The sequence below is a fragment of the Siniperca chuatsi genome, linkage group LG18, assembly GCF_020085105.1.
Source record: "Siniperca chuatsi isolate FFG_IHB_CAS linkage group LG18, ASM2008510v1, whole genome shotgun sequence".
Classification (NCBI taxonomy): Eukaryota; Metazoa; Chordata; class Actinopteri; order Centrarchiformes; family Sinipercidae; genus Siniperca; species Siniperca chuatsi.
The window spans coordinates 16,052,953-16,123,412 of record NC_058059.1 but is presented as its reverse complement, the minus strand read 5'-3'; the positions used below and the strand labels follow the sequence as shown (position 1 = coordinate 16,123,412).

The 70,460-nt window shown below is 38.7% G+C and overlaps 5 protein-coding genes and 1 long non-coding RNA gene across 18 annotated transcripts; 2 read left to right on the top strand and 4 right to left on the bottom strand.

The window, feature by feature from the left end:
- Positions 1-14,029: 14,029 nt before the first annotated feature.
- On the bottom strand, positions 14,030-41,802 carry hook3 (hook microtubule-tethering protein 3). 5 transcript variants are annotated; one of them, XM_044175279.1, is made up of 26 exons: positions 41,574-41,802; positions 33,932-34,017; positions 33,558-33,630; positions 33,142-33,192; positions 32,819-32,951; positions 32,548-32,615; positions 32,186-32,248; positions 31,425-31,508; positions 30,487-30,549; positions 28,433-28,596; positions 28,175-28,315; positions 27,720-27,807; positions 27,405-27,518; positions 27,120-27,230; positions 26,665-26,749; positions 26,468-26,537; positions 24,546-24,686; positions 24,041-24,128; positions 21,795-21,829; positions 21,533-21,615; positions 21,210-21,310; positions 20,979-21,083; positions 20,688-20,759; positions 19,531-19,667; positions 19,348-19,369; positions 14,030-17,887 (listed from the first exon to the last, which is right to left on the bottom strand). In XM_044175279.1, the coding sequence occupies exons 1-25, from the start codon at positions 41,628-41,630 to the stop codon at positions 19,357-19,359; spliced, it is 2,226 nt and encodes a 741-aa protein (XP_044031214.1). In that variant the 5' UTR covers positions 41,631-41,802; the 3' UTR covers positions 14,030-17,887; positions 19,348-19,356. The 5 variants fall into 5 exon arrangements, with proteins under 5 accessions (XP_044031214.1, XP_044031212.1, XP_044031213.1 ...); XM_044175277.1 differs by having other exon boundaries at positions 19,361-19,369; XM_044175278.1 differs by lacking the exon at positions 19,348-19,369.
- A 1,976-nt stretch (positions 41,803-43,778) lies between these two features.
- Positions 43,779-49,688, bottom strand: rnf170 (ring finger protein 170). Of its 8 annotated transcripts, XM_044175292.1 has the most exons (8): positions 49,191-49,430; positions 48,548-48,592; positions 47,934-48,097; positions 47,436-47,511; positions 46,535-46,649; positions 46,094-46,167; positions 45,488-45,619; positions 43,779-45,128 (listed from the first exon to the last, which is right to left on the bottom strand). In XM_044175292.1, the coding sequence occupies exons 3-8, from the start codon at positions 48,071-48,073 to the stop codon at positions 44,859-44,861; spliced, it is 807 nt and encodes a 268-aa protein (XP_044031227.1). In that variant the 5' UTR covers positions 48,074-48,097; positions 48,548-48,592; positions 49,191-49,430; the 3' UTR covers positions 43,779-44,858. The 8 variants fall into 8 exon arrangements, with proteins under 8 accessions (XP_044031227.1, XP_044031225.1, XP_044031220.1 ...); XM_044175290.1 differs by lacking the exons at positions 48,548-48,592; positions 49,191-49,430 and adding an exon at positions 49,449-49,688; XM_044175285.1 differs by lacking the exons at positions 48,548-48,592; positions 49,191-49,430 and adding an exon at positions 49,453-49,687.
- A 1,486-nt stretch (positions 49,689-51,174) lies between these two features.
- On the top strand, positions 51,175-54,234 carry gpn3 (GPN-loop GTPase 3). 2 transcript variants are annotated; one of them, XM_044175282.1, is made up of 8 exons: positions 51,175-51,351; positions 51,511-51,619; positions 52,189-52,356; positions 52,772-52,896; positions 53,007-53,122; positions 53,403-53,499; positions 53,577-53,705; positions 53,840-54,234. In XM_044175282.1, the coding sequence occupies exons 1-8, from the start codon at positions 51,304-51,306 to the stop codon at positions 53,891-53,893; spliced, it is 846 nt and encodes a 281-aa protein (XP_044031217.1). In that variant the 5' UTR covers positions 51,175-51,303; the 3' UTR covers positions 53,894-54,234. The 2 variants fall into 2 exon arrangements, with proteins under 2 accessions (XP_044031217.1, XP_044031218.1); XM_044175283.1 differs by having other exon boundaries at positions 51,202-51,346.
- Positions 51,737-52,263, bottom strand: LOC122866094. Its single transcript, XR_006375607.1, has 2 exons — positions 52,137-52,263; positions 51,737-52,041 (listed from the first exon to the last, which is right to left on the bottom strand). It is a non-coding gene; the product is annotated as an uncharacterized LOC122866094 (long non-coding RNA).
- A 40-nt stretch (positions 54,235-54,274) lies between the features above and the next one.
- On the top strand, positions 54,275-58,628 carry arpc3 (actin related protein 2/3 complex, subunit 3). Its single transcript, XM_044175294.1, has 7 exons — positions 54,275-54,417; positions 54,803-54,902; positions 55,565-55,641; positions 56,086-56,154; positions 56,457-56,583; positions 57,723-57,817; positions 58,366-58,628. The coding sequence occupies exons 1-7, from the start codon at positions 54,412-54,414 to the stop codon at positions 58,426-58,428; spliced, it is 537 nt and encodes a 178-aa protein (XP_044031229.1). The 5' UTR covers positions 54,275-54,411; the 3' UTR covers positions 58,429-58,628.
- Positions 58,629-58,828: 200 nt separating this feature from the next.
- LOC122866093 (ubiquitin-conjugating enzyme E2 G1-like) lies at positions 58,829-62,717 on the bottom strand. The gene is made up of 6 exons (XM_044175295.1): positions 62,309-62,717; positions 61,813-61,915; positions 61,623-61,720; positions 60,950-61,128; positions 60,320-60,430; positions 58,829-60,125 (listed from the first exon to the last, which is right to left on the bottom strand). Exons 1-5 carry the CDS (start codon positions 62,349-62,351, stop codon positions 60,344-60,346), a joined length of 510 nt encoding a protein of 169 aa, XP_044031230.1. The 5' UTR covers positions 62,352-62,717; the 3' UTR covers positions 58,829-60,125; positions 60,320-60,343.
- Positions 62,718-70,460: the final 7,743 nt, after the last annotated feature.

Sequence of the window (70,460 nt, the reverse complement as noted above, 5' to 3'; positions counted from 1 at the left end):
ACCAGCTGCGCTGTTCTCTGCTCAGTCTTCTCTGTTTTGTCCAACTTTAAAGCTGTAACCAGACTGTGCTGTGACAACATCGCACCAGGTTCAGACGTGCCATTCAGAGCCATTTGTGAATTTTGCTGCTTCCTCTTTAATGTCTGAAAAGGTTGAGAAGCTGTGGTTTGTAGAGAGGCATCTGGGTGCAGCCACACACACACACACACGCGCACACACACACACACACACACTTGTTCTTTATTTCCATTATCTCCTCACTTTGCCCACAGAGGCTATTCTAAATAAATACTCATCCAACATACATCATTCTCTCTAGTTCTGTGTAGCATCACATACGTCAGAGGCAAGACCCGCTAACTGCTGCTTGTTTTTTCATCATTTATTGTGATTAATGGCAACAAACTGAAACAACATATTTTAGCTCTTAGTACTTTTTTTTCTTTTATAGTGAAGGTTATGACAAGATTATTTTGACTGATAGTTTTTAACGTGAAGGCTAACTTAAGGTTTTCTTAAACCAGCAGTTTTACAACATGTCGTGCAAATGATGGACATTCTTTTTCAAATAGATTAAACAGGCTGTCCACTTGCTTTTGATGCTTTTATTATCCGTTTCCTTATTTGTCTGCATTTTATTTTGACTAAATGTATTTGCATGACCTTTCACATACCTGTTAAACTCAAATCATATAAAATCATCTTTTAAAAAAAAACTAAACGAATTGAAATTAAGAGTGATCCGTAACCCATTTCCCCTGCAACATTTTAATGCAGTTCTATTATTTTATGAAAGGAAATCTGTTTGAAGCCAGTTATGGACTTGAGTGACGCCTGTCAATACTGATACTAGAGCACATCTGTACATTTCCACTTTAAAGTGGCTGTTTGTGAAGATCAAACAGAACTCTTCTGAGGGTTCCCGAGCAAACATCTGATTCCGCCTCTTTAAAGAAATCTTCAAAAGGATTTCACAATATGGAAATGACCACATATGTTTCATTTTATAAAGACTGGGAGGTGGATTCATTTGATCCTGTCAGGTGACCCATACAACTCTGTCTGTCTCTTTGGAAATAGTAAAGAAAGAGCGACAAATATTTCTTTGTTAAACAGCACATCCAGATTGATTACGTCTTAACACAACTCTGATTTCTGATTGATTAAGCCTAGAGTAAAGATGGAAAAACATAAATAGCAATAAACAAAAAGAACCTACATGTGTGAATGCAAGCATGCAAGTGCTTCCAGATTGCTATCTATAGTTTACAGTATTTGTATGACTGCATGCACACTCGGTTTACACATTCCTGATGTTTTTATAATCCTGAAAACAGACCACAGAAGAAGGCTGGACAGATGTATCCATTCATTTTACACATGGTTAGAGAAGAGAAGAGAAGCATACGGACAACTGTGTTCAGTCTTCCAGTAATAGTTTGAGTTCATATGACTCAGACCATTTACAGATGGTCAGTCATATCGACCGTGGTCCACTTCCTTCACAGCACATTAAACTCTGATTCAAAATACCTGGAACTAGTATCTGCAATTCTGCATGTGTGTGTGCATGTGCATGTACTGTATGTATCACTGTATATGCATGCAGCAGTATGACTGTCGCGTCAATATTGGTCAGAGGTGAGAGACAGATGGGTGACAAGTGAAAGGAAAAACCAGCATGAAATGTCTTAGTATGGAGTCAGGCCACCACAAACCTCCAGAACAGCTTCAGTGCTCCTTGCCAAGTCTGTGGAACTCTATTGGAGGGATGAACACCATTCCTCCACAACATATTCCCTCATTTATATATACCACCTTTATTTAATCGGGTAATCTCATTGAGATCAAGGTCTCTTTTGTAAGAGAGACCTGAGTACAGCAGATAGAAAGAAAAACAAACCTAGCCAGATAAACAAAAGGACATATAGGATCAGATACAATCACAGACATAATTAAATAGATTTGAAGATGAAAGTTTATATTATATCATTTGGTCTTATGGTGATGGTGGTGGAGAGCATTGTCTTACACGTTGGTCCGAAATCTTCCATTGTTGTGAAACTGGATTGAGATCTGGTGACTGTGAAGGCCATAGCATATTATTCACATTATTTTCATACTCACCAAACCATTCAGTGAGCCCTGGTGCATGGAAGCAACTGCATTTGATATGTTTCACCACTCTTTTATAGATTTTTCCTTTCATTTGTCCCCCGTCTGTATCTCCTCCACGTGAGGCCAAGCCAAGAAAACTGGAATTGTGAAATCAAGAGATTGTCAAAAGTTGCACAAAAACATTCATCTGTCACGAGTATGTGTTCGTGTTATTGCTAAACTTATTGTTACTCTTGTGTTATTATTATTTGGTAGTAGCCTATTATTAGTCTTAGTAGTAGCTAGCTTAAATATACAGCCAGCAGACAGCTAGCTTAGCTTAGTTTATAGATTGGAAGTAGGACGAAATGGCTAGCATGGCTCTACCTAGCCTGTCTGGGTTTTTTACAGGCTAAACAAACAAGATATAACATGTTAATTAGTGAGCTTTAGGTGCTGGTAGGCTGATTTTGTATTCAGCTATATATAAAGTCTGATTTTGTCTTTATTCGACACATAGTGGCTTTAATTTAAAAAGTGTTATTTGGGAAAACACATATTTTATCATACTTCATACTGCACATCTAGCACTCAAGAGCTATCGAACAACATTTGTGTACATTATCCAGCTTTTTTTTCACTCGTGTTTCTGGCTAAATTCATGTATTAATAGCTTCCTGTGTCATAAAAGGTACCAGCTGCACTTGAATAACCTCAATAAACGCACTGCAGGATTGTGTCTATAGGTTCAAAGCAGACTGAGAATCTCACAGGTGTCTTCGGACATCTTCACCTGGAATACACTCACAACTTTGTGAGTGCACTTGGAGAATGATTCCACATTTGCGAGACTCAATTCAGTTTGGCATCATTGGTCAAGTTAGGGTCAGAAGCAGTCACTGTACTACTATATGTCAGTGTAAAGGGTTTTTCAAACAGACACAACACAGAGGTCATATACAATCACCAACTTGATGTTATTCCACTTGCAGAGACCAGGCCTGGACTAGACATGAGACACAGAGGATGCCTGGTTTTTTGTATGCTACCAGGTAGCACATAAAACGAGGAGTGGAAGCTGCTACTATGCTGAATATTAGCTGATTGAGCTGCTATCTGTCATCTCTCCAAACAGTGAATGCATGACACTTTCTGTTGACATCAGCATCACATTGACTGCTTCACTGACACAGATTAAAAAGATGTATTTACCTGCTGGATCTTCACTTTTCTTGTATATTCCTTTTAAAACACAGGAATTTACAAAAAGACAAAAAGCTCACCGCAATGTACATTATTACAAAAAAGATGATCAAGACAATGCAAACTAACAGAAAAACAAAATTTCAGAGTCTGATGTCTTATGATGAAGGTCCATTATCAGGTAGCATCCTGCTGAAGGACGTTTTGGTTATCTCTCACAACCAAAACATTTGTTGTGTTACAAGCTACCTTGAATGGAATGTGTTATACAGACAAATCTTGATCTAATCTCAATAAACAGTGACTCCCTTACATTTCCTGTTTCCTGAGTGGAGTGATGAGATAGAAACATCGTGGTTATAAAATACTGATCTGGATTCCCAAAGTTATTTCAACAGCATCACTCCAAGAGCCATTTAAAACAGACATGTCTTTGTTGAAAGGAGATCTTTGTAATGCTGTCTTTTCTGGTTTTAGAAAAATGTACGTCTATAATTATGTAAACCACATAGATTTTCTTTGTATGAAATGATGATCTGACCAGACTACACAAATTATCTAAATGGTGTTTTTTTTGCCACTTACAGTAATGCCATCTATTCTAATCTGTGACTTCCCAACACAAGCAAACAAACCTTCCAGATAATTCAACGTCAGTACGTTTTACACACTGACCTTCTAGTTTTGGCAGGGATACAAACCACATGATTGCTGTTTTTGATATTCACAACACAGTCAGTTATCTGGTTCTTGTAAACATGTATAGTTTCAGATTTCGAAAACAAACATGACATTAACACCAAATGACACAGAGCAGAAAAGGCAGGACTGCACGGTTAGTTGTGATGGAAGTGGTTGTGTGACTGAGCCATTAGTCACAGCATCAAAGCAAAAATGGTGTTCATGGTAAAAAGCATTTACTGGAATCCAGGGTGTCCTGGCGGCTCTGTGGGCAGACACACATACCACATACACTAGATCCAAAGATCTGCTCATGTCCTTAATTACCAACCCCCCCACCACCAATCTCCTGTTTCTCTTCTCTCTATTAGGGAACATATTTTTCAGATTTCATTGATTTGTATCCAAGGACATTCCAGAAAATAATTTTTAGAAAATGTTTTTATATTAGGTGTAATTTGTCAGGAGATATGTTGTGATCTATATGTTAGAATGCAATTTCGACTCAGCACAAATGATGACAAAGGCAGCGGGTCATTTAGTTGCACTCATTGAATAGGTCATACAACATTTTTTAAAAGCCGTTTTGTCAAAGTCAAACATTTGAATGACAAAACAGAATGAGGATGATAGATGTGTTTGTACTTCTGCTTCCCATGCTGGGTACTGGTCAAAGGCTTGGCAGTTTAAATCAATGTACTGCGGTGTAGTTGTGCGAAGTTTTTGTCTTTTTGTTTGTCCATAATTCCTTTTGCATCTACAGTAATTTTTGTGCTGTCAAGTCAAGTGTGTATTATTTTAAGTACCGCCTGGGTGACTGAAATGAGTCTGCTCAGGCATGTAAGATAGAGATCCGAGGTTTATTAATTGGCCTTATTTAGAAGAAAAATCTGTATTCATTCAGCCTTATATTTTCAAGATGAAGCCATAAAAATAAAATATTTTTTCCCTTTTATTCTTTTCACGTAAGATTCATCCCTACTGTGGAGCAGATGGACTCAATTAGAGGACAATGCCAAAAGCTGTAACAACTGGCAAGCAATGCATGACGATTATAACCCAATAAATCGGCGGGCCTGTATATCAGTCAACATTAGCTATTGCAGATCATATCAGTATCAGCATATATGCATATGCATATAATATCAGCAGAGAAATGTCACAGAAATGTTTGAGGTAATTTAGAAACAGTGTCTCCATAGACCAGAGAGCATTTTTACACTGTAAAATGTCCTGCTCAGTACATAACTTTGGTCACAAATCTTTAATAACACAATTTAAAAATGTATATCTGCCAATATATCATTATCAGACTTTTTGATATCAATATCATATCAATAATCTAATAATAATGGTAATAATCATGATGCAAAAAGTGGGATGCAGTGGGTAAATATTTGTGAAGTGTGTTAAATGCAACAGCTATCTGTGCGTGTGTCTAGGAAAAAACAACATTTATGATCGTAATAACTGTTGACAAAAAACGTGGCATTAAAAAGTTTTACAACTGAAAGCTAAATGCTAAGCTAACACTTTTCAATGCCCAATTTTAAGTTTTAAATTTCATTGTATTTTATTCAGTTATTCAGAGAGGAAAAGACCAATGTGTCCTGATGTCCACATCAAATCACTAACAGACCAAAACAAATGAAACATGTTCAGTTTCGTTAATTTTAATTTGCTGAAAACAAAAACCAGTTCAAATGTGAAATGTATCCCATTGCTGTTGTCTCCAGTTGAGGTCAAAAGTTGATTGTGTGTTGTTTGTTGCTCCCAGCCAGTGTAGGTAAAGAAAATTAATAATTATCTTTCCTACTATTATCATTCCAACTCCACCCTCAACTTCCAACCCATTCCAAGGAGACTCTCTCTCTCTCTCTCTCTCTGATGTGCAGTGTGCATGTATATTCAGATCATTAGTTTTCATGATGACATGCTTAAATTGATATGTCAGTTATCTGTCACTGCCAGATGCTTCAAAGCGCTCAAAACCAACATTTCTTTCAGTTTTCCAAAGAAAAAAGTAAAAATAGAATTTGACTGTTCTGATCTGACCATTACTGCTGGATGTGTGTTTCCAAGCTTGTCTTGCTTTTATTTTATTGATAATTAATAAAGCAAAAACATATACCAATGTCAATGTTTTTTATTATTATTTTTTTGATCCACTGTACGAATACAATGGTTACCAAAGTGAACCGAATCGAGGGTGATAGTTACAGGACCTCATCATGCATTTATCATCTGTTCTGCATTAGCACTGTAGCAGACTCTACCGATTGTTTTTCTCCAGGTTCAAAGCATATTTTTTGAAATTACAAGATACAGAGCTACATTTGAAATTTCCAAATAATTCTTCTTGTGCTCATTGCAGCAGATATTGAGAAATTAATTAATGATCAAGTCAGAATTATGGGATATTAAGTTTTCTTGGCTCTTTTTACCTGCTTTGTAATTTCAGCTGTATGACAACCATGGAAACATTTTTTATTCATTTTAAGCTCTCTTTAAACAGGAAATGTAGCTCATCAGCCACGTTTTCAGTCTGTTGAAGGTCACAGAAGTTATTAATTTCACAATAAAAGATGACTTGTTAATGGAGACACAGTCATGCTTCATTTCTTTCAAGGATCTAACAACAGAAATGTGCCAAAGGAAACAGAAGTTGTGGATTTTTTTGATCTGAAGTCTGTACTTTTAAAAAGGAGCTTTGGCTACATTGTCATCATTAACTTATTGGCAGAATTATGAAGGTGTCTCAAATTCCAGCCTCTATGCATAAATCCTTTATATTGCAAGTCTAGACCACCAAATCTTCATCAGGACAATTATCATGGTTTTATTTTTCTTATATAGAGTATATAAAAAAAGACAATAAAGACTCACAAAAAGACAGTAGAATTACATTAAGGACGCTCCCCTAAAGCATCCAATGAAAATTTCAGCAGGATTGGAAAATGGAAGAAAGCTTGGGGAAGATCACAGAAAAGGTATAGTGAGTGCCTTGTGGGCATCTAACAGTTAAAAATACGTACAAAAAAAAATAGGTCACGTTTGAGGGTCTATCTTCTGTTATTTCCTGTTTTATTTTGGTAAGAGTTCTTCCCTCATGTGTGGTGGTTTTACTTCCTGCTTCTGATTGTTTTGTTCTGCCCTGATCAGTTTCACCTTTGTCTCATTGTCTTTTTTTCTTGTGTCATATATAATGACAAAAGGACATGTGCTTTCTGGCTGCCATATTTGTTTGTAATAGGAAATTAAAATTGCAACTGTAGGAAACAGGCTAAAACTATTTTTATAATGCAGCAGACTGAATATTGGTTTTATCCAGATTGTTAGAAGTGTCTGAGGATTCTGGAAATACCTTCAAAACAGAGATAACACATGAAAGGCATAAACTAGGGCTATAGCTAGGCTAGCATTTCCCCCCTGCTTCCAGTGTTTGTGCTAAGCTAGGCTAAATGCTTCCTGGAGCTAGCTCTGTACTGCACGCAGAGAGGAAATTAATAACCTCTCATTCAACTCCTGGTAAAAAAAAGCATTAAACATTTCCCAAAAGAAGTATTCCTTTAAGTTGTTGACTATAACATCACTATGCTAAGATGCACGGAAAATAAAATTAGTAAGCAATACAGAATCAACTCTATCACCAGCAGTTCAATAAGCAGCCATCACACTTCCTTCTGTGGGCGAAGAGAAATGGAAGCTACATAATGACTTACTCGGGCTGGTATGGATCCATAAATGAGCTGCAGTTGCTGCTGTGAAGCCTCAGAGTTTCTCTGTCTCATCTTCACACCCAACCTCTAATAGACACCTGTCCACAGTCAAAGGATGACTTAACTCACTTCTGCACTCTTTTTCCATTAGGCTCGATCTCCGTCACACCAGAACATTATGGAGGGGGGGGTAAGCAGCAAAACCAGAATTAGTATTACTGCACAGCAAGAGAGAGGATGAAGGGGTGTGAAGGAATGCAGCTGTTCAAACAGCTCTTTGATTTAGTGGTCACGGCGCCCAGTGTGACTCACTCTAGCTCAAACAGCGTGGAGATCACTCAGACGTTCATCCCTCTGGTCTGGTGGTTTTCTGCTCTCTGTCAGCCTCTGTGAGTGAGTGAGATCTGCTGCACCTGAACTTGATGACTTGTACATGTGGTAAGATAAATGCCCACATGCACTTCATTTCTGAAGCATGTTAAATACAGATTAACCACCTGAAAATATAGGTATGGAAAGGCAAAAGTTAATTGTGTTAATTGGTATCTCCAAGTTTACATTTCATATCATGCACACATTGTGCTCCTCATGGGCATCTCTCATGATAGAAAACCTGAATGCCCAATGCTTCAGCTTGCAATGTCCTACTCATGCAGAAATACGGATGAGTAAGTCGCAAGTCCAACCGATGGCAATGTGTTACTAAATGTAAAATGCATGGGCTTCAGTGGTGAAAACCATGTAGTGCTAGTTTGTCTGTTTTTCCAGTTAATTATAACACACTTCAAGACCCCATACCTTTGGAATAACTTACCACACAAAATACAGTTAGCAAATACTGTATGTTTTATGAGTAACTAATTATAACTGTGGTTTAAAGGTGCCCTGTGGATTTTGTAAACAAAGTTTCTGTTACATTCAGTATCTCAACCAAAACGCATTGTGTGTATCCTTGAGGCCTAACAAACATGGAGAATGCATTTCAAGCGGATCATTTTGAAACCTGCATTGTTCACATTCACGTTTACCTGCAAGTAGTGGTCTTCTTCATTGCATTTGCTGGAACACTGCAGCGTTTGTTAGCGTATTACCACCACCTGTAGATCAGTGGAGTAGTCTGAAACTATTGAATGACTATCCTGTCACCTGTATGCATGTGTGCGAGAATAAACAAAATGGAGGCCCACTCAAAAAAACATTGCTCCATAGCAATTACAAGTGGTCATAAACTCCACAGAGTACACAGGTGTTTTGGCTTCAATTTGCAAGTGTCAAGTACTTGTTGAATGTTGAATTTACCACCATATTTTATCACAGGGTGTTCATAAATCTTATTGCTAGAATTTATTGTTGAGTCTGCTTATGAGCAAGCAGTACATATGTTTTGACAATTTTGCTTGTTTTACCAATGTGATTGCTTTTGTTGCTGTTTTGTACTGTATCTTTATAGCTGTGTATTAATGTCAGTTAGGCATTGGAAAACTATATAGGTGGTTCAAACTGTTGAAATTGGGGGGGGTCCCAGCAATCCCTCCATGCTGTTACTCTACCCATTAAGTAGGGTTTCAATCTTTTTCTCTCTTCTGACAGGCATGCCATTTGATTGTTTCATGAATCAATTCAGAAGTTATTTGCCTTTTAACCAACCAACATGTAATCCAATAAAATTGTAAATTTTCATCACTTCTTCCATGCACCATGACCAGCTGTTCCAAACAGACTGATACAAATCCATTCATAACTTTTTAAGATCTCCTCAGACCAGAATGAGACAAACTTTGCCATCTATGTTGGCTGAGGGTTACTATGTTAACAGTGGTAACTGTATCAAACCACCTTGGTACATGTAGCCTATGTGACCTCAAGTTAAGTTGTCCCCTGTGCCTGCATGGGTTTTCTTCTAGGTATTCCAGCTTCCTCCCACAGTCCAAAGACATGCATGTTAGGTTAATTGGTGACTCTAAAATTCGCCCATAGGTGTGACTGTGAGCGTGAATGGTTGTTTGTGTCACCCCTATGATTGACTGGCGACCTGTCCAGGGTGTAGCTACCCCGCCTCTTGTCCTATGCCAGCTGGGATCGGCTCCTCCAAAAGATGAGAAAAAAAATCAAGTGGTTTATAATGAACTATGGTCTATTGTCAAGAGGACAGAAGGGTCTGAAGGGAAAAAAAATCTAGTTTCAAAAGGTTGGATGTGAGGCTAAACCATTAAGTTAAATAATGAACATAGAAATTGTGGGGAAAATAAAATCCTCTCCTGATTAATGTAATTTTTAGGTAAGTGATTCTGATGGTGAACATATCAGAATATCAGAGGGGATTTAACGTGGCGGCAAGCCTGAGACTCTGGCTGAAAATGTCAGGCTTCATGTAGGAAAGAAAATCAGATCTGTTCTTGTAGCAACCTTGGTAACCTATCGCTCAACAAGAGGCTTTTTTAACAGCCTAACAAGCCTGAGAGGAGGCCAAAAACCGGCAGGAATAAATAAATCTTCATGTCAAATGAAAGAGATTTGTGTCTCAAAAAAACATCATATCCCTGCTTGGCCTGCATGTAAGACTTTTATAAACCGCGGCCTCTTGTAGGCTTTCACAGTGGCTGTCAGTCAAGCTGCTCCCTTCGAACTCTGCTCAGATCTGCACAGGGGTCAATACAATCTAAAGAGCCACTCTGCCTTCCTTTTACTCTCTGACTGTGTCAACAGGCTAAGCATGAGGTTTTAGTTTCCCCAGTGCACTTCTCACCTGTGTCTCATTGAAGTGGTGCCAAGAATAATCATGTAAAAGTGGAGAGGTTGCCTACATGTGTTGGCTGATGGTGAAAGTGCTCTCTCTGTGCTTGTGTGTGTGTGTCCATGCTTTTTGTGTGCATGTGCGTGTTAAAATCTCAGGTCAGGTATCCGCCAGACTCCAATCCAAAGCGTTCAAACACCACCTGATCTGTGTGTGTCTGACTGTGTGTGTGTGTGCGCATTGGAGTGTGTGCATCAATGAGAGCCTTGTGTTATCAGGCCTCCGCCATCCCCCCACCAGTCTGATTGAAATGTAAATTGAAAGTGTCATAAAGCCCATATTGTCAGCCAAACGCTAAGTTATGAAGAAATAATAACAGGCTCTTTCATTAGGGAAATGACAGCTCTCGTTTGCTCTGATTTTCCTCCCGGTGGAATGATTCCATAATTACTTCAATATTGGGAAACAGAGAGTCAAGAAAAAAAGAACATCTGGGATCAATGACAATATTTTCTTTGGATATTTAAAAACAGTGTTCTTACTCTGACAGCATTTGCTGGTAAGAGCAACGATGCCCTGTAAAATCGGTGTACTGTACAATCTTTGCACCTACAGTATTGTCATTTAGCTGACAGTCTCCACACATTAAAGGTGTCGAACTTTTTTTATATTTTCAAATGAAAAAAAATTGCTCTACATCCAAGCCACAGAGTGAAATTCTGATGCTGTACAATTCCTACACTGGATCTCAAAGATCAAATACATTATCATTTTATTTATATGGAGGTTGGTTGTTTAAGATGCATTAATCTCTACATCTGTTATATTTGAGAGAATGTCTAACCATAATGGAATGGTAATGAATCAGAACCATGTGGTTATGTTTCAAATAACAGTAGAAGAATTAGGGGCTTTTGTCTGGACCACACAAAAGGAATTGTGTCAGTGCTGCTGGTTGTCCACCCTATTCATAATTCATAGTTCCTGACTCACTGTCTGCCTGTGGTGTCATTTTATTTTCACATTGACTTTCCCTGACCTCATTCTTTCTTTGCTGTTGACATCCTGATGATGAATGGAGCAAACTGGAACTAGAACATACAGTAAATTACCAGTGAAAATGTGAGGTGGGTGTTTGTAATTTCAAGGTTATAAGGACACTTAACATTCTATAGATGTTCCTTGAAACTATAATACACATTGACTACAAGACTATACTCAGGTAAAATTGTCACTTTCCTATTATGCCAATGACCTGAACTATATCACATGAAACTTGGTAAACATTTTAGAAACCAAGTATCAGCACTAAACTTTCAGTTTCTATTTGTTTTAAAGGTTGAATGATTAGCCAGAAATGACTATACTGCAAATTATAGTTTGTTAATATATTGCCAATGTAAGTAATAGGTGTGTGGGTATACAATACACAGGTTAACAAGCCTAACAGTCTACAGCCATGCTAGCAGCTCTGTGAGACTGTACACAGTTACAGCACTGCTTTGAGCTAAATGCTAACATCAGAATGCTAACATGCTCAGGATGACAATGCTAAAATGCTGATATTTAGCAGGTATAATATTTACTGTTTTCATAATCTTAGTTAAGCATGTTAGCATGCTATCATTTGCTTACTACTGCTAAACACAAGTACAGCTGATGCTGATTAAAATGGCATTAGTTTTGTATTTGGTCATAAAGTGTTAAACAAATTAAACGTTTGACTTCATGATGGGGCTATATAGGTCAGGGGACCAGGAATGTCTGTGCAAAGTTTCATGGCAATAACATCTAGTAGTTTCTAAATATATTTGAGGGTATTTGAGTCTAACCAAAGTGGTGGACCAACTGCTGGACCACTTTGTTACTTTTATTCTGAGGATGTTTACAAGTTTGACCAACTTTAAAAAATCAATATAAAAACAAGTACGTAAGTATTTTGCCAGGACACTGCTGTACTATAGCTTTACATCACCTTCCATCATCTACACATCCCTTCATGCATCTTTCAAAGTCCCGCAGAAGGATAAACAAATTAGCATTTGTCAACTGGAAAATGGTCCTGTTTAAAATATCACACTAATGTTCAAACTTGCAAACAACATCACAAACAGTAGACAATATTAATGACAACTTACCGTTACCATACTAAAATTTCACTCATTTGTTTTTGGGACCTAATTGGGATAAAATAATCCATCAGCATATATGACTTGACCCAGGTATGGAAAGTGATATCAACACACTGGACTGTAACCATCACCTCCCCTCCTTTCAGTCAGGCCCAGGTGAGTGAGAAACCAGAGAAGTGTATTTTTATTGACTCTGGACCTCTGCCTTGAAATGTCAGGAGGAGGCACCCAGAGGCTGAGGTTAGAGAGAGAAAAAAGAAGCTCTCAGGAATGAAGGACGGGACACTGATACAGGGAAGTTCCTGTGTCCGCAGCCTCGAGGGCTATCCAGGCTTCATTTCCCAGGCAGGGCTGTGTTTCTGTGTGCACTGGTTCAGCTCATAAGAGAAGAAGATACTGAAAATCAGAATTCACCATTATCCATCGCTAATACAGCACTATGACAGAATAGTACTGCATTAACGAGAGTGGTTATAACACTTAGACCAAAGATAGGGTGGTGGGTTAGACAAGCTATTATTAGTGAAAACCTGTTTCCAAGCACAATTTACCATACTGTAACTTAAAGGTCAAGCCGAATTCTGTATTATTATCTTGGTTTGTAGGGTATTTTCAAGACACATAAAAATAATCTGAATCACCTCTCCCATCATCTGCCTTCCATGCCTGACAGATACTGTCTCATCTGTCTCTGATGATCTAATGAAAGCAAATAAGCACTGCTGGAAGGGAATGAAGCAGCTGATGAAAGTGTTCAAATTCACTACAGGCCTAAACTTCACAGTTTATGACTTTATACTTTTGGGGATGACCTTTACCTGCCTGCTGTTTGGTGCTGAGCAGGTAGTGTAACAGTGGGTTTTTAAAGCTTTTTCATTGAAAACAGCTGCCTGCTGTGGCCAAAAACAACACTATGAGAGCAGTGAGAGTGAACCAAAACAGTAAACTGTTTCCTGTACATGTGGCTAGCAGGCTGCCATCTTTGTTTGGGTTCAGAAACAGGCACTATCTGGGAAATGGGTTAAAAATCTTTTTTTATCAATCAGCAGACATAATATTTTTTCACCCAGATGGTTAAAAGTCTTTGTGGTACATTCAGAACAACAGTATGTGTTCAAACGACCAGGGCTTTTTAAAAACTGCTGGTTAATTATCTTTTAGATAAACTAATGGTTACCTCTACAGGCTACGGGCCAGTCAGCAAATCAATGAGCTGAAGTTCGCTATAAAGCTCTGTAAAGCTGAGGGGATTCTCTGTAGGTTTATCACTTTGGCCACTATACTTAAATCAACTACTTTTGTGTGCAAATAATGGATTTACCCCATCAGCAAGGCAGGAGAATTTGAGGTCATGGGTTCATTTATGCCCACAGTCCAGTTTTAGTTTCTGTGTGCCCACCTTAAATAATATGAAATCAGACACAAGAAGCAACTCAGATGTGTGTGGTATCTGATAGCATGAGAAAATTTAAAAGTTTTTTTATTGGTCATGTAATGTAAAAATGTAAAAACAGAGAAGCAGCCTGTTTTATACAAGCTTTATTTACAATGTCATTTCCAAGTTTTGCAGTGTAGGAAGCACATTTTCATCAATAGGTCCTCATTGGACAGATGCGATATGAAATCCATCTAACTAGACATGAGCTTTATTTTCTCATTTTCAAATGGCCAGACACCTCGCTACCACTGTCACATAAAGTATGTACATAGTGGTTTGTATACAAGCAATATAAAACTTGGCAAATGAAAGGTTATTTGCTACTTCAATATGTAAAGAAAAGTTTGCCAATGAGTAAAAAAATACAGCAAACACTGCATGTGTAGTGATAGATTCTGACCTGTTAACAGCCTCGTGTTGTTTGTTTCATCTCTCGAATAGACTTTTGACTGGCCCACAGTGCAATTAGCACTCAAGTAACACTAGGGAACACTGGGTACTCATTTTAGCGTAGGCATGTAAGTACTACATCACATTATGACAGAGTTTTGTAAAGATTTCTGCAATCCTCATTCAGTATTTTGTTCTCAAACATGAATATTAAGGAAATATTTTGGGTTATAGCTTGAACAGTACATCAAGATGTCACCTTTCCGTCTTTACTGAGTAGAAATTAGTATTAATAAGGTCAATAAGGCCTTACTAACTAATAATAATAATAATAATAATAATAATAATAATAATAATAATAACAACAACAACAACAACAATAATAATAATAATGATAATGACCCAAACTGGCTGGGCTTTTGAAATCAGTTTTTCTGGTTATATTACTGTAACTCCCTTGGGATAATCTTTCCCCCAGTATCTCATTATTTGCCAGTAATAGTAAGTATATACACAAACACATATAAGCAACAAAATACAGTGGCTGACTTGATGGGGGATAAAAGGGGACAATATAATATGCTTTCTCTTAGGGAGATATTAACAACAAAAAAAAAAAGTTTCCCCAACATCCCTGATATAAACAAAACAGGTCAACCACAATGTGGATGTGTTCCATTATATACAGATTTCTTACCAAACCAATGACTACTGGGGTTGGACGGTTAAAAGAGTTCTGTGTAATATAACTTACAGCTCAAACTGTGGATGTTAATGGCATGTGGTTTACAAAACACAGTTTTGGACAGAAACAAGTAGAGAACTGGACACAACATGTCACCTCTTTACTTTGCAACTGAATTTATACTGCAAATGTTATTTCACTGCTCACTTCTGGAAATTTATTTGATGCCCAATGCAATTACACATGCATAACCAATAGCTAATGAGCCTTTTCCACGAACATGGCCCCAGTCTTTGTTGCCACTCTTTGTCACTGAAACACTGGAAAATATGATCATTTGTAGGGTCACAGTAAATTCACCAACAACTCAGTGAATTAAAAGTGTAAAATGTGCTTTTTTGTTAACGAGAAAACATTTAGTTTCAAACATGACGAGTTTCTTAGCACAGTCATTTTCTAAGAAACTCCTCTTCCTGACTGGAGGTAATGTAGCCTTGCACTACTTTCGCCATTTTACACAGTATTCAGTTTTCTGAGCCGACACAGTTAATATAATAACCTTGGTGTCATTTTCATTAGATGGAGACAAACTACACTACTTGAAACCATCTCCTCCTTTTGTTGCATAAGACGAGCATTTAACAGTATTTTGTTGATGTATGGAAACACATCCATTGTAACAGTAGAAGTGGTGATATAATACTACTACTAATATAATAAAAAAAAGTAACAACACAGCTGTACAAGCGGCAAAAGAATAAATAAGCCATTAAGATAAAAATGCACTGCATGAATTAAACCAAGGTTACACAATATAACATTTATGAGTAAAATAGGTTTAAAAAACACAGAAGAAAAACCCTCTTTAAGCCAACTTAAACCAAATAATACAAGTTTTTTGTCAAGAAAGCTCATCTCAGACTCCCCCCCCCCTTCAAATAACACAATAAAACTGGTCTTGCTGCCTTTAGTCATAAAAAGACCAGTCAGTCTTGTTTTTGTTTTTTTTCCGTTTAAATCTCACATTTTAAACAAAGGCACTAAATTGGAGGATTCAACCATCTCTCTCATTTGAAAAATGTATGCACTTATGCCTATAATATGTAGATATCCTTAGGTCCAGGTCCTTAGGTTCATCATTTTAATAAGCTCTGGAAATAAACTTTAAATGAGACTTTTATTAAAAAAGCTACTCAAAACGTACAGTGTGACAACACCAAGTTAAGTTTCCCTATTACTAATACTATAATTTGTGTCTTGTATAACTGTTCTTTGTATTGCGCTTAACACTGCAGTCAATTTCTTCCAATTAATACCTAAAAATAATTTCACATAACTGTGCCGTTAAGTTGCACTGACAAAATACTGAAACACTGTCAAACAATTACATTATTACTATGAACTGCCTGGTGGGAACGCTTTTGAAATGGACTGAATACGGGTTTGATCTGAGACTGTTGCACTGGTTTCCCTTTCTACATTTTAAAAATGGTTGGCCCTTTCAATCCAACCAAATGAATGTACTGTACATTAGCCTACGCGAGCTGATGTACAGTTTCATTTCTTTATTTTTTTTAAAATTTCAGGCAATGAATCAAATGATGGTTAAATGTATTAAACGTGTGACAAAATGCACTGTCAGCTGAGCTTCTTGCCTTTGGCTCAATTAGACCACAGGTTATTTGCTACTTAAACAAGTAACATAGTAGTCAACTACAATACAGCCAACATCAGAAACACTATATAATTGCGTATTAAATGTGCATTTGAGAAATAGACGCTACGCTGACATTAAATCCCATCAAAAGAAAAATTGCAAGTAGGCTTAATGGGGGCTTTTATCCTGTATAAAAGCATATCAGTAACAATGTAATTCATTTAAAAACAGTTATTTTGCCATCCTATGCTCCTACTGCAAACTGCCCAAAAGTCTACAGGGCAACACAGTAATGCCACATAAGCTCTCCATAAGTCCAAAACTTGTTGTACTCACTAATACTTGAGGTAAAACCACTTCTCAGATGCCATCTAGCAACATGTTGAGGAGTGGCTGGGCAGAACAATTGCAGAAGATACACACTTAAAAGTTTAAAAGGGGAGCAGACTCCTTATTTTTTTTGTTAGGCAGACTGATTTGCAGGCTACACCTCTCAAATATTTCTCTCACACTGATGCCAACTCTCCTCCAACCATGTAAATAAAAACAGATATATGAAAATATGTCATTGAGGTATCCTGAATCAGCCAGCCGACGTCAAGTTACACACAAGTACTACAGAAAAGGCCTATTAATAGATCAACTGCTTGATTGACAGTCTATGTTGCGATATTCTGCCCCTGTCCTAGGCGTTTGTAACGTAGGTTGAATTGTAACAGACTTGATGCGGTGTGGAAGCACAAGCAGGCATGTCCATGAAGAGTGAGGGGTGGGGGAGGAGAGATGGAGGAGAGGAGGGGAGGAGAATGGAGAGGAGAACAAAGAGCAGGAGAACATGAGGAGTAAGGAGCTGGAAGGGCGGAAAGGGTTTTAATTAGGGGAAGGAGGGTGAGGGTTTTCTTTTCCGACCCCATCCCTCCTCAGGCTTGTCTGGAGGTTACAATGCATGACACTGCAGAGGGTTGTTAGTGCTCATGCTGCTGCTGCTGCTGTGCTGATTATTCGCAGGCTCAATGCAAAGTCATGCAAACAGTAGGCAGGCAGGCAGGTAGTTCATGCATCGCGTGCCTCAGCCTAGCCCAGCCCGGGGGGCAGTGTAGGCCAGACAGACCAGGCCAGTTCATTGGTGAGCCAGTCATGCACTGACATTGCTGTTGAGGGAGGAGAAAGAGAGATAACGGTCAGACAGCGGGGCCCGTAAGCCTGAAATTCTGGCCTCGATCTAAACACATACACAGGTAATTAACAGGGCTGATTTCAAGTTTTCTAAAAGGTCCATCACATAAATAAGAGATCATTCATGACGTGCCTTTAAAACAATGACAATGTAAACAGAATGGAAGAAAAAATGGGTTAAAGACAGGACAGGAACAGCTGCAACAAGCATACCTATTCAAGATTCCTATTCAAAGTGACGTGGGCAATACTGTGTAGTGCTTTTAGCACACCTTGAAAAACCTTTTCACTATGGAGAGCAATCAAGTGATTCTGAAATGATATGGAAAGTAAGTCATTGAATAAACGTCTTATTGGGATTAAGGGCGAGCTACAAACCAAATCCCTTTTCAACCAAACAGTCCCAGAATCTAAAACTAACTCACAACTAGATTTCCTCACACATTTCACACAGGAGAGACGCCTGCAGTGTTGCAAGGATAATATTTACCAAATACTGTGGTACATACATTTAAATTTAACACTATGGCACATCAGGTGTTGTCTGACACAACCTGGTAAACGCTGGTAGGGCTAACACCATGTGAACTGATGCCTTTCTTAGTTTGCTCAACAGTGGCTCCTTAAGAAATATAATGAAAACCAGTCTACACAATTATGTAGCACATGATCTCTGCCACAATCTATCTCGCTGTGGACTGTAACATCTGAATCAACTTCAACAGCTGAAGCAGTTAGTTTGCCTTTTTTTCCTCGGGGGAAATCACCATTCACAATTATTGCTGCACTGCCGACAGTTACCTGTTTTTTTCCAAATCATATCGTCCTATTAGAGATCATTCAGACCATTTAAGCAAGCAAATGGAAAATTTACATGTGATGACTATACATCTTCCTATGCCTCCATGTATTTGTAGCTCAATATTGATCATAATGCACATATCAAAACATAATGACATGGCAGAAGAGCAACTTATTTCGATTTGAAAAATACAAACATTGACACATGTAAATTAAAATGGCTGTTACCTGCTTAAAGCTACATCATAAGAGTTAAAACTGACAATTCCAGTCAAAAAACAACATGAACCTCAAATGCTATCACAGGTAGAGATGTGCATAAATACTGCATGAACAGGCAGAGCGGTTCCTCTAAACAAAAATGACATGTCAAGAAGATGCGATTCTTCTCTGCCTTGGGGTCCAGATTACCTGGCCTGGCAAGAGTTTGCCACAGAGTACATGCTGAGGAAGGTCAGTGGTTGAGAGGGAGGAAGAGAGGGTGTTTGGAGTGATTAGTCAGACCCTATCAAATGTGCTGGGGTGTGAAAACAGCAGAAGCCTGGCATCACGGGAGTCAGGGTAAAATATGCTTAGTCAGGAAAAAAAAAAAAAAAAAAAAAAAAAAAGCGATGCAAGATTTGGGCAGCCTTGCCTGGCATCTCTACCTCATGGATCTGATCAAGAAGAAAAAAAGAAAATCAATAGGCAGAAACAAGAACGTCCACTAGAAATGAATGGATATAGTGTGCCTCAAAAAAGGCACATCTACTGTATGTAAGTTCAGGGATTTGTAAAGTAGTTTGTCGCAGTATTTTTCTGCCCTGCTGCCATCTACCTTGCGGTAGCTGGCTGGACGTGGCCTGGATAGGAGCGCCGTGTGCTGGTGGCTTGTCTCTGCCGGGCCAGGAAGGACTGACCAGAGCCGGTGTTGGCAAGTCTGTCTTCAGCCGCCTTCTTCTGCAGAGACATACCCTGGGAAAAGATACAGACAAAGTTTTATTTATGTTCTTAATGGTCACTATCAGTCTAACAAGACAGTAAGTAGATGGAGACTCCGTAGCACAGTATGAGCCAGAGCGTATGCAAGAGCACTAAACTGTTCTAACACACAGAGTAAGAGAGTCACCAGAGAATCAGCTACCGTCAGCCCACTAATGTTGATGTACGAGAAAGCAAATGAGCTCAAACACATTATTAGTGCCGACTAATACAACTCATGAGCATTAACTCCAGCTATTGATCAAATGTGTAACAAAGCAAACATTGTTTGTTAAGCTTATAGAAAAGCATATGCTGCCATCTGGTGGTTAAAATACCTTCATGCATGACTTGTGAATGATGATGACATTTTATTCCATGCAATACTGGGCTTACACTAAAAAGGGGTATTACAAAAACATCTAAAGTATAAAGATTTATACATAAATATTTGTGGAATGCCATGCCATAAAGTATAATGTTCAGTTTATCAAAGGAAGAACTGGCCGCAACTATTTTCTGTGTGAGCTGTTTTAAAATAATGTCTAGGTAAGTCTGTTTTTCCAGCTACGTATTACTCTAGGGCTGCAGCTAACAGTTATTTTCATTATCAATTAATCAATTGGTCAATAAAACATCAGAAAACAGTGAAAAATGCCCACCACCGTATCCTAGAGCACAATGTGACATAATTAAATGTGTTGTTTTGTCCAACCAACAGTCCAAAACCATTAAATTCTCTATAACGTAAGACCAAGAAAAGTGGGAAATTCTCACATTTGAGAAGCTGGAACCATCAAATGTTTGGCATTTTTGCAAATAATTAATCGATTATCAAAATAGTTGCCAACTCATTTTCTTTTGATTGACTAATCGGCACAGTTCTATATAACTTGTGACTTGTGTATTATTACTCTTCTTGGCCTCGAACCCCAGCTGTACATTAGTGTGTGCCACAGTTAAAAAGGGACACTAGTCACAACTGGTGACAACTGTTACCAGTGTCTTTCTTACCATATTGTACCAGGCTGACACAATCAGTTTCTCCTCGTAATCTCTCTGGCCTTTTGTCTTGTCCATCTCTTTCTGTTTGGAGGAAACATCAAGTCAAGAAGAAGTTAAGCAATCCAAGTATATTTAAAGCTACAATACACTTTTGTATTTCCACTGTGTTTTAACACACTTAAACAGGCTTCCTTCTCCAGTCAGCGATTATCTATAAAGGTCACTGGTAAATCCCACTGATCTACAAGCTGCCGAGTCCTTTCCTTGCCAGACCATCTAACTCTTCTAACGCTTGATTACCTCCAATGAGTGCAACATCCTCTCTTTCTCCTGCAGCTGGTTCTTCAGGGCCTGGACCTCTGGACCTGAACCCTGGTTCTGCTTGGGGTCCAGGGTCCGGATCACCTGGAGAGGACACATTCAATCACATCACATACATTTTCTTGTTGTACATTCACACCTGCAGCATACACCACTGGTTATAGTACACTGTACAAATGATAGTTCACCTGTTGTTAAAAATATACTCACACTCTTGGCTTTTTCCAGGTATTTCTTATATCTCTCCTCCATCTGTTTCATGTCTTCATCTTTCTTCTTCAAGGCCTCTTCTAGCTCATCCACTCGTTGGGCTAAGAGGGAACAATATAAAAGTTTTTTAAGCTTAGTTTAGTTGTCCCTTGCTATGGGTATGCATTGAGTAACACGTTTTTGTGTCTCAGTGTTATGTGGTATCTGTACCACATCACACGTTCATTTCAAATTTAAAATGATAAGAACTGATGGTAGGAGAGGATGGAGGTCAACAGGCTTCGACACTTCACATATTCAGAATTCAACATGTCCAAACTCACAGCTGGCGTTGTATTTAGGCTCCATTTCGTCAATGAAGGAATTCTTCTTCAGTAACTCATTATTCAACTCTTGTAGTTTCTCCCTGATGAAGAGTAGAAAGCACCAACGTCAAAAATGTTTTTAGGCCTAGTTGTGTCTAATATTTAATGTTAAGCATTCCAGGACTGAATGAAGAGGACATTTAAAATATTTTTCAAATCAAGTTTTATGTTGTCCTGAACCAGCAAAACATATTTCGGGGTCTTTAACACAATAACTTACATGTGCTCCTCATATTTCTTCTTCAGAATGGAAGACTGAAATGAGACAAATATTTATAACATTAAATTACAACCTATACAACCCACAAATACAACTTGTTTCTTCAAGAAAAAAAAGAGAAAAAAATAGAAACATTCAAAGAGACACTGTTGGATAAATGCAGAAGTTGCAGCAAACTTCTCTTCAGTCTTCTTCATGTCTATACCTGCAGCCACATGTGTGTGCCATGCCAGTTCTCAAAATTCTCCACACATTACAAAAATATACAAAAAAGGTTTTCAGCACAGTGCCACAATGTAACAAAATCCTGCACATTTCCCTTCTAATTCAACAGGGAGAAGTGTAGAACAGATAATGTTTGGAAAAGATTATCATAAGGGTATTATACTACATTAAAAGATCTGAAATGACCGTAAATGAGGCAGCCGATAGATAAGTAATGCAGACCTCAAACCAAAATTTTGTGTCACAAAGAATATTTACAATTACAGGAGAGTTTGTATGTTTATTTGATCCTGCATTCATAGGCAGTCCCACTATCCATGTGGTGTCTCAGGTGGTGGCAGCAAAATCACGCAAAGGCAGAAATCAGAGAGTCTCTCTCTAAACTAGAAATCAAACAGCATCAACGAACCAGGAAAGTTGGATTTCTAGAGGAGGTAGAGGATGCCTAAGGGCTGATTAAAGATGCCATTCTATTTCTAACAGGAAAAAGAGGCCTGCAGAATTCCGACACCTAGCTAGGAAGAAAGTAACTCGTACTTGTGTGTAGCAACTCAGGGTAACAAACGCATCAAGGCAGTAAAATGCTTAATACAAGGATAAAATCCAATGATTCTGGTCAAGCTGTAACTCTATTTGCAAAGAAACCATATTGTATTTTGGAATTCTTATTTTATTCTCTCAAAGTATGTTATGCACAGTTTTTACAATGTGTAAAAATGTATTACATTCTGAGTTGTTACACGTTTGTCAAAAGGAAGTCAAAAAAACACCTTGAAAGTACAAAGTCTAAAAGAGGGAATTTGTCAGGAATCACAAAGTTATACTTACTATAGTCTGACAGTTGGAGCATTATTTGAAAAGAAAATGCACATTTTATTGATTGGCAAGAATCACAGACCTGCCAAATGTGGATGGTTTTACATCCATGTGATTATCTGTCAAGATGTCTTTCCCATCTTTGCACCTGACGTTTGACACTCTAGCTCCATGACTCCATGACTGAAATTGTACTCATCATTTTGCTTCAATAAAAAGGTCTTACTAGGAGGGTCTTCCATCATTGTGATAATGCATTAAGGAAATCAGTTTTTCTTGTGTACTTGTTTTTATAAACTGTACTGCGTCTATAAAATACTGAAAATAAGTGTTCTGTTCATCTTGAGTGAAAAGACAGATGGTTAAAGCAAGACTAATAATGCTGGTGATGGGATGCAAAATCTACACAGGCTGTCAGGAATGGAACCGGAAACCCCACGATAGAACTTTTTTTTTAGTATGTTAAATGAGTATTAATTATGTAGTAAAGAAACATAGCAGGTCATGAAAGGTGGCATTAAATGTGCATGCAAGCGCTCTCTCACACATAAACCTTCTTGGGAGATGCTCCGAACCTCCTCTTCCTAAATACCAGCTGTCCCCTACTAGGAACTAGTTCGAAGGAAACAAGGAACAGAGAAGAAAGCGATGAAAATGTCCCCTTTTGTGTTTAAGTTAAATAGGTTAATACGAACTAGAACAAATTTATGTTGCTGATTTTATGATGGTCTGATCTCTTATTTAATTCCACGCTATCAAGGCTATCTATGGCTAACACATAGAAACAATGTAAAAGCACACACAAACAGAAAAACAAGATCATAGATACAATGGAGTGTTAGAAATGGTTATCATTAGGAACAGTTTGTTACAACAAAAAGGAAATCAAAAGTGATTTCAGCTCTTTTCTATGCACTGGGTCAAGTGTGTACACACATAAACAAATGTGATGGTGTGTAGAACTCTTAACTCATTTTGCCTTTTCACTTTTGCAAGCTACTTTTTAAAAGAAAATATCAAAACCTTGAGCCTTCAGGAGGAGCAGTGTACTGCAGCCTCCTGGATCCTCTTTATTCACGGAGTGTGGTATGGCGGGAATTTAACTTTCTGTGGTTGTTGCCAACATTTCAAATGGTAGTTATACACACACACACACGCACACACACACAAAATACAAAATACAGACCAAACATTTCATTACTTACATCATCTGCTTTTGAACCCTGTTCTTGAAGAGACTTCTGCAGCTCCTCTACCTGACTCTGTTCCTCCATCAGGCGCTGATTGATTAACCTAGATAAGAAAAAGCACAAAAGACCAGTTTGTCAAGATAGTTTTAACACAGCAATGAGCAAACTGCAAGCTATACAGTGGTAGATAAAACATCACAGAGGCAGGCTTCTGGCTAAAAGGTCACTGAAATTCCAGTATAGAGAAAGAAAGAAATTCTTTGTGGGGAAATAAATGGGAGATTGATCCACGTTCCAACACGGGGAAACAGTCTGCCCACATTGAAAATGTGGCTCTCGAAACTACATGAACAGACCAAAAGATTCTAGGTAGTAAAATATTCTCTTTGCTCTATTTCCATTACGATATTGAGCACAAATGAGAAAAATGTAATAATGTTTTTCTGAGACAAATACAATAAACAATTCAGCCTCAAGTTTGCTTGCTTTTGCTGCTCATGCTGCATGTGTCTTTGCTGACCTGTTCTCTGTCTCCAGTTCATTCTTTCTTCTGTTTGCATCCTCCAGTAGACTCTGCAACAGTGCAATCTTCTCATTGTCTGATCCCTCCTGGGCCAGCTTCAACATCTTGTTCTCATGCTGAAGACGAATTAAATGTTCTCTGTAAAAACACATTGGACAGAAGCAAGTGTCAATTTCAAATAACATTGATCACATACAGTTGAAACAACTAATATTGGCTGTTATACACCTGTACGCACCAACCCTATAAATAAATATTTACCTCAATATGTAATTCTAAAATTAATTCTCTTATCATATTATCATGGTTAAAGATAAAAAGAGACGACCAGTGAGAATACATTATTGCATGTGTTCTCTATGAACAACACATGCAATAACACGTGAAGTTTAAGAAGACAAAAAAATTTAAATTAAAAACGAAAAACAAACAAAACAGAGCACTACGCACAGTACAGAGGGAGGTAAATAAGGAGACTGAGTGTCATTGTACTCAGGTAAACAAAAATGTCGGGTTGTACTTTTTACCATCTGATATTCAGGCAGCCTGGAAGTTAATCAATCTTTGTTTGTCCTACGGATCTGTCTGTTTCAGGTGGTTTTATTCTAATAGCTTGTCTTTTTGAGATATTTTCCCCCATTTGATCCATCTACTGAACAGATAAGATTGGATCTGTTGTTTGATAGTGTTGAGCACAGTCTGTCTCTTGGGTCCTGTTTCTAGGGTAGGGTGTGGCTGCTGACTCCTTTTCAACTGGAGAACTCACTAAATGTTTGCAGACTAACTCACAGCTGCTGGCTAGCAAAGGATAGGCCAGGGAAGGCAAAGAAGACTTGAGAAGAGGTTCCAGTATAGCTTATTGGGTAAAATATTACATCAGCATGACCAGATTTCTTTGTGTGGAGTTCTGATTCCTACTCTGCAGCAGATTGAAAGAATAACTACATTTCCAGCTGTTGTTCTGGCTGTTTTATAGTTTAGAGAAAATCAATCCCAGATGCTGCTTATAAAAGAAACAGGTTGAATCTGGAAAAAAGCCTCTTCAGTTTTTCACACTCACTGTTGGATGCTGAACTGACAACCAACAGACATGAATGAGCATGAATCACCAAGACACCCAGTTATTCATTTTGTAATTCACACACAGTTCTCTTTGGATATCTCTCATGAAACATCTTACCTCCATCTTACATCACCTCAGGGCACAAGAGTTTTTCCGTTACTCTACCTCTAGAGGTTTAATGAATAGCCTGGACTGAGTTAACTCCAGTAATGTTTTTTTTCCATTAGTAGCTTTTAGAGGATTAGGATTTCAAGGTAAATCCACATTTTTCTTGGTTCACAAGGGTTGAAAAAAATTGAGGCACAGTATGCTGCCTGCAGAAAACCCAGCCCTCTTGGAAAGCAGCAGTCAGGCTGATGTAACTTACACATAACTATTACATAACTCACTACAGAGACAACTCTTTTTTAGGCCAAAATCATCTACCGTAAAACAGCAGCGAGAGCAAGAGGAACGGGCTAGAAACACCATCTGGCTACAAAGTGAACACCAACACCACAGACATACTGTACACACACATACACACACTCAGCAATATCAGCAGATGATCCAACTGTCTGCCCCTGTCCTTGTAAAGCACCTTCTCAAATGTTATCCTTCATCTTGACAGATGTGTGTTTAGCTTGCAAGTGGCAACATTGGGTGCCAAAATCTTGGAACCAGGTCTTTTGAAATAAATTTCTTTTGTACGACAATATACAGTATTTCTTTTAACAGAAAATACATGTGATACTTTGATGTTGTAATATTTATCCCTCTGTAAAGCATGATATTTACATTAATTTACCTAACTAACCGACTGAATATAAATACGTGAGATGATCAGATATCTAAACGTGGTGTTCAAAAGTCATACCGAATCTCTGGGGTGGTGATCTCAGCAGCCAGCGAGTCAGAGCCGTCGTTGCTGGCCAACGGGAACAAACCTAAAAAAAAAAATAGATAGTACCGTTAATATAGGCTAAGCCAAACTACTCAGGCTTAACTAAGTAGACTGTAAAAAAGGCCAAGCTCAACTCATATTTAGCCACTCTTGACAGTTATTCATTTTACCTGATGTAAGTTGACCCTCCTGGGCTTGGACACAATGTAGCTCCTCGATAGTCTCCCTCAGGGAGTCTCTCTCCGTCCGCATATGCTACAGAGGGAGAGGAAAATGTGTGAAGGAGTTATACAGAAAAAGTCTGACAGAGAGAAATAGCGCATGGTCTGGAATGAAGATTCTCCAATGTGCCAACAGAATTCACCTGTCAATCAAATAGGAATAGCTACCACTCTAGTAACTACAGCATTTCAAAGTTATTTACAGCCTTTGGTTTTACGTTCTTCTTTTTGACCAAAATGCTAAATTACAAAGTACGGCACACTCCTCTGCTTTTAATACATGTATGGTGGGATATTTTTATGAAAAATGTATATTTATCATTTCTGCAGAGTAGAACGAATACTGTTGGGTCATTCTTTCATAGGGTATCAGTCCTTAAATTAATAAAATGAACAGTACATACATCTTTTTCTTTTTGTAGAGAGTCTACTTTCTCTTTGACGCGTTTGTACTCAAACTCCATCTTGTCGGCCTTCTTAGACTCTTCTGACAGTCTGTTCTGAAGTTCAACCACCTATGCAGAGAAACGGCAGTTGATGAGAAGACATTATCTCTCAAATTAAACATTTGTTTGTTTGTGTGTGTGAGTATTGTAAAAGAGTTACAAGTTGGGCTACATCGCCCAGACTGGGGCCATGTTAATAATGATTATTGCATGTGAAAGTCAAAATGGCTGCTGGTTGGGTACCTGTCTCTTGTAGGTCTCCAGCTGGCCTTTGGTAGCATTTGCTTTTCGTAGCTCTTCTTCCAAACTGACATTGGTCTGCATTAACACTGTGTTCTTCTCCTCCAAAAGCTTATTCTGGAAAATAGTGACAGAAATGTAAACTTAATTTGTGCTGTCTAACTTGGATATACAAATATTGCCAGTTGTTAGACTAACTAAATCGTTTCTTACAAACTAATGGACACTGTGTAATGTATTGTAAGAAACATTTAGTGGAACTCATGGCAATAAATATATTAAGTTGTTGCTGTCGTCTGTTGCTGTGTGACTGTGTACCTGTCTCCTGAGAAGTCCCATGTCCTCCAGTTTCTTCTTGTAGTGTTCCACTGTGCCCTCCAGCTTTGACACTTTGTCTGATGAATGCCTGGAAGGGAAACATCAGGCACTTTCATTTTGCGATGTTACATTTAGAAAGGAGGGGGCTTTACCACTCTGTTTGTGTAGCAACACACCTGTAACAACAGAAGTCTGAGATAACAGGATAGTGGTTCAACAAAACATTATTTGTCTTGTGTCATCTCCTGTTTTTCTGACTCATTTTCACTACCATCAGGCGTTTGGTGCAAGACTTATCACTTTTCAAATCATTTATATCTTTAATTATGGTGCCATGTTCATGATTCTCCAAGGCTTACAAACAATGGTTAGAATATCTTCTCTTGTTTAGAGTTTAGTTTAGTTTGCTTTAATCTCAGTATGTTGAGAGCCAAGATTTTGCATCCCCGTCTTACCGGAGGACATCCATCTCATCCTTGAGAGACTGGGCTTCATCAGCCAGTGACGCAAGCTCTTCATTCTGTGACTTTACATCCAAGAGTTCTTTTTCAAGCTCTTCGCAACGAATCCGGTAGTCATCTTTTGCTGCCTCCAACCTAGAGATAATTAGCAACAATAATCATCTTTCAAATCTGAAGATTTTTGACATCTGCATCAATCCATTCAACTCTCACTTTTCATATGAGAGAATCTCTCTCCTAGCAGCTCCACACCTGAAAGTTTCTTCCTGTAGTTGCTCCAGTTGTGTCTGCAGCTGGAGGTGTCTGCGTCCAGCGGGGCTGTTTATGTCCTCTATGGAGTCAGACTGGTTAAGCCTCTCCATCAGGACCTGGTTTTCTGCTAGCAAACTGCTCTTCTCCTCTTGTAGCGCTGCCACCTATGGGAGGGAAGATAGCGAAAAGGGGGGCAAAGAACGGAAATGCCAAAAGAAAATGGAAAAAGTAGCAGAAAGGGCAGAAAGAAATGGTAGTGAGATACATGGAATCAGATGAGGAGGGAGAAGACAGTGATTTAGATAACAGGAAAGGTGAAAAATAGAGGAAAGGGCAAAAAAGTGAGGACAGAATAAGTTAGCATGAGAGGTGTAGAGAGGGATAGATGGAAAGGATGTTAAGATAGAGAGAAGAGAGGCAGAGAAAGGACACAAGTAAGAATGACAACTTTCAAATTGTATCTCTCAAGCTACTTAAATGTACATTAACATTTTCTTTACAGCATTCAACCCAATAGGTTACTGATTTTTGGTAATAAAGAAAGCACACACCAAACACACTTCAACAATGCAAACCAACAGGTTCCAACATAGCAAAGAGGGCTACATATGGTTTGATGTTGCCTTCTCAATGTGACAGACAGGGTATCAAACTCCACACAAAGCAAAGCAGAAGCTGTTTTTTTATGTGCCACAATACTAATTACTAAGTCTGATGTGCCTCAAAAAATATAAGAACTGAACTTAATATTTTTCTTAAGAGAAAAAATAAGCATGCTTTTAAGATTAATAAGCAGAGTTCTTTTCAAAATGACCAGGCATGTAAAGACATCACAACATACCACCATTTTTCAACCCTGAATTTGCCAGGATCAAGTCGATAACCCTTCTTCAAAATATTGGGACTTTAAAATAAATACCATTTACCACTTTTTTTTTTTTACTTTTCAGGAAAGTTACCTTTCTATGAGCCTACACTGGCACAAGTGACATCCATAGAACTAAATAGCAACTGTAAGTGAGAGGAATCTTATCTAATGTCTTCTGACTCACAGGGTAGTATTATGGCGGAGAATTTTGTTGCCAAAAGAAACACAACTGCAACAGTGTGGCAGTACATTGGGTTTAACGTTCGGCCTGCTTCTCTGTATAGACTTGTGTTTAGCTCGATGTTCGAGGGAATTTTATATTTTTGTGTGGCTTGAATTTTATTTTTGGTAGACCTACGGCTTCTAGACTCAGACACTAAGCTGTTATTACAGCTGTAGAATGTATTTTATAAGCCATTACAATGTTTCTAGCTATGTTTGCTTTTTTTTAAATGCTGTTTAGCACTCCTATGTGTAAAATGTATGCCATTTAAATGTCGGTAACACTGTCATCGAAGCATTCTGGGAGAACTTGCACCAGTGTGAAAATTCTCTCACTGCAACAAGCCTATATCACATCACAGATGTGATCAGGACAGCTCAAAAAGAAGGAAATGGAGTGGGACTCAGCTGTTTTCATTCTCAAAACCAGAGAAGGCATTCCTAACTTTACATGTATTGAGTTACAGTATGTGCAATGGTGCTGCAGATTGCTTGCTGACCAGAGTCCTATTTTCTTTAATAGAAAGATTCTTGATGTGCATTTTTTTTTCTTCCAAAAGGGGGGGGGGATCACATGTGAATAATATACAGTATGTGTAAATATTTGACATATATTCAACAGTTAATTCCTGGTTCCAAAAGCCAAGCTTTTCCCCTTACTGTCTAATGTTGCTGTGGGAAAGCATGAAACACACCAAGGTAAAAAGGCAGAGGGTTATTAGTGAAGGGGTGACAACTGACACACCCACACAAAACTGCAGTGGTGTGCCCCAAGAGGACCATATGTATACGTGTGCACAAACACTTGTGCACAAACGTGTACAAACACATGCGCACATAATTAGGAGAAGGGGGATCTGGATTCCAAAGGGGATGCTAGTGCAAGCAGAATGAAAAAAATCCAGGACTTTTAGACACACCACACACCATGAATGGAAAAAAAGAAAAGAAAGTTTGGATTTACCCTCTCTTCTAGCTCATTAAACTCTAACCTCAGTCTATCACGCTCCTCTTGGACATGGAGGGCCTTTAAAGCAAGGCACACAGTATTGAAATAGTCAGGAAATAAGAGGACACACAACAGGAGAGCAGGTAACCCTTTAAAATTACAGCTCCATTTTTCTGCAATAACTGTGTCATTAGCAGAAAATAAATATATCCATTATGTTCAACTGCTATAAAGACACATATAAAAAGTGTGTTACTCTCTTTTTGCAACAGTTTATCACTGTTAAAATTAAACAATCTGACAAAGTAATAATATATAAGTATAGGAAAAGTCCATCAGTAGCAACAGTGTAATTGCAGCATAATTATACAAAAAAGGGAGCTGCTTTTAAAGTGTAACCAAAAAATAGCTGTATAAGTATGAAGTATGAAACAATCAGTTAAATAGTAAAAAAATTACAAAATATAGCAGAAAAAGTAAGAATAATAACTTTTAATTGGGCGGATGTAGGAATCTTGCCTATTTATACCGTGTTATTTTTCTGTATACTTTGAATACAACCTAATTAACTATTAAATATATTACTTCAAACTAAACAGTTACTGTACATAAGACACATGCTAATTTATCTACAGTATGTTTCACATATTTAGTCTTTTCTGATTAATTTCAGTTTCAAATTGCATTGTATTAACACAATTATTGTTGCTCAAAGCTAACTAGTAATGCCCGACACTCAACAGTTCAAATTATACATTTCCCTAACAATACTGATATTTAATTAATTTATATTTTTAACACCTCTACAACCTCGCCAAACCCACTGGCAGTGTTTTCTTTTAGGTTACGTCATTTAGACACATGGTGAGAGTACCTGCACTCTATGCTATGATGAACAAAAACAGCAGTCAAATAGCCTAAAACATGGGGGATTACAACTGCATGAAACCAACCTGCATGTCAAGCTCACGACACCTCTGGGATATCTCTTCCTTGGTAGCCAAAGCATCATTCAGCTCCTCTGCTGTCTTCTTCAACTGAGTAAAGAAAGAAACAACAAATAAAAACCCTGCAGATTTTATTTAATTTGCACACACTTTATTGTCCACTTGGATGAGATTAAAAAAACACTCATTTACATCTTAAGGAAATGCTGGATCAAGGGCTCTACTAATACAATTACCAAAAGAAATAGTGTGAGATGTTCTTGAGGCAGTGTGTACACAGTAATGATGGAACAGCAGCACAGCACTTCTGCTGAAGCTAGCTTTTCCACAGATCCAGCTGTTTTACTGGTCTGTGCTCAAAAAGGAGGAGGGTGAGACATGAAGGGGGAGATCTGGGTCATGTTTTATAATGAGTGAGTGAATCACATTGGTGTTGAAGGTTCAGTGGAAAATCCAGATACTGCAGAGTGTCTGTGTGTGATTTCAGAGTTTGGCATGTGAATGTTCAATATTGTACCTTAAAAGTCAATTTTATTTAAAACAGGAAAGTAACATTTAAACTTAAATAACGTTTAAATGCTTACATACAGTATGAAAAAAATGGAAAGACTGTAGTTTCGCGCAGTGAAAACGTACAAATTAGAAATCAGCAAAATTCACAGAACATATTGTGTTCCTTCTGATATTTGAGACACCATTGATGGCACTGTTAGAAATCAGAAATGCATTAAAAGGCACCCCAGTGGTGTTCTATAAAGTCTCCATACCTGTCTGTCTAGATCCACATATGAGTCATTTCCTCCCGCCACTGGAGTCTCTTTACTCATCAGCTACAGAAACACACAAAAATGGGTTATTGGCTGGAAGAAGTTAAGTGTACACAGCACCAACACTTGTTAAACCTTGGTTCAGTAATGATGACAAACAGCAAGCATGACTGTTGTGTCAATCTTGCACCTGCCTACTCCCACAGGATCACAAAGCTGATCCTGCAGAAATTCCACCCCACTCCCACCCGCAACCCTGTTTCTGTTAAAAAAGGATCTGAGCAATCCCACCTCATTCTCATTATTGATCAGTTATTGTCTGCAATTCATTTGATAGAGGTCTAAATGTCATAATAGGTCACCTCTTGGATGGCTGTCATGACAACATGTTGCACGGACTCCTCCATCATCATTATGGTCTGGATGTATTCTAGAGAACACAGAGAAACAGACTAACTGTAGAGGTAAAAAGTTTTCCAATATCAAATTATATATCACGCGTGCACGCACACACACGCACGCAAGCACACACACACGCACGCAAGCACACACACACGCACGCAAGCACACACACACGCACGCAAGCAACACACACACACACACACACACACACACACAGTATGAGATATGCACCTTGTTTCTGTTCACAGTTGACAGCACAGCCCAGTATAAGTTGTAGCATCCTCCCAAGTTCTGCTGCATCAGAGTGTTCTCCAATAAGGTTAACATCTGGTAGTGTGAAGTCATTGATGTGCTGGCCTAGGATCTATACAGGGACAAAGGCGTTTTAATGTTTTTAAAAAATATTGGAAATATTTCATTATATGACAAGTGGATGATCATGGTTGTGTGCTAAAGGGATTAAGGGTGGAGTAGGCAGTCACAGCTTCTCTGTACCAGCAACACAACTGCTTATGTAATCTGGATTCTGGGGACTGTTCAAGTCTTCTTCTTACCTCCTGGTTATAGTCTAGGATGCCTTTCAGAATTTTCTTTAGATTGCTGACCTGAAACAAGAGAGAATGTATGTAGAGGTATCCCTAGAATATTAGAAATACCAATACAACTAGCACAGGCTATACTGAACCAGAGTTTAATTACTACAGTTGACTCACAAAAAGGTTAAGACACAAATGACTAATCTATGCTTAACCAATTTCAAATAAATATATATTTTGAAATGTAACAAAGTAGTAGTGGAATCACCTAAGTGATAAGGAACATACAGTACCAACATATAATTACCATTTCTGGATAAACATATTCCTCATTTACACTTGGAAAGATCTACTATGTCATGCAGGTAATGGGGAAAAAGAAGCTGCTCACAAAACCTAAATTATGCATACCTACTAATAACACAAAGACTTACTTTTAACCTCCAGTTATCCCCAACCTCCGGCTTGATTCTACTAATCCAAGCGTCATTGAAATACACTACATCTCTAGAAAAGACAAGTGAATAGGGATTAAAATTCTTTTCTCAAGTGTGTTTTTGTGAATTAGCAAGGCACAAACAAAGTGGCCAGTTTTGGCAGGACTAACAAGAAGAGGAATCTGCAGGTTTAGGAAATTGAATGAGAAAAAGGCTGGGTGCCAGTCTTACTGAATGTTTTAATATGTTTACTTATTAGTGAGAGTTTTTTATAGTACTTTCTGTAAAACAACAATGAAAGAAGAAATATGTTTTAACTGATAACAAATATTGCATTTTCTAACACAACAACCTTAAGGATGAAAACTTACATTTTCTGTAGAGCTTGGGCCATGACGATACCACTCGTCAAGTCTTCTACCGTCTTGCATGGTGCCTCCACTCCAAATGTCTGGACCTAACAACAACAAACAGACACACATGTTGAGTGCTGGGTGCAGGAGAAAACTATGCAATTACACCGAGTTACCAGTTTATTAAGTGCACCTACAATCTATTCCCAACATTTAACAAACATTTTACATGAAAAGCTACGACACCCTCTTCCGAGGTTTCAGCAGTTCCAATGTGGGAGTGGAACTTGATGTTCTTTATTGGTCTTGGGTGATCAGCTGGACACCATATTAACTGTAAAATACTGTGATACATTGAAATTGTACTGATGCTTGCTTTTCAGTTTTACATGATGCTCAACGATCAGGAGACAGTGAAGGGAAAACATTTTAATCAGCATCAGGATGAATGCATAAAATCAGTAATTGGATTAGTCTCAGAATATTTTTACACAATAACAATGCATTCTTGCTTTTCCATCACAATTTTTTACTTTTTGTATATTTCAACATTATCTTTAAGTTGTATTGTTCAAGGCTTCAAAAGTCTCTGTAAAATGGCATTTTGATGGTATCTTTCTACAGTAGCTCTCAGAAGGCCAGAGTGAATACAGTCACAAGTATGCTCCTGCAAACTTTCTCTCAACTTTGCTTGTCATCATTGCTCAATGTCTCTTACATCACCTCTATCACTCTATTCCTCATACTCTTCTCTATCGCATTTCCTTCAGACTGAAAGTCTGTTGCCCAGACAGAAGTGAATACTTTTCAGTCTACATGCCAACAGTCCACATGCCAAAGGAAGAGGGGAAATTGAGAGCAGGAAGAAAATGACGAGGTTGAAACTCTGCCCTGCACATCGTTCCGTCTGTCTCACTTTTCATGGCTCAACATGCAGCTCTCAAGCCCTTAGTCGCAGATTTGCCAAGAGCACAAGGCAACAAATAAGAGATTCAACAGTTTGGCCAAATAGTTTGAGAGACCGCCTATCAACCAGGGACACGGGTTAAATCCCTGATGAAGTGTTTATCCTGGATCCACATGAAGTTAACTGGGTTGAAATTAACTGAGCAGAGTGCTTTAAATTAGACTCAAGCTGGACTTTAATATATTCACATATATTTGTTTGTCATTGTTTCCAACATAAAACCCATTCAAAGTTCTTATGACTGGAAAGATTTTACTGCTATGAAACTACTGGCTGTAGAACCGTTTACAAAATCTTCTTAAAATAAACATGATGCAAGAACAACACCATCTCCGACTACTGAGTTGCCATAACGTGAGCATCTGTTTTGAACACGTTTAAAAGGAAGAAGTGAATTCACTGTGGTTGATTAATATATTTTTTAATTCTTTAGAACCAACTCATTGGTTTTGGAGTGGCATTTCATTAAGCCACAAAAAAATATCAAACAGCCCTGTATTATCATTTATTAGCAGAGACAGAACTCAGTAAACAAGAAGAGATTTGACCCTGTACACAGTAAAGGACAAACTTCACATGGCATGGGGGCAACATGACACTCAAAATAACATCCAAACTAGGGTTGGGCAATATGGCCGTATTTACAGTGCAACGGTAGAAATGTGTCCACTGGTAGAGATTTGGCAATGCCGCTTCTACCGCGGGAGCTATTCCATAGTGTCTCTGCTATGTATTCGGGGCAGGCTATGTAGTAAATCAGGGCTGGGTTCTCGCGTGAGCTCGCAAATCCAGCTGCCTCGCAAGGAAACATGATTTAGGCAGCAGGACTGCTTACCACGTTGTCACGTGATGTAAGAGCGACAGTTGGTGGCGGTAATGCACCTCTAAGCTCGTTTGCCAACCGCTGCAGAAGGAAACATGGTGGAGGAGAGTGAAATTGTAAATACAGAGCAGGAGGAGTTGTTTTTGTTTGTATGGAAGTTCCAAATAAAAGAAAAAAAATGAAAAAAATAAAATAATAAATGTTTTTAAAATGTTTCTAAAAAGTTTTAGCCTGTGTTTTACTTAAGAGTCACAGTTGGACATTAAGTGTAATACCTCTGCATAAATGTGAACCTCGAAACTTTCTGCCTTTTTACATGCTGTAATGACCACCAAATGACCTTTACGAGGCCAAAATAGGGTCTATCTTTAATTTCCTTAAGCACACCTTTATACCTTGTGTAAAACTGATCCAACAACAAAAAAGCAGTTACAAATATCCAAGTTTAGATTTTAGATCAACTTCTAACCAGGAACTTTCACTCAAAGCTTCCCACATTGTTGCTGAATGACTGTATGTATGACAGCTTTCAAATGTTTTGCTTTCAAACTTGTCATTGAGATGACACTCTCCGACATCTGATGTCAAAATGTCTGTATTATCATTCCTATTCTTGCTAACTAGCTATCCAGGGTTTTTGGGTAGACAAGCATCAATAAGATAGCTTCTCTGTGTATCAGTCAGGCAGCTAGTAGCTAAAGCCCAACCACTGGCCCAGAGCCAATACAGAACCAAAACAATACCCCTGAGATTACATAACACCAATTACCAGTGAGATAAAACCTAACCCGCTTCAATTGCCCAGTGTTCACTCCATTATCTACCAGTTCAGCTAAACAGTACCGCCAAATTTATACTACAGCACAATCAAAATTACACCCTTTCCTGTGATGTTACATTATCTTGTAGAGTGGGTTACATGCTGACTTCCTGTTTTGTCAAAAATGCTGTATTATAAACGTTTTATTAAGATGTAAGCAGCACTGTAACACATCACACTGGGTGGGAGCTCTTCTGGAGTGGCACAGTGCTACAATCAAGTCTTGTGGCAGAAATGGTTGCATACACACCTATTGTTCTAAACTTGGCGATGGCTCTCCACCACAGCAACATTTGGTCTGAAGCATTTCCCTTTGCAGGAAAGAGGTGCAAGGAAAGAAAATATAGCCCCTCACAAAACACACAGACTACCCACAAAAGGCCTTGCCAGGCACATTTCACCATGACAGCATGACAACCAGTCCACTGCTATCTACAGACTGTTCCTTCAGCGAAAGACTCATCCCCCCAAAATGCACCACAGAGCGCCACAGGAAGTCATTCATGTCTGTGGCCATCAAACTCTTTAACTCCTCCCTCTAAGTGTTAGTCTGTATGACCCTAAGTCATTAAACTGGACGTTGGACCATTAACATCACTGCAATACTTGAAATAATTGTGCAATATTCTCTGTTTAATACTCCAGTGCAATACACTCTGTTTCAGTTTAATTTATTGATATTTAGTCATACTTCTATTACTGCTGTACAATATCCACCATCTCATAATCATCTTAATAAGCTACACTTAACTTGACAGTACTCATTATTGCACTATTACTTATATTATTACATTGTGTTAGTATACCGTACATACTTCTCATCAACCGGTAAATCCACTTTGCACTTTATACTTATTTTAATTTTATACTTATATCCACTTTGTACTTAATTTATCTTGCCTGTGTTATAGTTTATTATATTTTGATTTGCTTAGAACTTCTATTCCTGTGTGCACTCAGGTGATAGTGAGCAGCTGTAACAAAACCCCTCAGGGGTTAAAAAGGTATTTCTGATTCTGATAAAGCCCATCTGAAAACGAAATGAATCAATGGCCCTTGACATGTAATATGCCTGGTGTTTGATGTCAGGTTGGAATATTGACCAACACCTATTTTGACCGGTGCTGATGAGCTGATCAGTCACCTTCAATCTACCAGCTACTCGAGGCCCAACACATCCAAATCTGTTGCATTTTATAGACTGATTAACTGACCAACAGCATTTTATCCCCTTTTTGCATCCTAAACCATTGTTCCCAGCAATAGGTTCTCATGGCCACATGAGCTCCACATGCTTGACTGCATGTTAGGTCTACAAAGCAAAATACATACCACTGGATTACAAAGCCTTTAAACAGAACGTATACCCATGTGATGTCTCTTGAAAGGCCACCGTGGAGCAGTGCAGGCGAGTCGCTTTATGCTGTGTAGGACAATGTGCAGGCACCGGCTATCAGTGAATGAAGCCCCATTTTGTCAGCTCTATTTCCATTACTGGTGGCACATAAAAAGTGCTTTTAGAGGTTAATTATTTGTGTCACACTTGTTGATCAGGCATCAGATATATAAGGACACTTATTTTGGCTATAACAGTCAATTGCCCATAGATTAAACATATCGCTGACTGTTGATTGTCCTAACGCCCAACTACGGCTGGAAGATTTTGCTGAGTGCTGGCTGTCCACCACAGAACAAGGAAATCCACACCTACGAGTTTGTGGAAACAGTTGGGAAAGGAGTCAGTCGAGCTGTGGAGAAAGCATGTGTCACATGACTAGGACTAAATAATGGTCTGCAAAAGCATTCACATGAACTCACAATGAAAGTGATCAGTGTGAAGAGGATACTTGGCCCCCATACAGTATTCCAGTCAGCTCTTTGGTTTGATTAAATGTGTTTCTCCAAAAAGGAAGAATAGCATACCGATGCTACACATGCCAACCTTGTACAACTTAACAACGGTACAGTGAACGTGCATGTGGTGCCTGATGAAGTGGTTTCTGCTACAAAAATATGTGTTACAAAAATAACCAAGACACAATGCAGCCAATGGAAAAGGTGGAATGGAAAAGACGTTTCGGCTTCCATCCGGAAGTCATTCTCAATTGCGAAAAAGGTCTGAGAACTCAGAAATTTAAGCTACTCTGTGTTGCTTAAGCCCTGCCCTCAGGAAGGAGTCTTCCTGAGTGTCTGCTGTTTGCCCTGCCTAGTTTCACCTGAAACTGACCTTCAATTGAGAATGACTTCCGGATGGGAGTCGAAACGTCCCGATTTTGAAAACAGTGTCCAGATGACTACGACTGAAACCCTTTCTACAATGGAACACTCCTGGACGAATGAGGGACTACACCGTCTTAATGCAGCCACTGCACATAGTTGTTTTGGCGATGTCCAACCCACTGCATCATTTCCATGTAGAGCATGAAAGAGCCATAAATGTCGGACATGATTCTTTTTAAGCGGTGCTGCTATATATATATATATATATATATATATATATATATATTAGAACTGCAATGATTAATCAATTAGTTGACAACTATTAACTTAATTACCAACTTTTTTTTTATAATTGATTAATCGGTTTGAGTATTTTTTTAAGAAGAAAAAGTTAAAATTATCTGATTCCAGCTTCTTAAATGTGAATATTTTCTAGTTTCTTTACTCCTCTATGACAGTAAACTGAATATCTTTGACTTGTGGAGAAAACAAGACATTTGAGGACGTCATCTTGGACTTTGGGAAACACTGACATTTTTCACCATTTTCTGACATTTTATAGACCAAACAACTAATCGATTAATCGAGAAAATAATCGACAGATTAATTGACAATGAAAATAATTGTTAGTTGCAGCCCTAGTATATATCCAGTTATTTTTTTGTTATGCAGTCTTTTCCCTCCATACGATAGAGCTATAGAGCACAGTTGTAGGAAATGCTAAATTACATGTATTAATACACATGGTGAAATGTGCTAAAAACATTACCATGTGTATTGATTTTACAAGATAGCTCATGCAGCTATGGCCATATCAAGAGCTCTGCTCAATTAAAATCAATAATAATCTTGTATACCAAATATACTATTCTAGGCAAAAAGATGTTTATGGTTAACATTTTTGTCCAGTGACTACAATGTCATGAGATATAATTTTATCACTTGCATCCCATTATCTTATTAGACAAACCGGTTTATACAACAGGCAAGAACCATCAGATGAAAAAAAAATAAATAAATCAGGCAAAAAAGCACTGTGGCTTCTTATAATTCTGTTATTAATTAATTTATTATTCAGTACAATAAAATAACTATTAAATAACCCACTAATTAGTAGACACTTTGTGTTTCTCAGTATCCCTTCAATCAAAACTACTTGGCCTTCCTATTGCACTGACCTAAAGCAGAAACAGTTATCTAGATATCTCCACTGCTATTTCATAAGGAGGTACAGTCTCACGCGTTTTAGTAACAATCAGTCACACTCGGTGTTGTGACATCACAGTTAACAGGTATGTGAGGAATGTTTGTCTGCCACGTCATGAAGAAAGGCTATTCTGAGTTGTCGCACATAAGCCAAGCTATATGACAACAAGAGGAGGAGGCAACAGCGATGCACAGACAGATACAGGATGCAGATTGGCTGTAACTGCACATGAACTGAATTTACCACGTTGCTGAATACATTTTGTACCAAACAATCATTTTCAATTAGTCCTTTTCTTTCAAAGGCTTTCACTTCCATCAAAGACTCACTATGCAAAAGCCGTTTTTGCTTTCATAGTTAAATTATGCAGTAAATGAAATACTTTCACATTAAACACTGAAGCTCTGAAAGGCATACTTCTCAATTTCACGAAAAGGAATCCACAAATTGATTTCAAGCATGATTGAATGACATGTAAGGAAGCACATGACTATGCAGAAGCAGGGTAGCTTGCATGTGCTAAGCTCAACTATAACCAGCACCACAGGCATGTTTTCACTTTACACTATTGACATTTATATACATTTATAAGTACCTATGCACAGTTTCCATCACAGGCTATCTCAGCCAATCCATTCACAATTATCTAGTTACACAGCTGAGTAATGCTTTGTGATGCATAAATATGTATTCAGTGACCTTAATTACCTTTTCCTTGTCTAAAAATCTAGATTACAGTTAAGAAATTCTGGACTTTTCTCGATTTATTACACTGAAGATGTGTGACATGAACAGTGAGTGTCCATACACTTGGATATCATATTCCCATAAGCTATTTTTCCCCTCACCCATTTCTGCTTTATTATTTATTAAACGTTGTACCAATGCACCAACAGCCATACCTAAAATATTAGAACATTTTAGATGTCCACGTACTACCCTAAAAATATATCACCCCAGCTCTAGCAACATAGCTGCATTTCAACAATGTAAACATGCACCAACCGGTAGCATGTCATCCTACAATCTGATGCCTTATTGCACTCGGTCGCTTAGATATCTGTTTTCAGTCTTTGGCGAGAAAGAACGTTAGGGTTAACGTTATAAATCCAACCCTGTATGTGATAGTTTTGATCAGAAGGAGGAATGGGGAAGGGAAAGCGGACATAATGATACACTGGACAACAATGACAGGAATTCAGACTCAAAGCAGACACCGAGCTGTAACGGTGTATGCTCATTCCAGAGGAAAAAGCCTTCGCTAAACGTTGAACCATAACAAGGCCAACGTCTCTGCCGTTTGATCCCCTTACAACATACGACAGCGCATTAGGAAAGTTGAGCTAGCTAAATACCCGATTGCCCAGAGCTAGAACCAAAATTATAGTCTTCATTGGCTAATTAGACGGTTTGCTGGCGGCTAGCAAGCAACACATCAGCAGCTAAAGCAGCAAACAGCTGGCCTGCATACGTAACCAATGTGAGCCCGTGTCATTTCCCACTAGCCTGCTAAAGTTACCCCCGCTAGCTCATCGAGCTAGTATATGCTAGCTAGCATCGCCGGCGCCGGAGAACAGTCTGTCAGTGAAAAGAAGCCCAAAAACTTCATATTTGATCACCTACCCATGTCAAGAGGCTCTCACAGAGTTCCATTCGATCCAAGCACTCTGATGTACTCATCGTTACCTAACGTAGAGCGACTTCGTGTGGTGAACAGAGCCTGAAGTTAACAGTCGGCTTCATGTACTCCCTTGGTCTCTCTCGCTCCCTGGGTGTCTCACAATCCGTCGGCCAATAGTCGGGTTCGCTGCTTCGCCAGTCCGGCGTCTGCCAGAGGAGGGCTGGGTGGGTGGAGTCTACAGTGCAGACTAAGGAAAACTCACACAATTACAGAAAAAAAATAACCCATCAGGAGTCAAATTTTCCTGTGGAACATGAATGTCACATAAAATGTGTAGAGTACATTTTGAAGCTAGGTAAGACAAATATGAAGTTGCGTGATGAACTGGCATATAGGCCACAGCCACTTCCAAGGGCTGGATTGACCTGCTAGGGGGACCTGTAGCAAACATAAACTGCTTGCCCTATCTTGAGCCTCTCTAAAACAGAGCCCAAATTTTGGGTAAAAATGCTGAAGTGAACTTAGGGCCCATTTCAGTTACCATTACATTTTTATTGTGCTTGACTGGTGCATATTAACAAATAAATATGTAATTTATCAAATAACCACAAAGTAATTGCCACCCAGACAACTTGGGGCCTTCGTGGCCCCCGACCCTCAGGGGCAGTGGCAGCTGACCTCTTTTCCCCATAGGTGATCCAGCCTTGCTTGCTTGTCACAGGAGCAGAGAAACAAAAGGTGGTAGCGTGGACTATGTGGGCAAAAATAGAATACATATGTTAAGAGTCATCTGTTACATATTTCTGACATCATAATAATTTAGGGCAGTGGTTCCCAACCTGGGATAGCAAGGTTAAATTGGAGGGGTCATGAGATGATTACCAGCATAGGAAAGCAGAAAACATGTGTACGCTCCACAAAATTACGTTCCTCTAATCTCTACATTTTTCTTGTTAATTACTGTAAGATGTTACCTCTTCAGGCCTCTAAAATGTATTCAGTTAAAACGAGGGGGGAAAATCACTTTGGTTGAAGTGGAGTTGAGAACAACTGATTTAGCGCATTCCTCCTTCAGCTAGATGCTAAACACTGGTATGTTGATTTGCCATTTGGAAAAGGCAATTTGCTCCCAAAACATGGCAGGCAACATGGCACAAAATTAATACCGGCAGCACTCAGCTTAGATGATGCCCACAATATGTAGGGGTAAATGCAAAAAGTTAATAAATTAACTCAATAACACTCTCATTGACTTGCAGCCAAAATGGAAGTAGACTATAATATGAATAGCTGTCTCGTTTTGACATTTTGGAAATTCTTATGCAGATTGCTTCACAGAACTGACTCTTCAAGCAGCTACAATATTTTCCCACCAGGACTCTCACCTAACCAGCTCTCAGATGTAGAACAGCAGAGGCATTTATGACACATGCTGCTTTCACTGGCTTCAGTTTGGCTTAAAAAACAAAAGGGTAGAGGTTGGAAGGGTGGAACGCCCCAGAGACAAACTGGAAGAGACGATAATCAGTAAAGACAGTGAAAAGGTATGACACAGCTTGGCATGTGCCACACCTTAAAGTGAGACATTCCAAGAGGGACTGATGGTCTTTTTAAGGTGATCTGAAGCTGTCAAACAAACTGAATGAATTTTACAGTTGACTGTTGATCCGCCACGCAAGCCTCAACTGCCTCCTGCTACTATTCATGAACATGAAGGCCATTGCTAGCTCAAAAAATAGCCTGGATACAGTTTCAATTAACACTCTAAAGCAGCCATTTTCAGCCTGAGTGTCGGGAACCCTCATGGACTCACAGTAACTTAAGGGTGCGAAGAAAAGCTTAACAAGAGGAGAAAAAAAACAAATTTAACATATCATCTACTCTTTATGATTGTTTTATATGTATTGATCTATCATAACTTTTGGCCTCACTGCTGATAAACAAATAAACCAGAAAATGGAATAGCTCTCTGGCTGGACTGGTCCAACACGAGTCAAAGAGGTTGAGAACGAGAACTGCATCTTTACCATGCACCAGCATAAATTCTTAACAGAACTGTCCAATATCTCACTCATTCATTAAATATCCATCTAGTCCCCAAGAAAATGTTACTTCTCCAAATAAGCATATAACCTTTGCAAAATATATACAAAAAATAAACTGAATCAGACACTGTACAACATATAACCATCCTTTTCATTTTAAAATACTGATTAACTTTTTAATTTATTTACAGATTTAAAAAAGTCATACACTGATGTTCCAAAAATTAATTGAAGAATCTGAAAAACTTTGTGGTGTGCACAGAGCTGTTCAGTGATTAGGACTCTAAGATGTGTACAGGAAACAAACATCCAAACTCACAATTATCTTTAGAGTGCCATGGTAAACTCTGAGATGATAAGTTAACATTCATAACTTGAGCGAGTTTACATTCAACATGACCATAATTAGTATTTGATACCTTTGCTTTGGCTTCTTTTATGATCAAGGGATTACTTTTTATTTATTTCTTGAGTAAAAATCTGCCAATTCAGAAATTATAATGCAACGGTCAGGTTGTTCAGTGCATCGTCAGTTCACAAGGATGCATGCAGAAAGGTTCAGATTCCAACAGATTTTCTGACAAGCATGCAAAGCTGTGTTTTTCAAGTCATTATGAATATGCATAGTCACAGGTTACTTACATAAGTGCATCATCAGTTTAATTGACCAAACAGGCTGGAGAAAAAATGTCTGACAGTCGACAATCTGGATGCAGACAGCCAACTTTAAATGCATATAATCAAGACACTGCCATCAGTACAATACATTCAAGATCACATTATATTACACAGTTGTCTCCATTATGATGATATGCACATTAAACAAATGACTGCTTTTGGTAGTGCTGTCATAGAATTGGCTAGTAGTAATGCTAGTCATTCAGTCAGGGATGTCCATCAAGTAGCTGAATGGACCAGAGATTTCCCTGGCTTACCGCAGAATCTGGTACAATGTATTTATTTGCAACATCACATCCCTACACAGCCATCCTTATGCTGTATTGTTGTTTGCGTTGATCTCATTCAACCTCTGAGCCATTAATGATGAATTCTATATACAGAGTCAACATTCAGAGCTCAATCTTTTGCTAACCTCTCTCTAGTGATGAAGTAACATCCCAAGCTTCAAAGCAGACTTCTCTGAGAGAACCAGCATTATTGATCTGCTGTCCTTTGATGTCCTTTCAGATGCTGTGTTCACCTGATGTGAGCAAGCTGAGGCCTCTTTTAGTGAGTGACCACCTAGCCATTCAGTCTCTGTGTAACCACCTCTCTGTACATGATAGAGATGTACACAAAGAGAAGCAGGATAACAAAGAAATCGTCCATGAATCCCAGGAGACCAAAAAGCGCCTCAGGGAGGATGTCGAGCGGCGAGGCCAGGTAGGTGAGTGCACCAACCAGGCAGAGAAGAATTCGAATCCTGAACATCCAGAAGAGGCCACCGACAGAAAACATCTCCCTAAAGGCATGACGAAGCAGGGTGGGCACATCTCGCAACCTGTCCATATACTGAGAAGACAGATGAGAGAAAATATTATGAGAAAGTCTGTTCAAAATATACTCCCCTGAATTACAATTCACTGCAGTCAGTATCTCATTTGCATAATTGTATCTTTTACCAGCAGTGCTACAGATTATTCACAGTAGGAACATTATGTTTTAATACTCAAAAGCATAGTAACTGATACTGCTTTTAACTAATTTTAATAACGTTTATAACCGACATTTATAACCGGACATCGGAAAGGTCTCTAGTAGCGTCTTCAACCCGTACATATGTACACGTTATTTAAATATGAATATTGTATAAAATAAGTTAACCTCTAACTACTGCAGCTTAAATATGTATCTGGCTGTAATATACTCACAGATCTTGGCTGGCCTGAGAACCTGCGGTTGTAATCGTTAATGTCTCTTAATATCAGCAGAGGTTCGGCCTCGCCATCCTGGACCCTCTGAGGAGTGGTGTGCTCATGAAATAGTGGGAAGAGCAACGTTACCTGGGCAAGGGGGAAAAAATTATAATAATAACAACTCAACATGTGACAATAATGATGCCAAAAAGGAATTGTATGGTACACACCTACTTGAGTAAAAACATTTGAATGAGGAAACAGTAACATTGTGTACCCAGGGATGAAAACAAGACATCAAGCTTGGACTAAAGAGGCGAGAGTGGATAGGCGGCTATGAGGATTACTACCATCACTCTCACTGACACATATCATTCATCATCCTTTTTTGACTATGATTTTGACAAAAACTAAAAACTATTACACTGAAACTTAAAAGGCACTTCAGACCTAAAGATAGACATCAGTACTAAGTCCTAATAGATGAGAATTTACCATTTACCTCTATGGGTAAATCTGGAGGCAAGCAATACTAACAGCTACCTGTAGGTCTGGCATGGAAAAAATGGTAACAATAAAAGCTCATTTTAAATATTCTCCGTCCAACATTACAAGTCTCACCATTTGTCTGCAGATGGGGCAGTTAATAGCACCCAGCCAGGTGCCATACCTCCAGTAGGCTATAATGCAGGAGCCTATGCAGGAAAAAATACAAAATGAACACAGCATAAGTACAAATAAAAGTACTACTAATAACTACTAATAACTCTTTTAAGACATATAATCCTCAACTATGCTTTGATTCAATAGAATATTTGCAAATGAATTCTATATTCATTCTGATTTCTGCATATTATCTAAAGCTAAGCCATGTCAGCATATGCTAACAAAATACAGAAAGAAAGGAAACATACTCAAGAAGTGACAATTACCAATTTGGTAACTAAAAGGGTAAATATGTCTCCAGCAGTGACAATCATCTTCACCTTTTCCCTCAGTTTCATAATGTAACAGTTTGGTTTTGCTGGGGGCATATTCCTAGAATCTGTACAACAGTCTTACCACAGAAAAGGTGTCCACAATTGGTTTCCACAGGCAGAACAGCCTGCTGTAAACACACAGGACAAGACATGTCTGTGTAATACTGCTGCCTGGCCTCCGCCTGAGTATTTTCGTCCTGACAGAAAGAAATCAAATACATAAAAGTTTAATATATAAGTTATCATAGACCAGAACATTTTGAAATTCATCTCCTCATTGAAAAATAAAATACCAATGAAAGATAAAACCAGTGATGAATCCTGTAAAACCATACACGGTATTACTTTATTTCCGACAGCCATAATATATTAATTGATATTAATTTCTTTGAAACTTGTAGAATTTGTTCATGGTGAATTTTAAGAAACATAGCCCTTTTACAACTTCCTATTGTTGTTTGGCAACATGCAATTTTCAGCCTACTTTCCCAGCTTTCTACTACTTTCTAGCCTAAATACTTAAAAGGCGTTTCAAAACTAAATACATTTTTATACAATTACACAGATATAAGTATTAATTTGAAGTTTGCTTCCTTATTATAAGCTACAGATAAGATGTTAGCTTAATATTACTTTTGGTTCAGATGAAGTATGAAAGTATATGATTCTCAAACTTGACTCTTTAACTGAATCTATTGATTTTGATACTTTTGCGGACATTTGAAAACAATTAGCATCTATAGTTTATTAGCCAAGTAATGTCTATGTCCGTTGTCTATGTTGATGTCAGGTACCAGTTATGCAAAACCCAAGATGCTGATGCTGCAGTGCTTACTACAATTCTATGTCTAATTGTGAATTCATTAAAAAAAAAAAAAAGATTTCTAACAATTCAAACAGGCTTTATGTATTTTTGTTGTTTGTATGTTATCTTTGTAAACCATATTTGTCCAGAATGGCTAGAGTTATATTTGGCTGTGTACCTGCTCTGTTTGGAGCTGTTGTCGGACGGCTCGAACGTGCTCCTGATTCTCAGGATGAATGTTCTGCTCCTCTTGTCTGCGAGGTCAAAAGGCAGACATTTGGCATCATGATATTCCTGAGCTGAAACTCATGAGTGTCAAGATGATTTTCATGTCCAAATTTTTCATTTAGCAAATGATTTGGAAAGCTAATGCAAAACACCAAGCAAAGTTTTGATAACACAGTAGCTAAATTAATGTTTTGCCAGGCAGTGCCTAACTGTGGAGACAAGTGAGACTGTGAGACTGAACTAGCAGTAAAGCTTTGGTGTTTAGTGGAATATATTTACTGGGAAAATTGTACCAGATTAGGTAACCAGAATTGTATTAATCATATTTTACTGGGGGGAAAAAATACTTATTTTCAAAAGGAGTTTCTCCAAAAGTTAGAGCAATTTGTCGGAATAATCCAAAGTTTGTGATACTAATTTACATAAATATCCTGAATTTGCTGCTTACCTGCAGAGCAGAGTGAGGAGGCCTGCGAGGAAGGTGATACTGAGCACAACAACAAGTAAGACTTGGTTGCTGACACCCTCAATCAGCGTGTCCTCATCTTGGATCAGGTAGTCCAAGTCCCCACATTGACTGTCCTCCATCACCGACACTCAGAGCCTACAAGACTAGAAAAAAAGAGCATTTGACTGGACACTGTTCTATTTCTGATCCTTAACTTCTCTATAGAAAGAGTAAAAGAAAAGAAACCTTTGTACATTAGTAAAATATTGAATTATTACTATGTTTATTTTTGTTATTATTAGTAGTAATAATATTAGTTGTTATATGAATATCAACTGCTATAGATAGTCTATGAATTAACTAAATATTGGCAAATGCCTTTTAAAAAGGTACCAGAGCCGAGACTGATAGCTTTAAATTGCATGTTTTTAAAAATAATCTGAATCATCATGCTCCTGCTACCTCTGTTAAATACAATCTAAAACTGAAGACTACCAAATACTTCACATTTTAACATTTAGATTAGACAAAGTCACAGCCACAAACACAAGCTTGCTGCGACCAATGTACAAAAAAAAATAAATAATAATAATGCCAAACACAGAGTTTCTCACTTGGCCTCAATGTATAGTCCGCAGTACTACCAGTTTTCCAAGTCACTTCACAATGAGAGAATTCAAAATGAACAAATTAAAGACATTAGCACAACTTAACTACATAAGGGAACAAAAGCTAGTTTGACTGAACTTATAACTGTCCACGCCCTCAATGAGAGCCAGGTATAAGAAGTTCTGTAATTTCTTCATTAAGTTATTACAATTTGCAGCAGATTTAACAGTAGTATGAAAACAAGTGTCATGTTTAGTTTTACCGACAAACTTAGAATTATTACAAACTTGTTTTACGATGCCTTGTTATCGTTAGCACATCAAACTAACTAGCTAGCTAACGTTGCTGGACAATTACCGTTAGTCAAATTTCCAATAATACCGGTACTTGCCATCCAAACTGACACCAAGATCACAAAATATCTAGGAAGGCGTTGTTGTTTACTATCCTGACGTCAGCTAGCACTGTCTGCCATAAGCTTACAATTAAGTTGCTGTTCCCCACACTGCTAGCTAAGTTTGGTGTTAGCGTTGCCTTGACTCGCTAGTGACGTGCTGCAATTAATTTATGAATACTACTGACGTTGATAGTCAACGTTGTGTCGTTTCACTTTTGGAAGCTCCTCCGCGAGTTATTAACGTTACATACCGATGCAAGACAAACGACTGGTCCTCTAAATCCGAGCTCAACCGGGCCATTATCGCTCGTAGCTAAATCATAAACATAGCTACCCTTTTGGCTGGTTAAACAAGAACGTCGTGGGTCTGGCTGCTGCGCTTAGCCGCCAAAGAGTCCCAGTATGACACACATGAACACAATCGAGCTAATAAAGTCTATGTAACCTCCCAACTACATTGCAATGCATTGCAATAACGTTACAAGACGGGGCGTGACGAATGACCTCACCTACCAATAGGAAGTCCACCTTTCTCTAAACTCCATTCACTGTCTTGAGTCTCGAGACATTTTTCTTTCCAGTAATGACAGATTTCCACGTCGGGGGCGAGTAGCAGCAGCATCGTAGCTTAATTATGCACTGCTTTTGCATCAGTTTTGCATGCTAGTGTTGCAGTTTCAATTTGTTGCCTCGTCTTTTTCCCTTTTCTTCTTCTTCTTCTTCTTCTTCTTCTTCTTCTTTGATTTTCTTCTTGATTTGATTTGATTTGACTGGCGTGCTACAAACCAACGTTAAAGGTGCATGCCGCCACCTACTGTATTGGAGTGTGTAACATCATGACTAACCAAAAACTAACAAACCTGTAACTGTTGCCATTCAGTCTTTCTCTTTCTACAGTGAACTTCCAAGATCCCATCAGCACTTGCAATTACAAGTCTCACATTTATCTGACGCTGACTTTTTCATGGTAAACAAGGTAGCATTGAGTCCTGCATGTCCTAATCTTAATCTAGAAAAGATAACATCTTCTTTCCTACATTTACCTTGATTATTTTAATGTCGTTATTCCAGATTTCCTGTCAAGATGTCATTATTCCCTGATGAGTTAGTGATTTTGCTTCTGATCTCTCAAAACAATTTTCTAAAATGTCATTATCAGTTTTGTTTAATGCATTTTTAGCAAGTTTATTTGCAATCTCATTCCAACATGTGCTGGTACAGCAGAAATGAACATCTATACCTAGTTGCTGTAGATTCAATAAGATCATATAAACATCAATTAAAAGATCCTCTTGGACTGTTTCTCCTGATTGTATACTTTGTATTGCAGCAGCAGAATTTGAACATATCACCACTTTATCGGTTTAACTTCCTGAAGACTGATGATTATTGCTGTCAGTTCTCCTGTGTATCCTCATAACCTGTTTGAGATTTTCTTAACAATTCCTTTGTCAAATTCTGGGAAGTATATACCCACCCTGTACATACATGTTCGTTGAGTGTTTTGATCCATCTGTAAAAATCTTAAGATAATTATAGTAACTTTTCTTCAAATATTCTTTAACCATACACCCAATGTTATTATTCCTCTCTGTCCACTCTCCTTTTCTCTAATATTTGAAAATTTACTTTGGGTTGTGGAAATATCCATGGGGAAATGCTGCTATGACTAACTGCTGGACTGTGTTGTATAGCATCTAATTTGTACTGTTGTACACGTTCTTGTTAATGTCCCAGCCAAAACCTTTACCAGAAAATGTTATGTATTCCCAACAGATCTGCAGAACAGTTGATGCTAAATTTCCATCTCCTCCTCCCTGTAATCTTTTCCAATATGTTAGTGATAACTTAGTAGTTGGTGGTTGGTAGTTCTCATATTGGCCAAACAAAGTTTTAATACAAAGAAAAAAATCCTAGATTTCTCAAACAATGCATTCCTTTTACTATTACATTTCAGGAAAACAGCTGACTCATTTGCATAACCCAGTTGGATGTTTTACTCTAATCTGCACCAGTTTTTCAACCTAGTTATTTAACTTCATCCCTACTCATCCCTGAGACACAGATGACCTTTTTGATCTATCTATCTATCTATCTATCTATCTATCTATCTATCTATCTATCTATCTATCTATCTATCTATCTATCTATCTATCTATCTATCTATCTATCTATCTATCTATCTATCTATCTATCGTGCTAAATTTTATTTCACACTGTTATCAGTAGGTGGCAGTAGTGGGCCTTACAACGGGTGTGAATGTCCCTGAAAACAAGAAGAAGTATTAGGGCCTCAGTACATAAAATATAGCTAGCTATATTAGCTAGCTTAACTTTACCACAACAACCTTTCATTGAGGCAGAATGCCTCGTTACGCACAGCTGGTGATGGGCCCGGCGGGTAGCGGTAAGGTACGTTTTCAGTCAGACGCCCTGAAATGCCTTGTTATGCTATTCGGCTAAAGCGCTAACGTTATGCTAAGGCATGAGGTTGTCTTCTCCACATAGACCAAGTTCAAGTTATACCTGCCTTTCATTTGTTTATTGTTGGAGTTTTATTTCCCATTTCAGAGTACCTACTGCTCCACCATGGTCCAGCATTCAGAGTCCCTGAACCGCTCAGTTCAGGTGGTTAATCTGGACCCAGCAGCTGAGCACTTCGACTACCCTGTCATGGCAGGTGAATACAGCATGTTTTTAGTTCACACAAGGATGAGTACATCTAATTGCAAAGAGTAAATCTTAGCCGTACATAACCCAGAACAGAAGGGGTTACAAAATAAGAACACAAGAAGAGTATAGTTTTGTTATTTATTACATGCTTATATTGGGTTTACATAGTGTTTTAGGTCACATTGAAAAACACTGAAGCACTGAGATATGGTTTGCTGATAACAGATAGATGAGTTGGTTCAGATACAGTATAATAATAACACACTAAACTAGCAATTTCAACAATACAAACACAGTACAAAATAATACACCATAAAATATATATCATAACATTGTTATGTTATGTTGTCACAACTGAGACTGGGGAGTGTGCATATTTAATGCTATTTACTGTGTTAAGAAAGAAAGTGATTCCTTCTGCACATGTTTCTGTGGCCAGAGGGGAGAGGGATCAAATGTTAGTAAGATACATTTTCTGAATCACATGTTAATATTTGATTTGCTATTACATTTAGTATACTTACAATGAGTTTTGTTTTCTTCTACAAGACAACCCCATTGTTTCTGTGTCCTCAGACATCCGTGAGCTCATCCAGGTGGATGACGTGATGGAGGACCATTCTCTTAGATTTGGCCCTAACGGAGGCCTGGTCTTCTGCATGGAGTACTTCGCCAACAACTTTGACTGGCTGGAGGAAACCCTGGGTCATGTTGAGGATGACTACATACTGTTTGACTGCCCAGGTAAACATCGTGGCAGAGGCATGCTGAAGGCCATTGTGATGTGGATTTATCCCCTTCTGTTTGTGTATGGCCCAGTATGTTAAGAGCTGAAAGGAAGTGATGATGGGTGGTGAGATGGGCTAACATCTGTTCTGTTAACACACATTGTCATTAGTATAGGAAAAAATTATAGAAAAATAACTACTTTTAGGCCCCTTGTGTTCGACAAGTAACACGCCTTACAACTGAAGAGGAACATGAATTCATTTAAGAAACAGAACAAGTGAACGGGAGATACTAAGATGAGATTTGCCATGGTTTTCATTACAGCATTGTGGTCATGAATTACTGTCTCAGTTGTATTTACATCAGTACTATAGATAGCTATGTTTTCACAGCTCTTAACACAGTTTTGACAAGTGGCTTGTTTTTGCAGGTCAGATTGAACTTTACACACACCTTCCTGTAATGAAGCAGCTGGTGGAGCAGCTCCAGCAGTGGGAGTTTCGGGTGTGTGGGGTCTTTCTAGTAGACTCCCAGTTCATGGTGGAGTCTTTTAAGGTAACAGACGATCTCTACAGTAACACACCTAATTTCTGCACTGAAGCGCACTTAATTTAGTAATGAAAGCAAGCATGGAGTTTCACATTTTCCCTCTTCTCTAACTGCAGTTCATCTCAGGAGTCATGGCTGCCCTGAGTGCCATGGTGTCATTAGAGATCCCTCAAGTAAACATCATGACAAAAATGGACCTGCTTAGTCCGAAAGCAAAGAAGGAAATTGAAAAGTAAGTTTCATGAGTACAGTATAACAGTGTTATGTGTGTTCAGCTCACATGAATCCTGTAGCAATGATTCCCCTTAATGTTGGCACTAAGGCCCAAGTAAAGGAAGGGTTACAGTGACTATTCACTATAGTGACTAGTGAATTGTATAGTGTTTGAAGTTCTCTTATTAAAGAGAGTTATTTAATAGCCTGAAAGGAATCAGCTATCTTCTAAGTTCTTGAAAAGCAGTTTTTTTCATCTGGAAGCAGCACTCATTATGTTTTGCTTTCTTTTTCACTAGGTACCTGGATCCAGACATGTACTCAATGATGGAAGATAACTCAGATACCATCAGAAGTACAAAGTTCAAGAAGCTGACTAAAGCCATATGTGGTCTGGTAAGTAAAGCCCTTAATTTGATACTGCATTTAATCTTGGATCAGAATTTAGATTTTTTGTCTGTCTGTGTGTCCAGATCGATGACTACAGCATGGTAAGATTCCTGCCTTTTGACCGCACAGATGAGGAAGGTATTAACATAGTACTGCAACACATTGACTTCTCTATACAGTATGGAGAGGACCTGGAGTTCAAGGAGCCGAAGGTGAAGAAACAAACAAAACCAAAAACACAATAAAATAGCATTTAACAATATGTTATACAGTCATTATAATGTATTTGGCCATTATTATAATATTATTAATTTATTTGTGATTCCCATCCTTTCATTTCCTACAGGAGGTTGATGAAGACCCTGCTAACCTAAATTATGATGAGAGTTTTCAAGCCTAAGTGGACAGCTGAGGAGTAATATGACTCCAGGAATTCTGCAAAAAAGAGACTTGCCAGAGTTAAAACACATTTGACACTGATGAAGAACCAAGATACACTATATCAAGTTCAGGTGGAGAGTGGCATGTGACTCCAAGGACACTGAGAAAGGAGAAAAAGTCCAACTCTGAAGATCATGAATATCTTGTGTCATGTGTTTTTGTGTGCCGCTTTGATGACTCAAGACATTTGTGATTTCAACCCATTCATGTTTCATTATTTCAGGACAATGTTGAAGTTTAAATAGTTGTTATTAAATACATTTATTAATGCTATATTTTTTAATAAAATATTACACAAAATGTACAACTTGACTGTCAAGTGAAAAGAAAAGTGGTGTGTTAGCGCCTCCATGTGGTCGCTACGCTACATAACATGTAGCCACTTCCTGTATAGCTGAAGGGTGGGACAAGCGGAAGCAGGGCTCAACGGTGCTAATATTTTTCTCTCGCTGAGCAGTTGGACTGATATCACTCAACATGCCGGTGAGTAAATCGTACACGATTATTGACCAACAGAAGCGTCTACTGTGCGGTTTAAAGCATACAATATGCAAAGAAACTGCTGTGTGACTCAAGGGCTTTCGAGTTATCGTTAGCAGTGACGACGAGTCTCGTTAGCATAGTTTGCTAGCTATGTTAGCATTTGCTCGCAATTTAGTCATGTTGGACATGTCAAAATTAATAAATTCGCCGTTGTAATTTTACTGCAAATTTTTCTTAGTGAAATATCTACAAAATATATTGTTTGGTATCGTGATAGCATAGCCGTTACAACAGAGGAGACGGTAGCAGAGATGTCACCGATGCTATATGACAGAAATGTATCCAGTAAATATGTGACAGCAACTTTTTTTCTCCTTTTTGTAAGGCGTATCACTCAAGCCTGATGGTCCCCGATACCAGGATGGTGGGGAATATGGCTTTGCTTCCCCTCAAAACCCAGTTCAAGGGACCAGCAAGAGGAGACGGTAATGCTCGTTTTAATTAACACGAAGTGGAGCCAACCCCTCTTGATCACAGAAATACATTATGTATACAGTTATGTTTCGTTTTTAATGGTTTATTCACTTGTTTCAGTCAGTTATATGCAGTGTCCATACCTTGTTATGAGGCGTTGCTCAGTTCCTGAAACATGTTTCAGCTCCACTTCCATATATGGCCTGAAGAGTTAAACTTCTTCATTAATGCCGCTTGACACTCCGTTTCCACATTTTCAGTGACTGACTGTGAAGCCTGGAAGTGAGTGTGATTGTGAGTGAGAGTATTGTGTATATATCACCAAGACGTAATAATACACAGAACAGAAGACTTGATTCAGTGTGACATAGTGGGGTCATGCTTTGATATGTTTTTAACATTGCAAAATAGGAAGTGCCAGAATATGCCACTTTTCAAGCTATTAAAACGAGATTATAATTGTATGATATTTGACACAAGCAATGGGGTTTGGCCACTTGAAGTGGTTTCTCAGCATCCAGTGTATCACAAATCTAAAATAGGAAAATAAGATATGCAGTGATCAAAACAGGAAATGACTGCATTCATAAACATAGTTGGAAAGCTCTTACAAATGTAAATTCATGTATTGAATAGAGCCTTTTATTTATAGATACCTTTTTTTTCATTTCAGGCATAGAGTCAGACATCATCGATGAGGCCATCTACTACTTCAAGGCCAATGTTTTCTTTAAGAACTATGAGATCAAGGTAAGAAATTTACTGTCACTTGTATTGGCAGCTTGCATTTATCCCTCATTTAAGGTGACCAAAGTGTTTAAAGAAAATGAACATTTGTGTGCATGAAATTTCAAAACACTTTGCTGCCTGCAGACATTAAACCAAGCCAAATCTAACAAAAACAAGAAACACAGAGAAGTGTAGAATGTTTTTTGACAGTTAAGATATTTGGACTTGTCTTGAAGCAGCTGTGCATTTCGTTCTTCCACATGCCCCAGCTTGCATCTTCCCGTTCCCCTCAGCTATGCAGAGTTGCTCAGGATTTGAACTACACAACCTTTTACTGTTCAGACTTGGCTGGAACTGTACTAATTACAATAACGTTTACATTTGACAAAATACACAGGGTTTTTTCAGTCTAATTCCAGGTATTTCAGCCAGTAATATATGTGTGTGTGTGTGTGTTTCTTTCAGAATGAGGCGGACAGGACACTGATCTATGTCACACTCTACATTTCTGAATGCCTAAAGAGGCTACAGAAGGTAAACTGCATATTTGTTAATGTCAGAGTGGTGGAGGTCTAGACTTTACACTGGCCTCATGCTAATTTTAAAATGTGTAGCAACAATTAAAAGGCTTGTGCCAATGTAGGGGTTCTCAACCAATGGCTGAGGACCCACAAGGGCTTACCAGGTGATTTTTAGGGAGTCATTAAATGATCATTAGAATATGAAATGTTTTTCCTTGCACACAGGGAGGAGGAATTATGTTTACCTATTCAAATGGGTGCTAGTAAAACAGGTGATGTAACCCTATGCATTGGTGTATGTGTTGCTCTTTACAGTGCAGCTCCAGGAGCCAGGGAGAGAAGGAAATGTATACTCTTGGCATCACTAACTTTCCCATTCCTGGAGAACCTGGCTTCCCTCTCAACGCTATGTATCTTAAACCAACAAACAAGCAGGAGGAAGGTAAGAACCAGCACTATAAACTAGGTCTGATACCTGTTGGGCTGCCTCAGTTTACTAAGAATAAAAAGACAAAGGGGGGGGGGGAGCAACAGTCTTGCTCAGTTGGACATTTCACCATATTCATAATGATTGTAAGCAGTAAATCATTGAGGCCCATTAATAGTGTTTCACAAGCCTGTACTCTGAATTAGTACCAGTTTCCTTGTACCCTTCTCATATTTCATCTAATTCCTAGTCTGAAGTAATATCAAGCCAAAAAGATCAATGCTGACCAGAGTCCGATCAGCTGTAAGGATCTGAGGTTGGAAATGCTATTTTATGCTTGTGTGGTGTCCCTCAACCTTGTTCTTATACAGTATCAGCACTATGTAAAAGTGGGCCTGGATATTTTATCGTCCCTAGAGATATGGAGTGGCTGAGATGTTTAATTTTACTAAAATAACATAACGTCCATGTTGGCTTCTCAGTGAATCCTATCAGACACGCAACAGTGTTTTCCCTTTCCTTCTAAACTTTAACACTGGCTTCTTTTTTTCTGTAAAAATATTAAAGTTGGGAGGTCAGCAATTTAAGCTGTGCCTCAAGCTGTGCTTTATGCATGCTTTTCATTTCAAGATGAACGAGTTCAAAGGTAGACTGGCTGAACAGGTACGCCCTTTACAAACATGTTTGACCCTTCATTGAGAGACCACAGGGACAGTCAAATGGCCTCATGGACCAACCATCTCCTTTTGCGTTGCTTTTTTCTGTTTATTAGCCATAAACACAACAGTTCTTCCTCAGCATTGAGGAGCTGTGTATCACAGCGTGCCGCCATGTTTGGTCTATGACGTTCTTCAGTAACACTCGATGACTTGTTTCTTCATAAAATATTTTGTTTGTATGCTGTCTGGCGTTTCGGAGAATAAAGCAACAGAGAACACACGCAAAAGCATAAAAGCCTCTGTGTGCATGCTAGTAGCTCACATGCCATCTGCAGAGGCCCACACCACTGTGTCCTGCGCGAGCATAAACAAAGCTTAGGGTCCCCTTTCCCAGTTTTGATGTAGCAGTAATGAATGAAATGTTATGCTATGGTGTGACTTTTCTCATAGTAGTGTCTGTGGCTGTGATAATACTGCTTCTGCAACCTTTTCCAGAGACTATGAGGGCATACCTCCAGCAAATCCGCCAGGAGACCGGCTTGAGGCTATGTGACCGCGTTTTTGACCCCCAGACTGACAAACCCAGCAAGGTGAGTCCAACATTTCCAAAATAACACCACTACAGCTTAATATGCACATTTCACTTGGTAATTTGCAATTCTTATCAGGTTTCAAAACATGACAAGAAAGGTGCGGCAGTCATACCGGCTCTGACACACATTTCCTGCGTTTAAATGAAATTGTGAGGGCTAATGTAACCTTTTATTCTGAATATAATCACTGAGTTAACGGCACCCAAGGCAGTTTAAATTGTAATGTGAAACAAGGCTTTGTTACTTGAGAGGACATCATAGAAAATTGAGCTATAGTTGTTTCACACGGGCCCCCACTCCAGATTTCTTCCATCAGGAACATGAACATAGCACATCCACTGTATCAATATATTGTATAACAACATATTACATTGAATACAGGTTCCATGTTGGAGTTGTAAATGTATTTCAGCACTAAAACAGTATTCTGTTGTCTTGTGACCAATGGATTGTGTTGTGCCCAGGTGTATTTTGTTTTTTTGTTTTTTTAATCTTGCCACAGGTAGTTTCAGACACTTTTCTTACCAGAGCTTTGTTTCTTTCAGTGGTGGGTGTGCTTTGTCAAGAGACAGTTCATGAACAAAAGTCTGTCAGCTCCTGGACAGTGAAGGACTCAGGACCCACAGGTTCTATTCTACACCTCCAAGATGGATGGATTTTTCTTTAGGTGGGGTGGGAGGGGTATGGCTTTTGTGTTGCTAAGATAATTTTATACTATTTCAGTTTAAGGATATGTCTTCACTTGTCAGGATGTTGATCATATTGAGCTGGTGCTTAATTCAATAAAGCAATCATGGAGACTGGAAAATAATGTGGTACTGTGCTTTGTTCTTATTGCACTTTACACTGAAAACAAGGCACATATTCATTGAGTCTTGATTTAGTAGCTCTGAATCAAGTTAAATCTGAATAGTTAAGATTTCAGTGAGCTGTAGACATGTCTATTAATTTAAGATGAAGACTAAGTTGTTTAGTGGAGGGGTAGAAACATTTCACCAGTCAACAATGTCCACAATGAGGTTTATTACTTGTTTTTACATTGTATCATTCATTTAAAAAGTGGGTGCAACTGCATACTTATTATTCAGGAAATTATGTCCTTACTAAGCATAGAAATTTCTATTGTTTAGCTCTATTAAGTCACTTGATCAGCAGATCATCTTGTGGGTGGTATAGGCTTTTCTCACGGCAGACATTTTGACTTATAGTAAGAAACACACAGGTGTTGCTAATAACATTACACATGGCTCCATTTTGTTAAGAGTCTCCGTGAGGCATGACAATGAACCAGAAGTAGCTAAATGGAATCATTAATTTTATTATTTACACCTGCGCTACTGTGACATGTCAAAATGTCTTCTGTGAAAAAGCTCTATTTGAAGCGCTACTGTACAATATCAACACATCGCCTCTTTAATAGGCAAAGTGAATGCATTTTCTCTGTACATGTGCAATGTTCAAAAATGTTTGACAGTTTTTCCAAGCATGGACAAATACTTTATATTTACACGGGTAAAAAAAAAATGTAGCATGTTCATTAAAAATAGATTTATCAGTGTGTTGTCTTTGGTTTGTCCACAATAATTTTTCTGGATTCAAAAACAAGCCTTCAGATGCAGTCCTTAATGAAGATAGGTTTCCTTCGCTGGCAGTCAAAGTTAAGGCAGTGCTGGGTGATAAGTTTCCCCTTCAGGGAAAGAAGGAACACTTTGGGTGTGCAGGGAAAGGAAAGCCAGTGTCTGTATTTCCATCTCTTTAATGACTGCAAGTACTCCAAAATTGCATAACTGATGAATTAACTGTATGGCTCAGTGTGGCAGGTTGACAATAAAAATAAAAACCTCCATAACAGATGCTATTCATCTCAAAATAATCTTACTCTAGATAAATAGGTAAATATAATGTAAACTAACTTTAGAAAATGGGGCATTTATCAGAGGGGATAATTTCTCCTAAAATCTGATTAGTATGTACATAACAGAGGAAGTATTAGGCTGTATAATTCATCTTCCTGTGAGTGAAATGCTGATGCTTGACCAGAAATAGTGTCTTGTGCAACGGATGGTGGAAAATGGGAAAGTAAAATGGAACTTTTGGCAGCATGAATGCCACTGCCATTGACCAATATTCATAAATATCAACACCTCTCAAACTGCAAGACACAAATTAGTAGATAAATAGGGGTTTATAATTTTTTTTTCTTTTTCTTCTTTGGGTGGCTAGTTGATGTTGATAAAGTACTGCCCCATGGTCATCTAGCCAACTTAAGTGTAACCAGTTGTCAAATCCCTTGTGCAGTGCCAACCTGAAACAAAATGAACATCTCAGTTTGGTTATCATCATTGGTGAATGTTATGTAAACCTACAGCACTATATTTACATGGTTTAACAAGGAAATACTTCACCTAGATGAGCAGCAACAGTAACTTCATGGGCCCAAAATACATTTCACTGTGCGCGATTACACTATGATGAATCCTGACGGGTGGTTGTACTTACTGTGTTCATGACTGGAGTGAGGCTTTAGTCAAAAGCCATCTCTTGACTCCTCCGCACACAGTGGGCCACCTTTTTCTTAAAAACTCCTGCAGGATCTTCCCGCCACTCTTTCTGCACAATATTACACATACAAAAATCAACAACCTCACTGGTGCAAACCGTACTTCCTCTAGTGCTTTGTTTCTAACTACTTCTTGACCACACATTTTGCACAAAAAGTTCCCTGCATTGCTGACTGATAGATGTTTACTTAATTTCAAACTTGAGTATGAACTATTGCCTTTTTCTGTCTCCAGGCAGCACCTCTGAATAAAGAGATAAGCCCTTTTAACCCAACCAAGACTCAACTTGGCTTTGACAGGCTGTGATTTGCCCCCCTCAGGGACCCACATCACTCAGCCCACTTTTAGATCCAATTTCCATTAGGAAAGCAAGACTAAACTGTGGTGACTTTTAACAGTCATTTCACATTTTTTGTACCTTTTCATCCACACACACACACACACACACACACACACACTAGGAATAAAATCGTTTCCTATGGCTTGTCGAATTTGACTGTGGGTAAAAAAGCATCTACAAACAAACCCCAGCTTGACAGCTTCCTTATGCAAGACAGTGGGTACTTACAGCTGCATCCACATTGGCAGGAGAGTCTCCATTGGGGTCTGCCAACATGGAGATAACACTGATCATGATGGTCTCTACTGTGTGGATTGGCAGCCAGCGCTCTTCAGGCTTCTCATAGCCATACTTGTCCTCGCCAGGTTCATGCAGAATGGAGATGCAGACGTCGCCATTTTTTGCCACTGACAGAAAACAAGGAGACACAGAGATTACTGACATGTTTGTACTACAGCAGAAGATCAGATACTATACTGCCGCTCTGCACTTGTTAAAAAAATGGGAAAAGTCTAACCAAATACAGTTAATTGTGAAGCCAGTTAAGAGACCCTGAAAATCTTGTCAAGGAACTTTTACCATAAAACTGTAGCTGCAAACTAAAATACTCACAGAAACTAGTGGCCACTGTTTCAGTTTATTAAAATGTCAATACAGACATTTGAGATGATAGACAGATAGATACACACATTTCTAAATAATGTTGACTTTTCTTGCAATGTTAAATCAACATCTAAGTGATTGTTATAAGCATTTTCAGCACTTGACAGCAGTATTTACATAGGCTACCCTAATATTCGTTTTCACACTAACAGCAGACAAAAAAATAAATATTGATCTTGAATACTTTCTTTGATGCAGATTAATTAGAGATACAGTGGCCTGGGAAGTTACTTCTTACCATTTGGATGCCAGATTTCTGTGATGAACTTCATCTTCGGAGGCCTCAAAGGATAGTTACGCGGGAAGGATAAGGTGGCTTTGAAGAAACCTCCTTCACTACAGATGACAAAGAGGATGGTGTGTTAAAAGATGTGAATCTACAGCTCAGCTCCAAGTACGTAAGTTCCCTGGTAAATAATTTCACTCACAATAATGTGTCTTGAGGTCCGATGACGACCACTTCCCACTGATAGATGTCATCGTCATCTACAAGACCCGCAGAAAAGCCTTCCACTGGGTTCTTGTTGAGCTCTGAAATTTAAGTTGCAATTCATTTGATGTAGTTTAATGTCAGGTTTTTGTCAAACATGAAGTATTTAAACATGCGTAGTAAATAACGTTAGCGTTACATCAAATTAGCTGATGTGTGTGTGTGTGTGTGTGTGGTGATTTTGAAATGCCTTCAGTAACTTATTGAGCAACAACAGCTAACGTTAGCCTTAGTCATATCCTCTCTAACAGCTGTCTGGCACGCTATATATAAGTTACACGTACATTTCAACTTTGTTGTTACTAGCTGTATCTGTACTAAAAACGCAAACTAACCAAATACAATAACAGCCACATGAAACGCAGCTGTTGCTCGCGTGTGATAATTTAATATATATTAAAATCAGCTCTAGTAGCAACTGTTAGCTAACTTACCTGCTAACTGTTTACGTAGTAGCAACGAGGACTGTTCCGTCATTTTATAGCTATATCTTTTTAACTCTGTTATTTGTATTGATTAACGCCAACCAACTGTCAGACTGTCAACACGATTAAATTAAACATAGGGTAAAGAAAGTAAAGCACACCGTCCACGTTTTCTCGTCTGTCTGCCTGACAACCCCAAAAAAGTGGCCAGGGCAAGGAAAGAGGTATTTTTGCCCTCAGTAAAACCTCTCAGGCAAACCTTGCTTCCAGGAAATGTACTGTCCCCACTGAGGTCCACCAATTAAATGAAAGTTAAGATCAGAGTTAGGGCTATGGCTGGGATATAGGGCTGTTAATTTTGGCAAAGAGCTGGAATTTATTGCTCACACAGCTAAGGAAGTTTTGTCTGTGAGGCTTGAACCAGGGCATATGTTTACTTATTCAAAAAATGTCATCTTCTTCGTGTGGCTTTGCAGCATACCATACCCCCATTACTGCCACCAATAGTTTGTAATGAATACTACACGTGCAGACACCACTGTCTGCATACTTTTATGTACTTTGGGTCTGGGGCTATTTTCATAGTCTGGGCTATAGGGAAATCTTAATGTTACAGAATAGAATGATATTTTAAGCAATAGTGTGCTTCCAATCTTGCGGAAACAGACGGGGAAGGCCCTTTCTTGTTTCAACAGAGAAAGTTCCATAAAGATATGGTACCACTGCATCCAATTGGATATGTATATGGTAAATGGACTGTACAGTGCCTTTCTAGTCTTCCAACCACTCAAAGGACTTCACACTACTTATCACATTCAAACTGATGGCAGATGCTAAATGCTCATCAGTCCAAAGAAACTAACTAATCATTCACACACACTCACACACCGAAGTCAAGGCACACAATTTGGGGTTTAGTGTCTTGCCCAAGGACACTGAGGTGGACTTGACCCGTCGATCTTCCGATTGGTGGACGACCCGCTCTACCACTAAGCCACAGCCACCCATATATATTTAAATTTGACTACTTTAAGGCCAGTTAAATGAAAACTACAATGAAATCATTCAGTATTTCCCCACCATAGTTATATTCCTGGTAGTGTGAAGAAGGCTTTAAAAGCATTTAGATCACCAATCATCAGGAAATTAAATTTAATTACAGAAAATATATTGAACAGTAAACTGAACGAATCAAATATGAATAATCCAATGTGTTAGAAAATTGTGGCTATGACCCTGCCTGCACAAAGCTCTGAACTCAACTCCATCAAACACCTTTGGTACAAGATGGAATGCCAACTAAAACCCAGGGCTTATTGCCCAACATCTGTACCCAACCTCACTAATGCTCTTCTTGCTAAATAGGAGGAAATCCCTGCAGCCAGGATCCAAAAGCTTGTGGAAAGCCTTCTCAGAAGAGTTGAGGCTACTATGATATTATTTGAATGCCCATAGTTTTGGAATGAGATGTTCAACAATCATAGCAATGGGTGTTATGTTCAGGTGTCCACATACGTTGGTCGTATATGGCCGTAAAAAGAAGCACTACTTAGACATGTCCTACAGATGTTTCATGATATAGCTATAGTAATACACCTGTGCTGGAACATACACACAAAACTGGCCTCTGTTCTTCCCTAACCTAGATTCATGCCTTTCAATCTCAGCTCGACTCCATGTAGCTTATAAAACAGTGTCCCAGTATTAATTGTCTCTATTACCTCAGCACTTACCTACAAAATGTGTCCCTTGCTGAAATAACAGCATACCATGCACTCCTTCTCCTTGTTGCTTTTCCCCTACTCTATACCGCTTTCAGAGCCCTCTGAGGCAGCTTTCAAATCCACCTCATCTCACTCTTTTCTTACTTGGTACCTCCACAACCTCATAGCTTTCCATGCCTACTTGTGTTTGAATCTCTAAAAATACTAAAGCATATCCCCTCAGTACAATGCCAGTTAAAGCTCTAAAATGATTTCAGGCTTGACCAAAGATCATCCCCCTAGCAGTGCTGTCAGTGCATCATGCTGGAGAAAGTACCTGCTGTGGTGTTACTTGTCGTACTCTGGTGAAAACTGGCAGTTCCTTTAGCAGCAGTCTTTCCTAAACATGTACTACAAATCTATCTGTGAAAATCTGCAGTTGCAATGCTCAATTCTCCTGTAGGCTTTTCATAATGTCCTCATCATTTGGCTTTCCACAAACCTCCTTTCTTCTCCAGTACTGATAGATCTATTTCCGGATTTGGTAACAGCCTAACCATTGCCGGTCAGACAATGGTGAGGGCTGAAACTACACGAAGTCTGGATTAACAGAGTCGTAATGTGAAGCATGGCCGGGGAAGGCGAAAAGAAACCAGTGCTGGAGATGGTCCAGGCTGATGGGGCTGATGAGGGCTGCGTGACATTTGTGCTGCATGATGAAGACCATACATTGGGCAACTGTCTCAGATATATGATCATGAAGACTGTGGATGTGGAGTTTTGTGATGGCTACACCATCACCCATCCGTCTGAGAGCAAGATCAACTTTCGCATTTAAACACAAGGGGTAGTTCCAGCCAAAGAGCCGCTGCTGAGGGGCCTGAATGAGCTCAGTGATGTTTGTCGACATGTTCTCAACACCTTTCAGGCAACCTTTCTCCACCCCACTCAACCCCAGCTCCTCCATTTCCTCACTTGCTCTTGTTTTTCTGGGTGAACATTAGGCTAATGTACATTTTGACACCTTATATAGGTCTGTGTATGCCTCAGTGGTATTTCATATATGTGACGTGTAACCTTGCTTCTCCAGCTTGTAAACATTAACTACCCTCTCCATGATTTTAAACATTACAGCTGCCAATTTAATTGGCTTGTATGAACCTATGTGACATGCTTTCCTGGTTTTAAAATGGAAAAACTGCATGTTTTCCTTTGGCATTTAATGCTACATCATCTAGTCTCTAAAACATCCCACTACTAAGGTCCATCATTACATAAATGATTTTCCGTCAGCTTTGTTAACCTTTGCAGTTTGCCCGGCAAAAAATACATGTTTATGTTTGGATCAGAGTTTTCCTAATTTATCACACATTGGGTTCCGTTAAAATTTTATTCCGCCTCCTCACCCCCCTAATATTTACCCAACTCTGACTTGCATGAAATATATGTTAGTTTTCTCTATGTTACATGTGACAATAGTGTCCCCATCTTCTAACACTTGTATTCTAATACACTTATTTGACCAACCATGCTTTCACCACAGATTTTTCACACCCTCCAACACTGATTTAGCAGATTCAATTATAGTTATCAGTCCACTGCTCTTAACCTCTTATACTGTACCATTATTTATTCTACTTGATATTTTCTCACAGCTCTCTAGACTAGATTCCTTTCACCATCTGCATTATCACAAGTTTCATTCCTTCATAACGTGGTGCAACAAACTGTAAAAGAGCCAGTTTATCCTCAAAAGTAAAAACAAATCTTTTAATTTTGGGCCCATTAGCAGCAAAGTATATAACATACCCGACTATGTCATTGTCTTGAACTCATTTGCATCCTGACTGATATCCTCTCTTATGTCTTTAGATCTCCCCTGACAACCTCTGACTCCTCCAGGAACTTCTCTGCAGCTTCAACCAGCACTCCAGTCACCTCAGGTCTTTTACTGACTTGTTTGTTTTTTTGCTCACAGGCACCCATTATAAATGCAGAGAAAAGACAGTTTTTAATCAAATATGTATCAGGAGGAGTTTCTACTTGAGTTGGTTTAAAGGGTGGTATTTTCATACACACTCACAGATCCTGCTGTCACCCTCACTTAAAAACTGCTTTTTGCATATGATCTTTGCCACATCTCCCATATCATCTTGCATCCCTGCAGACTACAGAAACCTCCAACATTTGAAAGACAAGGGTAGGTATATAAATTCTTCTATTTGAAAAGTCATGAAGCATAACATTAATTCAGGCAGAATACTGAAGTCACACTTGCAGTAGCTGATTGCCATCAGTTGTTTGATTCATGGTTCACAATCATTGGCACATTCTCCAGTTGGTTGGCTAACATCCAATCATATTCAGTTGCCATTATAACTTCTCACTATTACTCTGCTGATATGCCAATGCTGCGTGCTGCCACAGCTTCCTCCACCACCCTTACTTCCTCCTCATGTGTTGTGTTTTTGGTATTGTTTATTTAATTAAAATGTAATGTCCATGTATGTATGTAGTTCTCCTAGCAGAATCCTTGTTGCTACTCCGAATCTTTGAGAGCTCATTCAAAGAGCAGACCCTTTTCTGACAAATCTAACTGTATAACCATTTGCTATAAATAGTCAGTTCCATGTAATGGGGCTTTTGGGAAATGTGGTTGTGGAACAGTGGACCAGCTCTTTACCCTTGCAGGGTTACTAAAGGGGTCATGGGAGTTTGCCCATCCAGTCTACACAGACTTGGAGAAGGCCTGGGGACTCCCCCTGGGGAGTCTTCTGGGGGGTACTGTGGGATTATGGGGTACCGGGGCCATTGCTACAAGCCATCTGGTGCTTATAAAACCGGAATGAAAGCTGTATCCATATTCTCAACAGGAAGTCAAATACGTTTTCAGTGGGCGTTGGACTCCAGGGTCGTCCCTTGTCATGATTGTTTGTGAGAGTGTCCAGTTTGGGGACCTCAGAATTTCCTCTCTGCTCTTTGCAGATGATGTGGTTCGGTTGACTTCATCAGAATGTGACGTACTGAGGTGGTTTGCAGTCAAATCAGAAGTGATCGGGATGAGAGTTAGCACCTCCTGGTCTGAGGCCATGGTTCTATGCTGGAAAAGAGGTGGACTGCTCACTGTGAGTGAGGGTAAAATGAAGCGTGATATCGACAGGTGGATTGCTGCAGCATCAGCAGTAATATGGGCATTGTACTGTACCGTTGTGGTGGTAAGAGGGAGCTGAGCCAGAAGGCAAAGCTTTCGATTTACATCGATCTATGTTGCAACCCTCACCTATGAAATTTGGGTAGGGACCAAAAGAAGGAGATACAAGAGACCAAAATGAATTACCTCCATAGAGTGGCTGGGTTCATCCTTGGAGATAAGGTAAGGAGCTCAGACATCCAGAGGGAGTGTGGAGTAGAGCCACTGCTCTTTCCAGTTGAAAGGAGCCAGTTGAGGTGGTTCAGGCATCTGATCAGGATGCCTCCAGGGCGCCTTCCTTTGGAGGTTTTCCGGGCATGTCCAACAAGTTGGAGACCCTGGGGTAGACCCAGAACACGCTGGAGAGGTTATATCTGGCTTGGGAATGCCTCGGGATCTCCCAGGAAAACTTTGCTGCGTAGAAGGACGTCCGGACTACCTTGCCTGGTGCCAACGCAACCAAGCCCCAAATAAGTGGCAGAAAATGGATGGATGGATGGAACTTTGAGGGCTTACAATACCACTGGGATAAGACAGAAGCTATACTTACTGTATATACAGTGGTGTGAAAAAGTGTCTGTCCCCTTCCTGATCGCAAACGCTTGATTGCAGTTGTTGCTGCTAAGGGTGGCCCAACCAGTTATTAGGTTTAGGGGGCAATCACTTTTTCACACAGGGCCATGTAGGTTTGGATTTTGTTTTTCCTTAATAATAACAACCTTCATTTAAAAACTGCATTTTGTGTTTACTTGTGTTATCTTTGACTAATATTTAAATTTATTTGAAGATCTGAAACATTTAAGTGTGACAAACATGCAAAAAAAATAAGAAATCAGGAAGGGGGAAAACACTTTTTCAAACCACTGTATGCTGGTATAAGGTAACAATGCTATTAAACACTGTGATATAGTGATATAGTACAATGATGTTAAAAATGCTGCATGCATTTGCCCCGGTGCATGTTATCAAACACTGCAGTGAAACCAGAAGGGGAAAAGATACAGAGCCCTGGTCAGTGGCTAATAGCAGGTAATTTGTTGCATTGATTAGAGCTGTCTCGTTGCTGTTCTCAGGTCGAAATCACATTTGAGTATGCAATTGATACTCTTTAAACTGAGAAAGGGCATGAGTTGTTGACCTATACCTCTTTACTTGATAATTTACTATGAAATAGAAGATTAGACCTCTTTAAAAGTGCCTTGAAATGTGCCCACTAACCTGTGATTGAACTGTACCTGTAGAAGCCTGATACCTGGAAATCAGATATATAATCATTGTATTCTCACTAAAATGTCATAACGGTCTGATGAGAAAAAAGATCAAGTGGCAGATTGTGATTGGCTCTGTGAAATTAATTTAATTATTTATGTTTGTTTCAGCCTGGTTGAAGATAGAGCTTGTCAGAGCTAGGGGTGACTTACCAATGAAGGCCATTTACTACTAGCTTGGAAATACAAACAATTTTCAAACAATTTGGTCAGGTGTGTGTACCCTGAATACCATGGAGCTAAATTTCACTCACTCTCCTTTGCTTTGGGATTGGACACATCACATAAACAACTTAATATCTTTATGGTCCCAGACCTTTGCTGTCTGTGTATTCTTTTCACCCATCTAGTCAAAAAAGCTTTAAACATAATCTTTAAAGAAATTGCCTGATGCTCACGGAGTGTTTGGCTCTCTGAACTCAGGGGGTAACACACCCAATATCTATGAATGTTGAAAGGGATTTAAGGCAAACACAAGTATGAGCCTTAGGCCCTGCTGTTTATAAAAATAGTCCAAGTGGACCAGCACTTGCTGATTCAAGTGCTACTCAACATAGAGGGTTCTATCATTCATGAAAATATGATCAAAGCTAAAGTAGATTCCTAAGGTGCACAAACTATGGTCTGAATAGATCCAGAGTGTCACCTGTGAATTTGACCCTGTGTACTGTTGTTTTTAATGTGTTTTAAACTGAAGTGCAGAAATCTTAGCTGATTTATTGCACAAACCCAGTCCACATGTGCCTGAGGGCTTGTTTCTCTAAATATGTTCATGACTACAGTAATCAAAAGAGGTATTGCTTTGAAAATGTTCTGCCCATATGTGCTGACAATGTCACTGTAGTCACTCATACTTACTCTAATAGCTGTTACTATTTAAATGTCTTGAACTGTCTTGTTTAATGCTGTCTGTTTCTGATATTGTTGCTTTGATGTACAGTGGAATCTGGGTGTGGAAAGATGGTATTGTTTCACAGCTGATACCATATACTAAATATATGTTTGTAGACATAACCTTCATATTGGCGAATAAGGGCTAGAAAGAAATATGCTTTGTTACTACTTATGAAACTGCAAAATAGTGTGGTGAGAGAAAGTCACTGTCATGGTCCGCAGCATTAGCGGAAAGGTTGTTACTAATATTGCACTAGTGGGATTACTCACTCTCTTGGGATTATGATAGAAAAAAGGGGGGCCACAATGCTTGCTGCCTGGAACCAATAATGTTTTTTTTGTTTTTTTTTTGGAGACCAATGTGGATTTTGAACTTAGTACACCTTATTATTTAGGAAACCAAGTAAAGTAATTAATAGACTCAAACCGCAGAGGTGCAGAGATGATGTGCTCCATGCGTGTTTTTTCAATCTTCGACACACATATGTCAAAATTATTGCCATGAAATTTGCAGCGCACATTCAAGCACCAGCAGGAAGAGAAATATTGATTTTACCCTCTGACCTTTCCTCTAGCAGTGTTTGTTAACTACATCTACAAGTGCTGCAGTTTCTAGGCTCAGGAGCAGGAGTTCCAATTACTGACTTGACTGTTTCTGGTTGTTCCTTAAGAACAAAATTAAAGTGTGTTTCAGTAGACATCCATAAAACCACATTTCTAGAATTTTTTATTTGATCTTAAATTACTTTAATGCCATTTAATTACCTAAGTAGTGAGGATATCAAATGAATTTTCACATGTAATTTAGTAATTGTAGCACTGTATTAAGCCCTTACTCATAAAAACAAGTTATTTGGAACTCCAGGCAATTTGTGTTTTTATTACCCTTTAGTGATGTTTGTTTTTGAAGTGAGAACTTTTGATGAGTCCTTCAGAGTTTATCCACCTGCACAGAATATTGATTGAATTGTATCTTTGCGTTTAATCACTGAATCTTTTTAACGTGTATGTTTTAATCACTAGTGACTATGTTTTTTTCTGAGGTGGTGCAAAATTGTTTGCAATGCTGCACTTTGGTTTGAAGTCAAAAGGGAGAAATTATTTGT

What these genes read in the sequence shown, in the direction of transcription:
- rnf170 (XM_044175290.1), bottom strand. Translation starts at nt 48,073, where the DNA reads ATGGAGGACAGTCAATGTGGGGACTTGGACTACCTGATCCAAGATGAG. An exon ending in AACAGCTCCAAACAGAGCAG is followed by an intron (nt 46,650 to 47,435) that starts GTACACAGCCAA and finishes TCTTTCTGTCAG; the next exon opens with GACGAAAATACTCAGGCGGA. An exon ending in GCCCCATCTGCAGACAAATG is followed by an intron (nt 45,620 to 46,093) that starts GTGAGACTTGTA and finishes CCCCTTGCCCAG; the next exon opens with GTAACGTTGCTCTTCCCACT.
- arpc3 (XM_044175294.1), top strand. An exon ending in TTAAGAACTATGAGATCAAG is followed by an intron (nt 55,642 to 56,085) that starts GTAAGAAATTTA and finishes TGTTTCTTTCAG; the next exon opens with AATGAGGCGGACAGGACACT. An exon ending in AACAAACAAGCAGGAGGAAG is followed by an intron (nt 56,584 to 57,722) that starts GTAAGAACCAGC and finishes AACCTTTTCCAG; the next exon opens with AGACTATGAGGGCATACCTC.
- hook3 (XM_044175277.1), bottom strand. Translation starts at nt 41,630, where the DNA reads ATGAGTACATCAGAGTGCTTGGATCGAATGGAACTCTGTGAGAGCCTC. An exon ending in GTGAGAGCCTCTTGACATGG is followed by an intron (nt 34,018 to 41,573) that starts GTAGGTGATCAA and finishes TGTTGTTGTTAG; the next exon opens with GTCCAGACATTTGGAGTGGA. An exon ending in CAACTGTGAACAGAAACAAG is followed by an intron (nt 32,616 to 32,818) that starts GTGCATATCTCA and finishes TGTGTTCTCTAG; the next exon opens with AATACATCCAGACCATAATG.
- gpn3 (XM_044175282.1), top strand. Translation starts at nt 51,304, where the DNA reads ATGCCTCGTTACGCACAGCTGGTGATGGGCCCGGCGGGTAGCGGTAAG. An exon ending in CGACTACCCTGTCATGGCAG is followed by an intron (nt 51,620 to 52,188) that starts GTGAATACAGCA and finishes CTGTGTCCTCAG; the next exon opens with ACATCCGTGAGCTCATCCAG. An exon ending in GCAAAGAAGGAAATTGAAAA is followed by an intron (nt 53,123 to 53,402) that starts GTAAGTTTCATG and finishes CTTTTTCACTAG; the next exon opens with GTACCTGGATCCAGACATGT.
- LOC122866093 (XM_044175295.1), bottom strand. Translation starts at nt 62,351, where the DNA reads ATGACGGAACAGTCCTCGTTGCTACTACGTAAACAGTTAGCAG. An exon ending in GGACCTCAAGACACATTATT is followed by an intron (nt 61,721 to 61,812) that starts GTGAGTGAAATT and finishes TGTCATCTGTAG; the next exon opens with TGAAGGAGGTTTCTTCAAAG. An exon ending in AGAAATCTGGCATCCAAATG is followed by an intron (nt 61,129 to 61,622) that starts GTAAGAAGTAAC and finishes GTTTTCTGTCAG; the next exon opens with TGGCAAAAAATGGCGACGTC.